This window comes from Chroicocephalus ridibundus, chromosome 14 (genome assembly GCF_963924245.1).
Source record: "Chroicocephalus ridibundus chromosome 14, bChrRid1.1, whole genome shotgun sequence".
NCBI lineage: Eukaryota > Metazoa > Chordata > Aves > Charadriiformes > Laridae > Chroicocephalus > Chroicocephalus ridibundus.
The window spans coordinates 13,360,688-13,411,398 of record NC_086297.1 but is presented as its reverse complement, the minus strand read 5'-3'; the positions used below and the strand labels follow the sequence as shown (position 1 = coordinate 13,411,398).

The window sequence follows — 50,711 nt, the reverse complement described above, 5'->3', positions numbered from 1 at the left end:
TTTATTTGTGTTTCTTTTTCCCTGCTTCTGTGGCTCTTTGCTTTGGAGCAAGATGCTAGAAATCAAAGGGAGTTGGTGCTGTCACCAGCAGTCTTTGATGTCTAAGGGAGAAGGTAAAATCTGTCTTGCACTTCGATTCCTCAAAAAAAAAATATTGGTGGTGGTTCCCAGCGGGGCCTGGTCTCCTGCGGGACGTGTCACCGGAGCGGGCTGAGTGACCGGGACAGCCCTGCGAGGGAGCTGCCTCTGCCCGGGCTCGGGCTGCGCTGGCTGCGGCCACAGATCAGCCTGCGCCAGCTGCGCCTCAGGGATGGAGGTGGAAAAGGCAGCCGGGACCCTCGGCCTCTCCCATGCCTGTGGATAACCCCATCCCAAGGACCGGCCGGGAGTGGGGCGTCGCCCAGCAACGGGGGACGCTGCATTGTCCCTTGTCACCCGTCCCACCGCTGTGACCACTCTGCTGCTAGGAGGCAACAGAGGAGGAGGAGGAGGAGGAGAAGCACGAGGACAAGGAGGACGCGCACAGGGAGGAGGACGAGGACGAGGGGAGGAGGAGGAAGCCTTTGACTGCCCATCCCTCCCACCCATCCCAGTCTCCCCCAGGCAGAAAGGGCCCCCTGGGCAGCTCTTTCTCCCACTCCCCCAGGAGCTCAGGTCCCGCTCAGGTCCCTCTGTCGTTTCAGGCACGGCAGCAGCCATGGCCCAGCTCAGCCTGGCCCAGCTGCTGGATGTCGCCATCGGGACGACCAAGGTCAGGGCCATCGACTTCGTGGCCCTGCGCAGACTGCTGCTGGCCATGCTCTGGCACCTGGGCCTGCAGGACCTCCCTGTGGAGGATCTGTTCAGGCTGGTGGCAAATAAAGCAGTATTTCCTCTCTAAACTACTTTTGATTTCGAGAGCTTTTATTTCAGGTAACAGCACCATCACACCCAGGGAGCCTCACTCCACACTCCTGCTAGCTAATTTACATCATTGGCATTGTTATTTCCAACATCAAAACGGGCTCTGCAGAAACTAAAGTGCTTTAACTGCCTCTTTTGAGAACCCTTGACATATTTTCCCCAAAAAAGTGGTTAGAAAGTACACAGAATTACAGAATGTGTTGGGTTGGAAGGGACCTCTCAAGGGCATCTAGTCCAACCCCCCTGCAGTCAGCAGGGACATCTTCAACTGGATCAGGTTGCTGAGAGCCTCATCCAGCCTGGCCTTGAATGTCTCCAGGGATGGGGCCTCCCCCACCTCTCTGGGCAACCTGGGCCAGGGTCTCCCCACCCACCTCCAAGGGGGAAGAGGGTCTTTGCTCAGGAGGTAGCGGGGCTCATTGACAGAGCTTTAAACAAGGCTTGAAGGGAGAGGGGGACAATATCGGGCTGTCCCTGTGGGATGAGATGCCAAGGTTGGAGGGACGGGGTGCCAGCGAGGGCCTGTTGCTCTGAGACGCGCTGGTGACGCTGCCTCACACTTGAAGTCTTGGAGAGATGATCCGGGGGCTCCTGAGGTCACAGGAGCCAGGAGGGAAACACCAGTGCAATACCCCAAAGGAATCAAGGGGTGTTCCTGGAAGAAGGTGGTATTTGAAAAGTCATGGCATCAGGTGAAGTCCCCGGGGACTGGAAAAAGGGAAACATTGCACCCATTTGTAAAAAGGGTTTAAAGGAGGGTACGGACCTGTCGGCGTCACCTCTGTGGCTGGGAAGGTCATGGGGCAGATCCTCCTAAAAGCCACGCTAAGGCCCATGGAGGACAAGGAGGTGATTTGAGACATGGCTTCACCCTGTGCTTTTTCCACATCAGTCTCCAACGGAGGAAGACACGAGACTTTTTCTCCTAAAATCACAGACCGAATGGGTAGGAATGAATCCCCGTGGCTGGATTTGCTCTTAGTTGCATCCAGGATATTTTCAGTTACTTTCTGGCACGCCGTGAAAGAGCAGTGGAAAGAGAAAAACCAAAGGGAAAAAAAAATACTCCTGGTAGACCATGTGACATGCAAAGCGATAATTTAATTTGTAGCCAGGCTGCTATCAGGAAGTGGAAGTTTAATCATGTACTATTTATAACATACTGGCAAAACTGATAACTCTGGTTATCAACAGCCTAGATGGGACCCAGCAGCCGCGCGGTGCTGGGAAAGGTCTTGTGCATCGCCATGCACTTCTCCTCATCGATGAACAGGGAGTTGGCTTTGACGGCCAGGTCGTGCTGCAGGACGGCCTTGGCGCGAACCAGCATTTGCAAGGTGTCCTGGCTGTCTCTCAGCTGCTGCTGAAGAGTCTGCACCGTCTCTTCGATGTCACGGACCTCGTTGACAAGGCTGGAAAACAGCAAGGAGCCCTCACTAGAAGTCCTGTCACGTGAGTGGTTTCTAGCATGGCGCTGCTGATGGGCCCCTGGGGCATGGGTTTTCCCCCTTCACCGCGCTCAGTGAACATCTGCTCGAAGGCTTCGGCAATGCGCAGCCGCGTCTGCCAGAGCAGGTGGTGCCACCAAGCAGAGGGACGAGCAGCTGTGGTTTCCCGTTCCTGTTCGGTTTTGTGGGTTTCTTGGCTCCCCCTCCTGGATTTCCCCGGGCAAGGGTCCTCCCCACACCCACGGGTGCACACGCAGCGAAAGAGGACAGCTGGGAGAGGCTAAACAAAGGATGGAACAAAGGATGGCGTGAGAGATGCTAAACAGGCTCTGGGGCTGGGTTTAAATTGCTTTGAAAAGGCTTCCCAGGGAGCCTCACCCAGCGGGCTGCCAGGAGGAGGTGTGAAGTTCAGGGTGCCTCACAGAGGGCAGCCTGATCCTCCCCAGCCCCTCGGGGTGCAATGCCAAAGAGCTCCCTCTGTCCTTGACAGGATTTCCAGTGTCCCCAGGGGAGGTGAGCACAGCCCTCACTGCTTCTCCGTGTGGTGCACAGAATCCCAGGCTGGCGGGGGTTGGCAGGGACCTCTGGAGATCACCCAGTCCAACCCCCTGCCAGAGCAGGGTCACCCACAGCAGGTGGCACAGGAACGCCTCCAGGCGGGTTTGGGATGTCTCCAGAGACGGAGACTCCACCACCTCTCGGGGCAGCCTGGGCCAGGGCTCTGCCACCCTCACAGCAAAGAAGTTCCTCCTCGTGTTTAGGTGGAACTCCCTATGGTCAAGTTTGTGCCCGTTACCCCTTGTCCTGTCCCCGGGCACCACTGAAAAGAGCCTGGCCCCATCCTTCTGACACCCCCCCTTTCACTATTGATAAGCGTTGAGAAGGTGCCCCCTCAGGCGTCTTTCTTCCAGCCTGAAGAGACCCAAATCCCTCAGCCTTTCTTCACAAGAGAGGTGTTCCAGTCCCCTCATCCTCTTGGTAGCCCTTTGCTGTCCCCTCTCCAGCAGTTCCCTGTCCTTCTGGAACCGGGGAGCCCAGCACTGGACACAGCACCTTGCACAGCAGCTGCACCCTTGCGGTTACCCCAAAGGAAGGACCTAAGAGCTCTCAGCATGAGCCTGTTGGAGAGTAAAGGGCTTGTCCTTCAAACCTGAGCCCATCCAGCCGCCGGGAAGCAGGCAGGAGAGAAGACGGGGTTGACGCAAGTAGGAAAAATCCAGCCCCTCATGGGGTGGCATCAGGCCGCCCCCGGCCATGGGGTACAGCCTCCGTTGTGGGCGCAGAGCTCTCCCAGCACCCAAAGGCTGGGATACCCGCTCATTGCTTTTGATTATGTCGGTGCACTTCTGGAAGGACTCTTTAGGAAAAAGAACCAACCCCCCATGATTAATTTTGTCATCCAGCGATGCTCCCGAGTGCTACCACCCGTGAGCCCTCGAGGTCCCCGCCGGCCCCGCGCTCCTGCCTTACCGCAGCTGGGCAGTGTCCCGGCACAGCTCCATGTTTGGCCTCCGAGTGCGCTGGTCCAGCCGGGTCTGAGCCACCTTTAATGGAGGCCCCTGGTCCCTAATGGCCTTTTGGATGGCTTCTATATTCCTCTCCGTCTGGAATATTTCCTGCACTGTCTGGCGTAAGAAAGAAACACATGCATAAATTTAAAAAATGTATTCTCCAGCGGCAACGGGATTTCCCTTTTCTGCCATCCATCTGCAGAAAAAAACCAAGTTCAATTAGCAGACCCCGGGCTCAGACTGCTCTCACTCTGCCATAGATGGAGGCACAGATCCAGCAGCCATTTCTCTGCGGGGAAAAGCCTCTCTTTGCTCTTGCTGTCACATCAGAGGAGGTTTTGGAGCAGTGATGGATCTACTGAATTACCCGCTCCCCAAAATTACTGCTTGCCGGAACTGATCGTCCATCACTAGCAACTAACAGAGGGCAGGTTTTTGGTGGATGCTCGCTGAAGGATGTGGCACCAGCCCGCGATGCTGCAAGCCCAGTTTCTGCTCGGTTAATCTGTGCCGAGCACTTTTCAGGAAGCTTTCCATGAGAGCCAGTGGTGCGAGCCTGCTGCCCATGGCTGATCTCCACTTCATCTGCTTGGCGGAGCAAACACACCGATACCTGTGCAGCAACCACAGAGTGCTGAGACCGAAAACACGTCCTTGGAGGAGCAGCAAAGCTGCAAACCCCACAGCAGACACCCCAGCAGAGTCCCAGTAAAGCCCTTCTGCAGGGCAGCCAGCGCCTCTGAAGTAACTAGCGCTGATGCAAGTAGCGCTGGCATTTTCTGCTGGAAATCCCTGTGCTAGCAGGCTGTCAGCTGGGATGAGCAACGGGCAGTATCCCTTGGGATGAAATTACACTGCCAACTCATCCTGCTCCAAGAAGAAAGTCCCCAAGAAAGCTGGGCAGGGGCTGTTTGCAAGGGCATGTAGCGAGAGGACGAGGGGCAATGGTTTAAACTAGAGCAGGGCGGGTTTAGATGAGACATTAGGCAGAAGTTCTTTGCACTGATGGTGGTGAGACACTGGCCCAGGTTACCCAGAGAGGTGGGGGAGGCCCCATCCCTGGAGACATTCAAGGCCAGGCTGGATGAGGCTCTGAGCAACCTGATCCAGTTGAAGATGTCCCTGCTGACTGCAGGGGGGTTGGACTAGATGGCCTTGAGAGGTCCCTTAACACCCAACACATCCTATGACTCTATGATTCTAAATGATGCTATAACCAGGTTCTTGTGGTGACCGTTCCTCTGCTGGGGCCAGGTCTGCGTGGAGGGTCGCGCTTTGGAGGTGTCACCGGGAAGTGACAGTGTCACACCAAAAGGGGGGGGTTCAGGCTACCTTGGCCAGGTGGGTCTGAATCTTTCTCTTGGCATCGGCCGTCTCGGCGATGCGGTTGGTGAAGGCGACGTTCACGGCGTTGAACTGCCGCCACATCTGGCTGGCCGTCACCGCCAGCAGGTTCTCGATGTCGTCCCGCAGCTTGGCGGAGGCCGCCCGCTCGCTCTGGGAGCGGAGGATGTTGTCGTTGGTGAACTTGGCCCAGGACTGCGGCACCGAGATCCTGGCGGGGAAAAGGAGAGGCCCCCGGTAAGCTGGATGTGGGCAGGCATGGACCCTGCCAGGGAGCAGCGTGGATTCACTATAGCTTAAATCTACACTTTTAATTGGACTGTATGTCATAGTTTAACCCCAGCCAGCAGCCAGGACCACACATGCGCTGGTGCAGTTCTCCCCCTTCCCCCCAGAAGGGAGAAGAGGGAGAAAAGGAGGGGAAAGGGAAAGGGAAAAACTCGTGGGTGGAGATAAGGACAGTTTAATAGAACAATAACAGAAACGAACAATAATAATAATAATAATAATGAGAGAAGTCACTCTCACCACCCAGTGAACTGGCACCTTCCCGAGCCCCGACCGCATATTCCCACCCCGCACCAACCCCCATTTATATCCTGAGCATGGCATCTATGGTACGGAATATTCCATTGGCCATTCCCTTGTTCTGCCTATGCTCCTCCTCACTTCTATGGGAAGCTGAAAAGAGTCCTTGAAAAGTATAAACATCGCCTAGCATCATCTAAGACACATCTTTGAAAATATGCATTAACTTAGTGAGCTGTTTCAGCAGAGGTGCTCCGCTGAATTAATTGGCAGGCTGATCTCTCAACCCCTGGTAGAATGTTTAATGAGGTGGGACTGGCTTTCACCCTCTGGATGTTTGGCATCCAACTGTCAGCAGAGGGTTGTGCTCCCTTTCCGGGGAGCGGAGAGAAATGACCGCTCTGAGGGAGGTGTCTCCAGGCGGGATGGATCTGGGTTGGGGACAAGCAGCTCCCTGCCAGGGAGAGGCACCGCGTATCCTGGGGACAGCTTGCTGCTGGGGACTGACAGCGTGCACTCACGTGGCATCGACCTGCTCCACCCCTCGGTAGTAACTGATGCCCTGGGAGGTGTTCATCAGGTGGTGGCACCTGTCGTCGATCCGGTGGGCCACCTGCTTGTTGGCCAGATCCTTCTCCAGATTCTGCTGGGCCACCCGGTTGGACCTTCAACATGCAAACAGCAGCCATCGGTGGGGACGTACGGGTGGAATGGCTTCCTCCCCGTTCCACTCCCCACAGCAGCTCCCGGCCCCCCGCGCAGCTCTGTCCTCCCACGAGCATCACCGCCCGCATGCCATGGAGCCTCCATGGGCTTTATGCCTGCGGGGTGTGGTAAGAGACAGGCTTCTTCTGGGGGTTCACATCTGCTGGGGTTCTGCTGTGACCACAAATGCACATCAGCCCTACGACATGAGAGAAGGAGCTCCTCCTTACGTGATCTGGGCTTTGGCCTTGTCCAGGAACTGCTGCATCTTCTCCTGGCACGACCTGATGACATCGACTTCCTGGGCAAAGGCAAAAGAGGACCCCATCAGCGTCCATACTCACTCGTCCTGGTCACACTCCTCCCCTTGGACCTCTCCAGCCCTGCACACAGCAAGAACTTGCCTGCTTGTCTTCCTGCCCAAAGCAAACAGGCAGGAAAACTCGCAGCTGAGCCTGCGCCCAGCACCCTGGAGGGGACAGAAGGGTGCTGTGGCTGCAGCCACGGCCTTTGCGTTCCCTTTCAGGGTGGGTCAATAAGGATTTTTTCACCTTGACCTCAGTGTCAAGCGGTGGTTAGTCCCACTGCAGGGACAGGGACACATCCTGGTGTGGAGAGGCAGAGCGTTTCCCTGGACCACTACACACCTCCATCCCCAGATCAGCACCTGCCCTTTTTGCTCCCAAAATGTTTTCCTCCCCAGGAGGAATCCCATCCGTACGGGACAAGAGGAGATGGACTTGACTGCGGTGTAAATGCCCAGGCTGAATTTCTGAGACACATTCAGCTCCACCGGAGGAAGTGTGTTGCTCTCAGCTCACTTGACTTCAGCACAAACCCATTGCCTTTGTGAAGCTCCGGCTGCTGGAGGCAGGTGATCAGTGCTCCAAATCCCATAACTTTGAAATCCGGTAAAAATAGCTTCAACGCATGATCTGAGTTACCCAACTTACTGTTAAGAGCTGTTCCTCCACGTTGTCGTGGACCAGGTCGATGCCCATCCTCTTCTCCCGGTGAAGTAAGCACTCCTGTGCGACCTGTTGGGGACACGCCATCACCGCTGGCTGCAGGGGCAGGGCTCTCTATGGGGACCGTCCCCATCTCCAATAATGTAAGAAATGAAACTCTAAATGGGCACGGAGATGACAAGAGGGGGAAAAAAGTGGCCCAGGGCAGCTGGTTTTGCTGACAAGGAGCAGCTGAGCTGCAACATCAGCATTAAACCATCATGAGGGAGCAGACGTGTCCCTGGTGCAGCCACAGCTGAAACGGGGGACCTGTGTCAGCCTTGACGCCCACCTCGCCAGAGCCTCGTGGTAAGACACGGGCTTTTGTCTCCCAAATCAGGACTCTGGATGTACCGCGTCTAAAAATATTGAGTTAAGCAAACGCTGCTCTGACGTGCTCAGCCTGTGCTGATAGGGGATCCAGCAGATGGCAAGGGGGGTTTGGTTACTACTAACTTAACTAATGGCCTCTTAATAACAACTTTCTAGACGTTCCGGAGCTGCAGTGAAACTTAATGAGACGTTTGAAGGGCTGCAGATGTTTCAGCAGTAGGCTACAGCTTGCAGCGCGCCGGGACGGGTGCTTACCCGGAGAGGGGCCTCCGCCTCGGCCAAGGCTCTCTCCAGCCTGGTCTTCACCTCCGTGAGCGCGTTGGTCTCCCCGATCACCTCATCTAGCTCGTGGCAGAGCTCCGATTTCCAAAACGCGATGTCATTGGCGCGCAGTCCCAGGTTCTTGGTGCTTTCTACTTGCGTTTTCTTGGTCTGCTGGTATTTGTGGTCAATGATGCGGGAGGTATCGGCTCTCAGGCGCTCCGCGTTCTTCTGGGAGGTCTCCGACTCCCTGTAATTGGTCACGTTGGACTTGTACCAGTCTTCAGGGGTGTAGCGGGTGAATACGGTGGTTCTGGTGAAAACAGATGGAAGCTTCTCGCCGGCGGTTATCCCCTGGGAACTCTTGGAAAAGGCAGCCAAAGTTGGTTTGCTGGCAGCCGTTCTGTAGTAGGTGCTGGGCATCCAGGGGAGGCTGTAGCTCTGAGGCAAGGGGCGGTAAGGAAATCGGTTCTTGTAGCTTGACGCCATGGTGTGGATGGCAGGGAGAAACCTGGTGGGTATGGCTCTGGGATGGGCGAACTTTGCTGGTAAGGGAGAGCCGACAGACTCCATGCTCCACCGCTGCTATTCGTGTGTCCCGTCCGTGTCCTGCACAGAGGAGGAGAGAGAGGACAACCTCAGCAACCTCCTGCACTTGCCTTACTTCTTACAGCAACACCCGCAACTGCAAACACAAACAGTGACGCACAGAGCGCCCTCACAGCGCCTGAACAGGCCTAAACCCCTTGAAAACAAATCCCTCCTGACAGCATCCCAAACATTTGTATATAAAAGCGTTTGACTTTGTTGTTAGTATCTAGCATCAGGTCTTGGAATGCGGAGAAAAACAAATCACGGCCGTAAGGAGAATGACAGATACCGTGCCTTCCTTTTCCTTAAATCTGTCGATCCAGTCAAACTGGAGTTGCTCCTTCTCTGCTGTTCCTTTGTTTCTTTTGGCTGGCGTAGCTGCTGATCTTCTGATACTCCAGAGGTCATTTTCTCTGTAAAAGTTCCATTCCCAGCCCCGAGAGCTGCGTCCCTTTTGGACACACATCTGCTACCGGCCCAGCGCCATTTGTGGGTGGGTGAGGGACTCCATCCTCACCCCCTCTATCTTCCCTTGCCTTAAATGCTGGAGTGAGGAGCCTGCAGGGGAGCTGAGCTTTGCAGGACTATATCCAAATTTGACCCCCCCACACCCCTATTTCAGCCTCAAAAGAGGGGCCGCCTCTTGCCTTGCAAAGGAGGAAAGGTGTCGATGGCTCACCTGGTGTAAGATCAGTGTGCGTGGGAAGGAGATGGCCCACAGTCTTTTCAGAGCGCTTGGGAAACACCAGCCTTGCAGTAGCCCTAGGAGGAATGGCCACACATGAAGATTTTGCTACCAAGAATTGCATATTGTCCTCTCCAGCTTGAGGCTGTCAATCGATGGTTATCAGCAAGATAAGGCAGGGGGCCACCAAACACACCTCATCTGAGGACAAACACTCCGGAGGGGTACGTGGTGCTCGGTACGAAGCTCTTGTGAGGTTACAAGTGTCACCCACGGGCAGGAATAAGTCCCTCAATACGGCTGTTGTAGCCAGCCTGACGTGTCCTTCCCCTAACACCGTCCCGTCCCCACTGCTCCCAGCCTGGCTCGGAGCCCCAGGGGAAGATGAGGACACGGGTGTGCTACAGCAAGATCCCTGATGGGAGTGGCTGTGGCACAGGCAGCGGGAAACTCACACCCTCAAATTTAGCAGAAAAAAAAGCTTTCGCAAACACGACCCTCCGAGGCAGTTTGGCAGAACCGAGGACGAAATGTCTGCGCTCAGGTCCAACAGAAACCACCGTGTGTGCCGCTTCCCACAAACCGCTCCCTTCAGCCCTTTTGTCCCGGCTAGGGATAAATGACGGCGCTTTCCCTAGCTCCGTGCCGCTTTATACCTGAGAAACGGCCTTGGGAGGGTGGGAGGCAGCTTCCCTGGCTCCCACCCCCACAAATAAACTCTGCCCTTTCAGATACTGACAGACACACGTTTAGGAAAGGGAGGGAAAACCCCTTGGGAACGGCCCAGGGCTACTTTTCCCTGCATTTCCAGCTGAAATAAATGCCCCTGCATCCCCCTTGGGATAAGCCATCCCAGGGCGACACTTTGTGCCACCCCTGAACACGGACACAATGAGAGGAGCCCCCGACCACCTCATCTGGGTACATTTAGAGGACAGAAGAGATATGGAGGGGGATTAGGAGAATGACCTGTTTTTTCCCTCCCAGTTCAGGGACATACTCACCCTGCAGAGGCTTGGGGGTGTGCGGGGGGGGCTGCTACTCAGTGCTGTGCTGTCAGGTTGGGTGGCAGCACTGCCAGACACTGCAGCATCCCCAGTGCCCTCTGTGTCACAGAACCAGGGCAGCGTTGCCGCTGGCGCAGGGTGCTCAGTAACCGGGTTCTACGCGGGCAACTCCCTGCAGCCGCTCTGGCAACCCGATGCAGCCGCTGGGCAACGCATTGCTCTGGATGGGCAAGCCGGGGCCAGCCCTGGGCAAGAAAATACCCTCACATGGCATCCTAGATCCTGCCCTGGACAACCTACTGCCCTCCATGGGCAGGTTTTGCAGCCCCTGGGCAACCAAGTGCAGCTTTTGGGCAACTGTTGAGCGGCTTAGTCATATCATTTGGGTTTAGGTAGTCCTGCAAGGAGCAGGGAGATGGACTCGATGATCCTCACGGGTCTCTCTCGTCTTGAGACGTTCTATGATCCTATGAACTCACGGGCCCCAGTGGGCAACCCAGTGCCACCCCTGGGCAAGCTAGTGCAGACTGCGTGCATCCTAGTGCCTCTGCTGGGCAACTTGATCCCTTGCCTGGACAACCCCCAGCACCGTCAATGGGCAACCCAAATCTAGCTTGCTTACTGATGTTGATAGCATTCGGCATGCTACGTTGCAAAATCGAGCGGCTATTGATTTTTTGCTGTTAGCTCAGGGTCATGGATGTGAAGGTTTTGAAGGTATGTGTTGTATGAACCTTTCCGACCACTCATCATCCATTCATAAGCAGTTACGGCAGCTGAAGGATAACATGTCCAAATTAAAAGTGGTCAAAAACAGTTTTGATGATTGGTAAAGCTCGTGGGGTATAACGGGATGGTTATCAGATTTACTAAAGCAAGGGCTCATGCTATTGTTGGTTATATTATTATTGATTATGGCAGCCTCGTGTGTTCTCCGCAAAGTGACTGACATGATAGAAAATGCCATGCATAAGGTCTGGCTGGCTCAAGAAGAAAAAGGGGGTATTGTAGGAATGTATCTGAGAGAAAACGGCCATGTGAGCCAGCCTCCCTACTGTGAGGGATTAGATTAAGAGCAAAACAGGCGGTAGAAGATGGAATTAGTACATGGGATAAACGGGAACTGAGAAGGTAGAAAACATGTTGTGCTAATGACTAAGCAATTTACTATGCGAATTCTTGTAACCAATCTGATGTGTGAACGAACTGCATGCACAGGGCGTGGACAGTGTAACTGGCTAATCAGAAATAAGCGAGTCGCGTGTACGGCTACAACACAGGGTATAAAAGATGATGATCGGTGCTTAATAAACGGCTTCTGTTGATTCACATTGGATCGTCTGGAGTCCAGTTATTTCTCCTCAACAGGGTGCGGGAGGAGAAGCCATGCTCTCTGCTAAGACACTAGGGGAACCCACTAGCAGGGTTTGACCAGCCACATTTTAACCAAAAGAGGCAGAAAATGCCAGCAACGACACTGTGAGCACCCGGAGATCTGCGGAAAGGTCTGAAAGTCCATTCAGTCCCTGGCCAGATGAGAGAGAGCTTCACCTGGAGCTGCTTCTGGACTGTCTCATGGGATCTTTTGAGAGAGGTCCCAGCCCTAGCTCTGTCCCAGCATCAGTGACACCTCCAGCATCTGAGCTGATCCCATCCCTGCTACGAGTCCCTCTTCACCAGCAGCAGCCGAGGGAGCACAGCCGCCAGCATGGCCACCGTCAAGATGAGCTGGACGGCGAGGGCGATGGGCGACTGGCAGCATTTCACCCCCAGGGCCGAGCTGGATGACACCGAGCTTCGTGTTTCCTTTCTGCTTCTCCTCCCCAGGGAGCTGCAGTCCACACCCACCAGTGGCATCCCATGGTCACTGATGACAAAGATGTGGGCTTCCCGTGCCAGCTCTCCTGGGACCCCCTGCGAGTCCATGGGGCTGTTCCCCGTGCTGCAGCACCGGCCGGAGCTCTGCACCGGCATCACAAAATGGCTGGGCACCACCAAGGTGTTGCTGGCCTCCAATTTGGTCAGATGGGACAAGGAGGAAGGTGACAGAGGCATCTCCAGGGCCCGGAGGTTGGTGCCTGCCTTGGGCGGCCATAGAGCCTTCTTCTTGCTGAGGAAAGTCACATAGCGGCAGATGGGGCAGATGATGCTGCTCTGGACCTGGCCGTCAAGCTTGGCGGAGAGCAAGCACTTCACCAGGCAGTCGTGGCAGAAGGTGTGCCCGCAGCTGAGCTGGCGGTGCATGGCCTCCAGCGGGTGGAACTTCTCGTAGCACACGGGGCACTCGGCCGGGGGTCCCTCCTTGCTGGACGAGGCCTCAGACATCCCTGCTCTGTCGGACACAGGCGCTCCCCAGCTGCGAGGAAGAGGCACGATGGGTTAATAAGGTTGAAATGATAAGCATGATCCATCTCTTCATCTCTCCTCCTCCTCCCTGCTCTCTTGCTTTTGCCCTCTTGCCCCTAACAGATGCAGTTGACAGCTACTAGGCATCCTCTCAACAAGACAGGCCATTTTCAGGAGCATTACGCCTCTCAGTGTGGCCCTTGGGGCAAGAGAGAGATGACGGGAGGACCCCAACTCCAGAGCCAGCGGGGGCAACAATCCCCGGCTGCAAAATCACATGCACGAGCCCCTGGATGGACCTGCTCAGCACGTGGTACAGATAAAGCAGGTTCAGCTTGTGTCACGAGTGCCTCCGTGCACTGCTGCCAGCTCCAGGTGCACGGGAGGTGGGAACTCCCATCCCACAAAGAAACCTGCCATGGAAAGGGAGATGCTCCCATCCCAGGGGACACAGAGGGGCCAGCGGGAGCAGGGGGAGGCCAGGGCAGTGGGACAGGTGGGAGCACAGGAACCCCCGGGGATGGAGAGGGGGCGTGCTGGACCCAGGGCAGGCAGCGAGCACCCACGCCAGGCTCCTTCCAGGCTGCTGGAGGATGTCCCAGGCTGGTGGCCAGGCCACAGCCATCTCCAGGCTGTGCTCCTCACGCCGGAGCATGGTGTGGTCAGCAAGCCCCGGAGCCCGGCGTCTCCTCTTAGTCAGAGCGGGGAGGGCAGAGCCCAGCCATCCCGCCTGGCCCCTGCCCCAGCCTGGGGCGCCAGGGGGAGCGCGGGGCCGCTGGCATCCCCAGACCCGCGTCTGGGCTGGGTCTGAAGCTCTGCCGTGCGTCTCCCAGGGCAGGGAGCATTCATGCGGCGGCTCAAGGAAGGGAGAGGGGAGCGGGAAGAAGGGAGAGAGGAGAGGGGAAAAGGGAGAAGGGAGCGGGAGATGGGTGAAGGGCGGAGGAAGAGAGGAGAGGGGAAAGGGGAGAGGAGAGAGGGGAGAGGGGAGGAGGGATGCTCAGCTCAGCTCAGCTCCTTTCTCTTAAAACCTGAGCTTCATAAAACCTGCAGGTTTTTCCAGACCTTGCAGCATTGTCAGACCCGACCCAACCTGCACCCCTTTTCTCACACATGACTGTGCCCATGGGCATCCTCACAGCTGTCTCTGGAGGTTTTGCCATCCCCTCCTTGGCTGACCTCCTCTTCCTTGGGAGCCATCCCCTGCGCCAGGACGGTCACAAGAACACAACAAACCATCCCCTCCCAATCAAAGAGAAGAAAGATGCAGGCTCCTGCTCTGCTTTAAGAGGGATCAGGGACTTGGTCCCCCAACGTGCTGCAGAAGGAGACCCTGACCCTGTGCACCAGCTCCTCTGTGCCCCCAAAGCCCCCTTACCTGCTGCAGGGCACCAGGGCAGGAGCCCCTCCATGCACTCCACTGCTGTCCCCAGAAGCGGGGCTGGCCGTGCCCCAGCATCGAGCACCAGCTGGGGAGGGGACTGGGACACCTATCTAACACGGAGGTGTTGGCTGCGCGTGTCATGCGGGTGCGTTGCGCAGAAGCTGGAGCAGGGACAGGGCCATCTCCCGGGGATTGAATGCGGAGGAACTCGTTCCCCGTTTTAAAGGCCTGATATTTGCCTGGTTGGCCAGGGAGGGGGCGAGGAGCCAGTGTCAGGCGTCGGAGGGCAGGGACAGGCAGCACGGTCCTGCCTGCTTTCCCTCATGTGATGGGCACCTGTAGTCGGGCTCATCCCTGAGCTCAAACCCCAATGAAACAGTCGCTAAAGGGGATGTCGGGAGCCCAAAATCCCTCTGTTGCTGCAGAGCAGGGTGACCGGCAGCACCCTGCACCAGGGCTGGGCTCCTGCCAAACAATTCTTGCCTCCAGCCGCCACAGCTCCCTGTTCCTTGCCCTGGCCACATCTTCATCCCTACGCCCCCTCCCCTCCTCATCCCCCAAACACTCCGCACTCCAGCCCTGCGCTCCCCGCCCTACACCATCAGACGCTCACCCAAGCACCGGTGTGGCAGCACACAGCCCAGCAAACACACTCCAGCAGGCTCGAGGGCCACTGCTGCCTTGAACCTGCCCTGGAGGGGGTTTCCAGCATCTTTGGGAACTGCAGTCCAGGCAGCGGCAGGAGCCCTGTGGGCTCAGGGCAGGCAGAAGCCCCGAGCTTGGCCATCTCAGCAGCCACAGGTGGCTCATGAGTCAGATCGTGCTGGGGCTGAGGTTGCTGTGGTGGGCATCCCCATCCCCCTCCCTGGCCCCTCCTTGAAGCTGCTGGAGGTGCCAGGGTTGCACCCACCGACATCTCCATTGCTGAATGAGTGATCTGGGCCAGCGAGAGCAGATTTGGGGCAGCCGAGCATCTCCCCAGCTTCAGTTTGCTCTCTGCCAGCACCAAGGCGGGGTGGAAATTCCTGTTTCCTATACTTTGAATGCTTCCCGCCGTCGGAAACTATGAGCTCACGGCTCTATACATAGGCACTGGAAAAACGAGTCTGCCTCCCTTTGCCGCTTTGACCACGCCAAAATCAAAGGGATTTTGGCATATCACAGCCCTGGCTCTGTGAGCACTTTCGTTCTTTCCTGGGCATGGCTTTTCTCGCTGCCTTTGCCCCACTTCCACATGCAGCAGCATCTTTCCTGAAGGACGGGATTGAGTCTGCTGGTGCTTGAGGGAGAAGAAACCAGTTTCAGGAGCAAAGCAAGTCCCTATACGCTGCCTGTGTGTTTTTCTCCGGCTTTAAGCAATGCAGCTCACGGCCAGTGTTTCAGCCCCCTCAAACCCAGTGCAGGGTCAAGGTCTCCAGGATCCTTTTATCCAAGCAAGAAGGCAGCATCAGGCTCAGCTTCTCTCCAGGGACCACAGCTGAGACCTTCTCTGCTCTGGGGTTGGTGGCTTCCAGGGAACAAGGGACATTCTGACCCAGAAGAGGACACGGCCCTCCCTACAGGCGGGGGTGGCCGGGGGTCCCTTCACTAAAACTGCGATGGCTTTTGGGCAGAGCTCTGCAGCCTTTTGCAAGGACAAGAGGATGCTGCAGACAGCCCTTGTCTTCCACAGCATCACCCCAACTTCCCACTGTCACCGACCAGGTGGGGAGGAGGGAAAATAATATTAGATATAGTTACGTGAAAGTGCTTATTTTCAAAGCACATTTAAAGCCAGAAGATCGAACTATATGTGAGCCTGGTGCCAGGCAAATACTCACTATAGGTCTCGATATTTCCATAACAAACCCATGCTGCACTTCTCCAAATCATAAGAGATGAAGCAGGGACATTTCCAATGAGCAGAGACGTGTCCTCCATCCCTTCTCTCAACGAGGGCGAGGATCCCGGTGAGAAAAATCATGGCTTTATTCCTGACGGCAAGATGCACGCGTGGAGCTTTGCCATGCTGCCACAACCCATCCACATGGCTGGTGGCTGCTGGAAAGGATGGGCTGGGTGAAGTGTCCCTCACCTGGGGACACCTGCCCCATCCCTCCCACGACACGGCCAGTCCTCCCGAACTCCCCCAGGTTTTTCCTTAGCGATGGCTCAACCTGCAAATCTGAGGCTTTCTCCAAGTTTCTGCTCAGCCCGTTCTCCTCCCACCACTTCCCAGCCCCGGCTCAAACATGGTGAATAGTTGGCACTGGTGGGAACCAGGTGAAGGGAAGAGGGGAAAAAGTAAATCCAAGGGTTGGAGGGTCCAAGGGTCCTGGCCCCTGTCTTGGTTGTATCCATTCCCGTGATGTCAGAATAAACTCACATAGATGGAAAAGATGGATGAGTTTGGAGGCACCCAAGCCCTTTAAGGGGGTCCATCTTTTCCCATACTTGCTTTACTTGAATTCAGAGTGGGAAAATAAGTGTCTTTTCCTTCTGCATGTCTCCATCCTGCCTGTCAGGCACCTGGCAGGATGCAGACCCACCATCAAGCTGCTGATTTAGCCAAGACAGCCCAAAACACCTAGCAGAAGCTCTTCCGACAGCTTTCTCCTCAGCGCTTTTTGCCGTGCCCAGCAGGTGGTACTCTCGGATCTGCTGTGGCCACCCTAAAAAAAAAAAAAAAAAAAAAAAAAGACCCGTCTGCACCGTTAAAAAAAGCCCTGGGCCTGCCTCTCCAGGGGTGCCAAGGTCTGCAGCTGGTGGTCCCCACCAGCTGGGATGCTGCCTCTTCCCCACCAGGATGGATGGGATCTGCTTATCCTCCTGATGACCAGAAATTTACATCCAGTCATTTGACATGACGAATGCTTATCAAACACCAAGGAACAACGGGGTACATCCCCAAACCCCTCTCCAATGCCTGTTTTCCCACCAGATGCTGCGGTTTTGCCACCAGATGCTGCGGTTTTGCGAAGGCACCTGCACAGTACCTGGGCATCACAGCACCCACCTGCCTCTGCCTCCAACAAACCCTCCCAGGAATGACCCCGAGCCTGGTGTGAGCCCTTGGAGCCTTATTCTGACAGCAAAACTTGGCGATTTGTCTCGTCCAGTCCAGGCCGAGCCACACAGCCCCACGGTGCATGGGGTTTTCCCATACCTGGGAGGGCAACTGCACTCTCCAGGGCCTCCTTCAGCTTCTTTCCCCCCTCCACCAACACAGCGTCAGCTCAGTGAGTCCGGGGGCAGCCCAAGGCAAGCGCCTCAGATGATGAGCAAGACCAGGGCTCCACAAAACCCCTGGATGTGGGGGCAAAATGGCTTGTCCCCCCTTCCCCGGTGCCCACACCAGCCCCTCGGGGGAAGCACACAAACCTGCTGGAGACCCTCCGCGGTCACTGTGACCCGTCCCTGCTGTGCCATGAGCCATGCCACTCCAGGGATGTTTTACCACCCGCGTCCCCTGCAGCAGCGGGTATTGACGGACTCTTTTACGCCATCCCCTCTGGCTGCCTTTTTACCAGGCAGCTCCCTCGAGCCTTATTCTGGGGGACAATGCACAGAATCCCTGCAACGTCAGGAGAAAAGGCTGCCGGGCTTAGGGACTGGGGGGCTTTTACCAAAACGGGAGGTTCCCTGTGGTTTTGGCTGCCAGGTTGTGTTGCAGTTTGGCTTTTTCCTCCAAGCCCTGTCTCCCGGAGGGCCGAGACTGCAGAGGGGTTGCTGCCTTTAATGGGAACAAGTAAAGGTCAGCTTCTAGCCCTGCAACACCACACACGCTGGAGCGGCCCGGAAAGGAAAGGCTCCATAAAAGGAGCACTAAATACTGGATTTTGGTTCATTTCATGATTTTTCCAGGGTCTTATGACCATGCAGTCAGCATGGTGCTGTGAGCAGAGAGTTTGCAGGCAGAGCTGCTCCACCAGCCAGGGTCAGCTGGTGGATCATCAGCCAGAAACACAAGTGGGTTATTGGTAGGAGGATGCTTGGGAAAAAATGCATCTGCCCAGACATGCTGGCACAAGGCAGGAGGGCTACTGTCCCCGTCCCACCATCCTGTGGGCTCTGCAGTCCCCATAGTCAAAATATAGGAAGGATAACCCCAGTCCTCCCTTCCAGATGGGGTCAGCTGGAAAACACACAAGGGTCCTGACAACCCCCAACCCACGGTGTCCCATGAGGGACAGGGCAGGTGGTGCCCGGCTGTCCCCTTCTGCATCCTGGGAGGATGATGGGTCCAGCACACAGACGCTCCCGAGCCGGCATCGGGGCTGTGGCTGGTGTCACAGCAGTTTCCCACATCTCCTTGGCCCTCCATGTCCATCGTTAAGGACCCCCAGGAAAATGGGCACAAGCAGATCCAGGGTGCCTAAGAGGTCACCCCTGCACCCCACGAGCAGCCTGGCAATAACCAAGACAATCAGCGTTTCAGGGTGGCTGTAAAGACCAAGTTCTGCCAAAAATTCCCGACCGAGGATTTCTTGCTCTTAGCCCAGAGCAGACCTTGGCACTCGGCGATTAACCGTTGAGTACCGTCCTTGGCACAGGCACAGAGAAACAAATCCTTACCGCTTTCTACAACGCCGTGCGGCATGCACAGCCTGTGTTTTGAGAGAGACTTAAATGAGAACGGTTTGTGGTTACTTGGTATAGGATCTTTTGTATTTTGGAAAATAAGCACGTTCCTTGCAAAGAGAGTCTGAGGAGCGTTAACAAGGAGCGGGCAGGGGATGTGGGCGAGCCCCGGAGTTGGTCCTGCCACAGCATCCTTGTTCCGTGTCCCTCTTATCGCTCCGAATCGTGGCCGACCGCGGCTCCCCCGGCAGCGGAGGGGCTCGGAGACGGGCAGCAGGGAGGGAGGGCACAGGGACCCACCGGAAAGGATACTGCGGGCTATTTTTATTCCATTTTTACTGACAGATTTTATAAGCCTTGCTTTAAAAGCCCAGGAAATATCTTTTGATTCTGTGTTCCTACAGCACCGGTGAGCTCTGGCTCCTGCATCCAGGGTCCCACCAGATGAAGACTGGTCCTCAGCGGCGTTGCTCCCCCAGACCGGCCGCAGGGTGGATGGGGCAGAAGCTTTTGCCCAAGCAAAACCTCCTTTTCCTGATGCCAGAGCAGAGCCTTCACATCAATAAGAGCTGGCAGAGAGCTCTTTAAGGCTCGAGCACAATGCACCTCTACCCAAAGAGCTGCCCACTGGGGCACCTCATGAACCAAACTCAGCCGCTTGACGGCGTTTTTAGCAGGGCCTTTCCGACTATAGTCCCTTCAATGACAAAAATTCACCACTGAAAGGATCCAGAGGGAAGCCCCTCTTCCAGCAGCTCCTGGGAACGGGGCAATATAGACTGGCAACCCCCAGCAGGGCAGTCAGACGTGGAGGAAACCACCCCAACCACGTTTTGGACAAGCCCCTCTCAACACTTAAAAACTCCCCAACACATGGCACCCTGCAAACACCCAGGAAAAAAAAAAAAAAAAAAGCGGTGGAGATTTGAAAAGCAAAAGATTTGAGGAGGCTTTAGAGCCAAGGACCCCCCCAGAGCACCCATCTCCCCACGTCGGGGACCCACAAGAGTTTTGCTCCCACCAGGCTGGGGACTAGGGCGACATGAATCTCCACAAACCCCTGACAGTCTCCCATCACCGCAAGACCCTTTGAAAGCACACAGTGCTCTTCCCTGCAACTTGCCAAGACCACGTGGCATCGGTTTGCTCCTACGCCAGGAGCGTGTTTCCGGTGTAGTGTGACATCGATATGATTCACAACTGGTTTCACTGGGAGAATCCGTCTCCAGGGGAAAGCAAAACCCAGGCTAACTGAAAACAAACGCTGGACGCGGCACCACCGGCATTAGCCCTGCCTTGTGGGGAAACTGAGGCACGGGCTTGCCTGACTCCTTGAGCACAGGTCTCATGACACTGGTACCGCTAGGTGCCCTGCAAACTGCGTCACGGCATCTCAGCAAGCACCCCTCCCCTGCTGACCTCAGCACACAGCTCGCTGGGTGACGTCACCCAGCGCCACAGCAGCCTCCACCCAGCCCAGGCCAGAGGTGGCCGCTCGGCCACTCCAGATGTGCAGGTGCCGCGTCAGCGGCGGGATGAGGCAGGGCCTGAGGGCTCAGCACGTCCCACCCCATGGGGCTCGGCAGCGAACCACGGAGCGAGGAGAGTGCCCCAAAACTCAGCCTGTCGCAGCGGCAGAAAGCAGGGCAACTTTCTGGATAGGGGACAGGGTGTCCCCTGGAGACGGGGTGTCCTCAGGGCACCGCGGCATCTTTAAACCACTTTAACACAGGCAAGAGGGAGGCGTGATGAAAACGGCCCCTCCACTCCCAGCAGGGCGATGGGCGCCCAGCGAGCCCTGCTCCAAGGACTGCCTCGCGTTTATACATCCCAGTGTCATCGAAAGGGGATAATAACAGGAGGCTACCGAAAAGCACTCGAGCCGGTCACCTCCGCTGCGGCTGGGCGCGCTGAACACCCTGCCACGGTGCTGCCAGGAGCTGCCCCACAGCTGGGGGGCAGAGCAATGGGCATCGGGGCTGGGACCCACGCGAAGCCCCAGACCAGTTTCAGGGACTGGTAAAGCTGGGGGGGGGGCGCAATCTCCCCACCAGGACACCGGGAATGCGGTGGGTCCCTGTCCCTCCACCTGGGGACAGAGCAGAGGAGGGGAGGGGATGGGGAGGGAGGGAATAATTTCGGGGGCGGAGGGGGTGTGTGCAGTGAAAAGCAAGAGGGAATCGCAAGTGACCCACACAGGCAAATCCCCCTTGATTTCCTAAGGCTGGGGAGGAGAATAAAAGCGAGGGGCAGCGATTTGCCGGGGGGGAGCACTCACCGCTCGTGGAGGAGGTCAGGCAGTGGAAGACGCTACCGGAGGTGCAGTTCTGCCAGAGGTGCGCCGTGTGCCCGCCGTTCACCAGCCATTGCTGCAAAGAGACGCAGCCCCGTGAGCAGCGCCCTGGCAGGAGGGGGCAGGCAGCCGTGTGCCCCCCGCCAGGGCTTCGGCACCCAGCAGCCCCAGGGCGTACGGGCCGGGGGCTCCCAGGCACATGCTTTTCCACAGAAAAGGGGTTTGGAAAGGAAATACTGATAGTTGCTTTCAGCCGCTTTCACCCCAACGGCAGAAAAAACACAGAAGCTCTTTATTCTCTTTAAACACGGACCAAGTCCCGCGGGGGACGCGCGCTTCCCTCCCCTCTGCCGTCCTCGCCCAGCGCCGGGCCGGGCTATTTGAATGGTTCCACGTGATTTCTAACGACTCGCAAGATTTATTTTTTTTTAACGTCTTCTACTACTATGACCATCCAAAAAAAAAAAAAAAAAAAAATTAAGGGAAAGAAGAACCTGGTGAAGCAAGCCTGGAACTCACCAGCTCTACAAAACTGCTGCCTTAAAACCAAGGCAAACCTCTTCCTAAGTAGATGACGTGTTAACTGGGCTCTGGACCGAGAACGGTGCTGGGAACCCTCTGTGCAGCATCCAACCCTCCATCTTCCCACTGCTTGCACAGCTTAAGCCTTGAACATCGCCAGGAGGAGCCCATGCGGGTGGGGAGCGAGAGGCTGTGCCCAACGCACAGCCCCAAAGGAGCAGAGCTGCAGAGCAAAACTGCTGGTGCTGAGGAGCCAGTGCCCAAACCAGTCCCGTTTCAAGGGGTTTTGCTCAGACTGGCTGTACTGGTCCTGTGGCCTGAAGCCCGTTAGCAGGTGGAGCTCCTTTATGAAAGGGGAGCGCGGCGTCACCCCCACCGAGGGTCTTTTGGGTGCTCTATGATGTGACATGGGGACGGTGAGGAGATGGGCTTCAACAGCCCTCTCCTCTGGACTGATGGGGATGTCCTGAGCACCCGCTGCCGCACACAACCAAGCGACCCCCCCCATTACACCTGACTGACCCACCCCCCCAGTGACACCTGACAGCACAAATACGGAAAAGAGCTTTCTGTGCAAAATTCTCCAAAATCCCACCGTTAGGAAGACCAGCAGTCGGCAAGTAACAATTCCTGCTAAAAGCCAGGCTGGAAAATAAACCAAAAATAAAAACACCACCTTCTGGTTTTGCCATGCCCTAACCCCCCCGCCGGCCGCTCCCTGCCTCGCTGGTACCCCGGTGCCGCAGGAAAAGTCCGTACTTACGCTGACGATGGTGGAGACGAAGAGGAGCACCAGCACGGTGACGTGGAGCACGATGATCCCCAGCAGCAAAAGCAGCATCTTGGCGGCCCGGATGCCCCCGGGGATCCCCCAAGCTCCCCCCAAGCCCGCTCACCGAGGGGCTCCCTCAGCCCCTCTCCTCCGAAGGGGGGGCTCCCATCCCTCCCCCCGAGGGCAGCGTGCTCCTCGGCAACCCCGGCGGGGGGGTGTGTGTGTGTGTGTCTATCTCGGCGCATCTCAGCCGAGGGGCTACCCCGGCCCCCCTCCGCCGGGATGGAGGGTCCCCTGCCCACCTACCCATGGGGACCACCAGGGGTCATTCTGCCGGCCCCTCTCCCCAGGGGGGGCTTTCCCTGGCCCATCTCCCCTGGCGACCCCCGCAGAGGACGGCTGCAGGAAGGAGGGGGAGCCACCTATCTAGGCGCATCTGCCCCCGGGTTGGGGGGGGTGTTCTTCTCGACCCATCTCCCCTCGACACCCCCAACAGGGGCTTTCTTTGCCCCTCTCCCGCCCCGGGGTGTGTGTGGGGGGGCTTTCCCCAGCCCATCTCCCCTGGCGACCCCTGCGTAGGGTGGGAGTGGGGGGAGCGTCTATCTCGGCCCATCTCCCCCGACAGCTGCTCCTTCCCCTCTTCTGCAGGGGGGGTCTCCTCGGCCCATCTCCCTCCGGCCCCCCCTAGCAGGGGCTCTCATTGCCCTTCTCCTCCCGGAGGCGGGGGGGGGGCCGCTTTCCGCAGCCCATCTCCCCTGGGGACCCGCGGAGAAGGAAGGACGGGCTGCCCTGAGCCCTCTCCCTACAAGACCCCCGTAGGGGGGGGTGTCTCCTCGGCTTATCTGCCCTCGACACCCCCAGCAGGGGCTCTCATTGCCCTTCTCCCCCGGGAGCGGGACGGGTGGGGGGGGTCTTTCCGCAGCCCATCTCCCCGCGGAGAAGCAGGGAGGGGCTGCCCCGACCGCTCTCCCTAGAGGACCCTCGCAGCGGGGGGACGGGGGTGCGCTCCCCCCTCCCTCTCCCCTGTGGACCCCCCGGAGGGTCTCTCTGGCCCTCCTCCCCATCGAGAGCCGAGCCCTTCCCTTCCCTTCCCTTCCCCTTCCCCTTCCCCTTCCCCTTCCCTTCCCCTTCCCCTTCCCCTTCCCCTTCCCCTTCCCCTTCCCGGCGGAGCCCGCAGCAGCCGCCCCCCTCCCGGGCCGGGCCGTACTCACGTCGCGGCGGAGCCGAGGGGCGCGGGGCGGCAGCGGCGGAGCGGAGCGGGCGGCGGCGCTGCCAAGTTTCCCCTTTAACCGGGGCCACGGCCCCGCTGGCGGCTGCGGGACGGGGAGGGCCCTGCCGCGGCGCCCGGCCGCTCCTCCTGTAAATGCGGCAGCGCCCCGGCCCCGCCAGCACCCACCCCCCCTCCGCCGGCCCCCCCCAGCCGGGGGTCACTCCCTGCCCCATCCCCGTCCCCGCACACAGGCGCGGCCGATCCCGCTGGCTCAGCGGGGGGATTTTTTTGTTTGTTTTTGGGTTTTTTTTGGGCGGGGGGCAACCATCCCTCTTTGCTTCCCCAGCCAGGACCCCCAGCTTCCCCATCGTGGACGGACCCCCCCCCTCCCCGCCCCGGGGGGGCTGTGCCGGGGGGCGGCTCTGCCCCGTTCCGCTCTCCGGAGCGGCCGCGGGTGGGGGGCGGGGGCGGGGGGCGCAGCACGGCGGGGTGCGGGGCTGTAGGAAGCCCGGGGTGCCGGAGGCGGCCGGTGGCCGGCGGCTGCAGCCGCGTGTGTTGCTGAGCAGATAAGTGAGTTCTGGTGAGGGCTGGCAGGGAGCTTCCCTCCCCCGGGGATGCTCGGGGAGGGGGACGCGGTCAGCGAGGAGGTGACACGCAGAGGACAGAGAGCTCCGCTGCACCGGGTGGCCCCCCACGCCCCGGCGGAGGCGGTTCGTGTAGCCTCAGCCAGGGATCCGTGGGGCGGGATTTGGGGAACGGGCTGTGCTGCAGTCGGGGGCAATGTCCCCTCTGGTTTACACGGTGCGGCTGCGGCCAGGAAAGTGACACCTCTGCAATTTGCTCCCGCGATGGGCAATGGGCTTCTGGCTCCGGGGGCTGGGGCTTTTTTGAGCGCTTGAAAAAGCCGAATCCTGTGGGACTGAGCAACCTTTCACTAAATGGAGATTTTCCGAAATGCTGGAGGACTTAGGTGCTGGGAGCAGAAGGGGTGGCTGCACTCCGGTACGGCAGCCTTCGCTCATCCCTCAACCCCAGCTAATCTGTTGAAATCAACCTCACGCGCAGACCTCCCCCATAGTCCCCGCAGGAGACCTGCGCACCCCTGGGAGCCCTGAGCGCTAGCACCTGCCTCCCCGTCACCTTTCCCCATCACCTCTGCCCCTCTTCACGCACCAGCTCCGAACTAGTCCTGCTTGCTGAGACGAGAGATCTCGGCATCCAGCCACCAAAACTGCAAATCCTGGGAGAAAGAGGGAGAGAAGCGTGCTTGGCTCCCTCCTCCTGGCAAGCACAGGTGCGTTCCCTGCAGCATGGGCTCTGGCTCCTCCGCGCTGGTGTTAAGTGGTCCCGTCACACACATCGGCCAGCAAGTGGGAGTTCGGAGCGCTCTATGGGCATGGGGGGGGAGATGGGCCAGCGGCTGAAATGAGCCCCCCCCCGGCCTCCCACCGTGCTCGAGCCCCTGGTTCCGTACATGCCTGCACGCCCCGCCGCGATGCTGCCGAGCCAAACTCTGCTCTAGCAGCGCCGGCTCTGCCTTGTGCAGGTTTGCCCAGCCTGGTTTCGAAGGAGGCAATTTGCCCTTCCCTCTGAAAAATACCCCACCCATTTCTGTGCCACCCCCCCTGCCCCCTGTGACACTGCCGCCTGCCATCGCAGGCATCGCCGGCAGCCAGTGCCATCCGTGAGTGCAAGCCCCAGAGGACTAAAACATCTGGACCAACATCAGTCCATTCCTCGCTAACGAGGCTATTTCGGGCTGTCTTGCCTCTGCGGGTTGAGCTGTCTGCTGCTTTCAGAGCAGAAGGAGCCGCCGCGCTTGGGGCTGCGCAAACACAGGGCGAGAAGGGTCTTGTCCCCAAGGACTGCCACCCAACCTGCCGTTAGAGACCATCTTCTGAGTCGGGTTTGTAGGGCTGAGCTCTCGGCGGCTGTGTTTCTCTGGATAAATTATCTGACCCGCTTCCCCAAAAGCAGAGCAGGGAGATGCACAGCAGTCACAGGCAGCCGGGGGGCGTGGGGGGGCACGTACGCACCCGAGCTCCTCCATGAACGTGGGAGAGCAAACCCACTTTGGTTCCAGCTCTGAAAACGCTGCCAAAAGCAGCTTTTTAAGCGCCGGAGAAACACCTGAAACTCCAATCAGGGCAAAGAGTAGCCTGCGGGTAATGAAGCCTGTCTTGGCGGAGAGTTGCGGGTTAGAAACGGAGGAGGAAGCCCAGAGAGAAGAGCACATCAATCCCGTGCTCCTCAGACGCTCCTCTTCTTGGAAAGGTGCATCATGCAAACGGAGCAGGGCTTTGGAAAACCATCTGCTGAGTACGTGCCATCACGGCAGCTCTGGTGCCGGGGGACCGGGATGCTCCCAGGAGTTCATCTGAAAACACGGGAGGCAAATCTGGAGGTGCCGGATGGCGCCTCTGGGCCAGAAGGAGGTGAGAAAGGGGGGTGTTCACAGCAGAACCCTGGGCATCAGACGGCATCGCCTTCCCGGCACAGGCCAGGGAATTGCACCCTGCTTCCCATCGAGGGGCTCGACGGCTGCCCGGCTTCCCCAGCTCCGTCCGAGCGTGGCTAGCAGTGGTCACCGCCTAAATACAGGCAGGCGCCACAAGAAATTTGAAAAATCTTTTGTGTACAAACAAGATTTGCCACAGGCTGCGCTGGGAATACTGGAAGATCAACGGGTTTTATAAACACGGGGTAAAAACCAGAAAAAGTGGATTTCTCACTTTGAATCTCTTCCACGGGATCCCTTAAAATTCTTGCAATGCTTCAGCTTGAATTTCTAGAATAAAATAAAGAGAATTTAGGAGGGAAAGTGGGTTTTATAGCAATTCAAGGGGCTCGGATCTAATCTGACAAGGCAGTGACGGACTTTGAGGGCTTTGCTGAAAAGGGTCGAAGCCTCGTTTAACCGTGTCTGCGGCATCACCTGAACCAGCACATCATGGGCTCGGCCGCCATCGGTCCAGCGTACACGTACACCACCCCCTTCCCCAGGCCAGGCGAATGAAACCGCTCTGAAAACAAGCATTTTCAAACGACACCAAAGGACAACTTTTTCTCCGTGTGTCTTCTCGGGTGCCCCATCCCTGGAGGGGTTCAAGGCCAGGCTGGACGGAGCTTGGAGCAACCTGGGCTGGTGGGAGGTGTCCCTGCCCAGGGCAGGGGGTGGCACTGGATGGGCTTCAAGGTCCCTTCCAACCCAAACCATTCTATGGTCCTACGATTCTTGTGGATTAACTTCTTTAACCCCCAGATTTTGTTCTGTCATCACAATTTTAGGGACTCGCTTCCTGTTCCTTACCCTGAGACCATTGGCAACAGAGGACTTGAAATGCAAAGGGCAAAAGGGCAGAAAATTGGAAACGGGGAAAATAAAAATAAAAAAAAAAGATCCTGGTTTCAAACATCTGTGCTGCTAGGGAAATAAGGAGAGCAATATACGGTTTGACTCGCATTGTACGGAGAACCGATAGTGCTCCCCCAAACAACGCAGTTCCCATCCGTCGCTGAGTCCAGTCTGTGACTTTCCCAGTGCCTGCTGGTGACGTGATCTCATCCTCGGAGCTTGATACAGTTTATATATATGGTATATATTTCATTTTACTTTTTTTTTTATTTTATTAATATTTCATTAAAGTAGTTTAGTCCCTTCTAAACTCCTAATTCTCTTTCTTTCTCTCCCTCCTCTCCTTGGGGGTGGGGGAGAGCATCTATCGTTCATCTCACCGGCCCAAACCACGATAATAATTCTATAAAAATACAGAGAGAAATAACTCTCTAAATAAGTCTTTCCAGCCGAAGGCCTGGGGGAAGGCTCTCCACCCCGAGAGCACGTCCCCAGCTGGCAGCGAGCGCGGAGGGTGCCAGGATCTCCCCCTTTGCCCGGCTCCGGGAGGTGCCGGGGGGGAGGCGGGTGCCGTGCCCCAGGAAGGATGCTGCTGTGGGTTACCAAGCCCCACGGCTGCCCCACGGCAGGGCTGCGCGGGGCACGGGCCTTGGCTGCAGCATGAAATGCTGTTTGGATCAAATTGCACTGAGGGAGAGTGGGTTTTTTTACCTTTTCTGGTCAAACTGGTGGAATGGCGATCTGAAAAGCCATTTCAAGGAGAAAAGAAAAAGACAGAAGGGGAGACATTCAAGTTCAGCAAACTTCTAAAACAAGAGCCCTAATACATCTTGGAGACATTTACTTACTTTTCCTGACATTTGTTTTCCACCAAACCAAGACGAATTCATAAAATGTTGGAGTCCCGTCTGCATTCATGCCCCAAGACCCGACTTCATCCAACTTTTTCCCTTTCACCTCCAAGCCAGTTGTCATCACTGATAGAGTCAGGCTGAAATCCCTGGAGAAAATCCCACTGGCTTCAAGGAAACCAAAATTTACCCACTGATTCCAAAAGCCAAAAAACCAAAAACCAACCGAGGTTCCCAGCTGGGATGTGACTCTGTGTCAGGACACACTCAGATACTTCCAGAAACTGGGATTTGTGCTCGTCTCCTGCGTGTTGACAGCCAACCCCCTGCCAGCTGCTTTGTTGAACCTACCGAGGATACCGATCTAAACCAGCTTTTTGCTCAAGCTCTTGAGTTTTAGACTTTTGGCTTCAGCAGTGCCAGGTCTGGCCCCTTTTTCGGTCTCCTCCAGGGTCCCGAGAGCGGCCGCCGATGCTCCGAGGGTGACGATGCTCCGTCCCCTGCAGCTGCCGGCTGAGGGACACGGCGGATGCTGCAAGTCTGCACGGGCTCGAGGAACAACTGGAACAAGCTCATGTGAAACAAATCCACGGGGGGATATTAAATTCAAGGACAGCCCTGGCAGCTCAGGAAGTCCTTGAGATGCTAATTGCTGGAAGCTGGGAAAGTAGACTGGGAAAGTATCACAGGGTGCTTGCCTTCTTTTGGTGCTTTTATCCAAGCATCTGCTGTTGGCTCTGTCAGAGGCTGAATGTGGGGCTCGCTGCACTTTGCTCTGAGCCAGCACAGCCATTCCTATGATCCTACACTGCCCAAATTTTCCTTACCATTTTGCCAAAGTTTTCTCCCTTTTTTCTTTTTTTTTTTTTCATAAAAGCAATGAGTTTGGTTTTTTTTTTCTGAACCGCTGATGCCGTTTTGGGAATTCTCTCTCCCTCAAGCCGGATAATATGCCTTAGTTATGCAATATCCTGTTACCATGTTTTGTGGCAAGCTTTGATTTCACCCAAATTCATATCAGACTCCTCCAGGACATTCTCTCCTTCTTCGTTTCTTAGGCAACAAGAAGAGGTATGGCCCTTGGATTACTACCCATTCCTGTTCTCCCGTGTGGGTGGCAATGAAGCCACACGCGTAATCCAAGGGGTCTCGATCATAGGATCATAGAATGGTCTGGGTTGGAAGGGACCTTTAAGATCATCAAGTCCAACCATCAACCTAACACTGCCAAAACCATCACTAAACCATGTCCCTCAGCATCCCATCTAGCCATCTTTTAAGTACCTCCAGGGCTGGTGACTCAAACACTTCCCTGGCAGCCTGTTCCAATGCTTAATAACCCATCAAAGGAGACTTCAGGTAAGGGAATCTGGGAGGCAGGTTATTTTTTCCTCTCCTCCCAGTTGCGGGCAATGACATTGGAAGGAACAGGTGGGACCAGCCTATTAATACGTGGCTCCGTGGCTGGTGTCATCAACACCATTTTGGGTTTTATGGTAATGGGATGGCATACACGGCACCAGGCTTGCTGGTGTCAGATGGGGTTCACCTCTCATAGAATCCAAGACTCATAGAATGCGTTGGGTTGGAAGGGACCTCTCAAGGGCATCTAGTCCAACCCCCCTGCAGTCAGCAGGGACATCTTCAACTGGATCACGTTGCTGAGAGCCTCATGCAGCCTGGCCTTGAATGTCTCCAGGGATGGGGCCTCCCCCACCTCTCTGGGCAACCTGGGCCAGTGTCTCCCCACCCACCTCCAAGGGGGAAGAGGGTCTTTGCTCAGGAGGTAGCGGGGCTCATTGACAGAGCTTTAAACAAGGCTTGAAGGGAGAGGGGGACAATATCGGGCTGTCCCTGTGGGATGAGATGCCAAGATTGGAGGGACGGGGTGCCAGCGAGGGCCTGTTGCTCTGAGATGCGCTGGTGACGCTGCCTCACACTTGAAGTCTTGGAGAGATGAGCCGGGGGCTCCTGAGGTCACAGGAGCCAGGAGGGAAACACCGGTGCAACACCCCAAAGGAAACAAGGGGTGTTCCTGGAAGAAGGTGGTATTTGAAAAGTCATGGCATCAGGTGAAGTGCCCGGGGACTGGAAAAAGGGAAACATTGCACCCATTTGTAAAAAGGGTTTAAAGGAGGGTACGGACCTGTCGGCGTCACCTCTGTGCCTGGGAAGGTCATGGGGCAGATCCTCAAAAAGCCACGCTAAGGCCCATGGAGGACAGGAGGTGATTTGAGACATGGCTTCACCCTGTGCTTTTTCCACATCAGACTCCAAAGGAGGAGGACACGACACTTTTTCTCCTAAAATCACAGACCGAATGGGTAGGAATGAATCCCTGTGGGTGGATTTACTCTTAGTTGCATCCAGGATATTTTCAGTTACTTTCTGGCACGCCGTGAAAGAGCAGTGGAAAGAGAAAAACCAAAGGGAAAAAAAAAATACTCCTGCTAGACCATGTGACATGCAAAGTGATAATTTAATTTCTAGCCAGGCTTCCATCAGGAAGTGGAAAGTTAATCATGCACTATTTAAAGCATATAGAGAAAACTGATAACTCCGGTAAGGGATGCCGTGGGGTGGGCTGAGCCCAGCCTAGATGGGACCCAGCAGCCGCGCGGTGCTGGGAAAGGTCTTGCGCATCGCCATGCACTTCTCCTGGTCAATGAACAGGGAGTTGGCTTTGACGGCCAGGTCGTGCTGCAGGACGGCTTTGGTGCGAACCAGCATTTGCAAGGTGTCCTGGCTGTCTCTCAGCTGCTGCTGAAGAGTTTGCACCGTCTCTTCGATGTCACGGACCTCGTTGACAAGGCTGGAAAACAGCAAGGAGCCCTCATTAGAAGTCCCGTCACGTGAGTGGTTTCTAGCATGGCGTTGCTGATGGGCCCCTGGGGCATGGGTTTTCCCCCTTCACCGCGCTCAGTGAACATCTGCTCGAAGGCTTCGGCAACGCGCAGCCGCGTCTGCCAGAGCAGGTGGTGCCACCAAGCAGAGGGACGAGCAGCTGTGGTTTCCCGTTCCTGTTTGGTTTTGTGGCTTTCTTGGCTCCCCCTCCTGGATTTCCCCGGGCAAGGGTCCTCCCCACACCCACGGGTGCACACGCAGCGAAAGAGGACAGCTGGGAGAGGCTAAAAGCGAAGGTGAAACAAGTGGAGGATGGAACAAAGGATGGCGTGAGAGATGCTAAACAGGCTCTGGGGCTGGGTTTAAATTGCTTTGAAAAGGCTTCCCAGGGAGCCTCACCCAGCGGGCTGCCAGGAGGAGGTGTGAAGTTCAGGGTGCCTGATCCTCCACAGCCCCTCGGGGTGCAATGCCAAAGAGCTCCCTCTGTCCTTGACAGGATTTCCAGTGTCCCCAGGGGAGGTGAGCACAGCCCTCACTGCTTCTCCGTGTGGTGCACAGAATCCCAGGCTGGCGGGGCTTGGCAGGGACCTCTGGAGATCACCCAGTCCAACCCCCTGCCAGAGCAGGGTCACCCACAGCACGTGGCACAGGAACGCCTCCAGCCGGGTTTGGGATGTCTCCAGAGACGGAGACTCCCCCTCCTCTCGGGGCAGCCTGGGCCAGGGCTCTGCCACCCTCACAGCAAAGAAGTTCCTCCTCGTGTTTAGGTGGAACTCCCTATGGTCAAGTTTGTGCCCGTTACCCCTTGTCCTGTCCCCGGGCACCACTGAAAAGAGCCTGGCCCCATCCTCCTGACACCCCCCCTTTCAGTATTGATAAGCGTTGAGAAGGTGCCCCCTCAGGCGTCTTTCTTCCAGCCTGAAGAGACCCAAATCCCTCAGCCTTTCTTCACAAGAGAGGTGTTCCAGTCCCCTCATCCTCTTGGTAGCCCTTTGCTGTCCCCTCTCCAGCAGTTCCCTGTCCTTCTGGAACCGGGGAGCCCAGCACTGGACACAGCACCTTGCACCGCAGCTGCACCCTTGCGGTTACCCCAAAGGAAGGACCTAAGAGCTCTCAGCATGAGCCTGTTGGAGAGTAAAGGGCTTGTCCTTCAAACCTGAGCCCATCCAGCCGCCGGGAAGCAGGCAGGAGAGAAGACGGGGTTGACGCAGGTAGGAAAAATCCGGCCCCTCATGGGGTGGCATCAGGCCGCCCCCGGCCATGGGGTACAGCCTCCGTTGTGGGCGCAGAGCTCTCCCAGCACCCAAAGGCTGGGATACCCGCTCATTGCTTTTGATTATGTCGGTGCACTTCTGGAAGGACTCTTTAGGAAAAAGAACCAACCCCCCATGATTAATTTTGTCATCCAGCGATGCTCCCGAGTGCTACCACCCGTGAGCCCTCGAGGTCCCCGCCGGCCCCGCGCTCCTGCCTTACCGCAGCTGGGCAGTGTCCCGGCACAGCTCCATGTTTGGCCTCCGAGTGCGCTCGTCCAGCCGGGTCTGAGCCACCTTTAATGGAGGCCCCTGGTCCCTAATGGCCTTTTGGATGGCTTCTATATTCCTCTCCATCTGGAATATTTCCTGCAGTGTCTGGAGTAAGAAAGAAACACATGCATAAATTTAAAAAATATATTCTCCAGCGGCAACGTGATTTCCCTTTTCTGCCATCCATCTGCAGAAAAAAACCAAGTTCAATCAGCAGACCCCGGGCTCAGACTGCTCTCACTCTGCCATAGATGGAGGCACAGATCCAGCAGCCATTTCTCTGCGGGGAAAAGCCTCTCTTTGCTCTTGCTGTCCCATCAGAGGAGGTTTTGGAGCAGTGATGGATCTACTGAATTACCCGCTCCCCAAAATTACTGCTTGCAGGAACTGATCGTCCATCACTAGCAACTAACAGAGGGCAGGTTTTTGGTGGATGCTCGATGAAGGATGTGGCACCAGCCCGCGATGCTGCAAGCCCAGTTTCTGCTCGGTTAATCTGTGCCGAGCACTTTTCAGGAAGCTTTCCATGAGAGCCAGTGGTGCGAGCCTGCTGCCCATGGCTGATCTCCACTTCATCTGCTTGGCGGAGCAAACACACCGATACCTGTGCAGCCACCACAGAGTGCTGAGACCGAAAACACGTCCTTGGAGGAGCAGCAAAGCTGCAAACCCCACAGCAGACACCCCAGCAGAGTCCCAGTAAAGCCCTTCTGCAGGGCAGCCAGCGCCTCTAAGTAACTAGCGCTGATGCAAGTAGCGCTGGCATTTTCTGCTGGAAATCCCTGTGCTAGCAGGCTGTCAGCTGGGATGAGCAACGGGCAGTATCCCTTGGGATGAAATTACACTGCCAACTCATCCTGCTCCAAGAAGAAAGTCCCCAAGAAAGCTGGGCAGGGGCTGTTTGCAAGGGCATGTAGTGAGAGGACGAGGGGCAATGGTTTCAACTAGAGCAGGGCGGGTTTAGATGAGACATTAGGCAGAAGTTCTTTGCACTGATGGTGGTGAGACACTGGCCCAGGTTGCCCGGAGAGGTGGGGGAGGCCCCACCCCTGGAGACATTCAAGGCCAGGCTGCATGAGGCTCTGAGCAACCTGATCCAGTTGAAGATGTCCCTGCTGACTGCAGGGGGTTGGACTAGGTGGCCTTGAGAGGTCCCTTCACACCCAACACATCCTATGACTCTATGATTCTAAATGATGCTATAACCAGCTTCTTGTGGTGACCGTTCCTCTGCTGGGGCCAGGTCTGCGTGGAGGGTCGCGCTTTGGAGGTGTCACGGGGGAGTGACAGTGTCACACCAAAAGGGAGGGGTTCAGGCTACCTTGGCCAGGTGGGTCTGAATCTTTCTCTTGGCATCGGCCGTCTCAGCGATGCGGTTGGTGAAAGCGACGTTCACAGCGTTGAACTGCTGCCACATCTGGCTGTCCGTCACCGCCAGCAGGTTCTCTATGTCGTCCCGCAGCTTGGCGGAGGCCGCCCGCTCGCTCTGGGAGCGGAGGATGTTGTTGTTGGTGAACTTGGCCCAGGACTGCGGCACCGAGATCCTGGCGGGGAAAAGGAGAGGCCCCCGGTAAGCTGGATGTGGGCAGGCATGGACCCTGCCAGGGAGCAGCGTGGATTCACTATAGCTTAAATCTACACTTTTAATTGGACTGTATGTCATAGTTTAACCCCAGCCAGCAGCCAGGACCACGCATGCGCTGGTGCAGTTCTCCCCCTTCCCCCCAGAAGGGAGAAGAGGGAGAAAAGGAGGGGAAAGGGAAAGGGAAAAACTCGTGGGTGGAGATAAGGACAGTTTAATAGAACAATAACAGAAACGAACAATAATAATAATAATAATAATGAGAGAAGTCACTCTCACCACCCAGTGAACTGGCACCTTCCCGAGCCCCGACCGCATATTCCCACCCCGCACCAACCCCCATTTATATCCTGAGCATGGCATCTATGGTACGGAATATTCCGTTGGCCTTTCCCTTGTTCTGCCTATGCTCCTCCTCACTTCTATGGGAAGCTGAAAAGAGTCCTTGCAAAGTATAAACATCGCCTAGCAACAACTAAGACACATCTTTGAAAATATGCATAAACTTAGTGAGCTGTTTCAGCAGAGGTGCTCTGCTGAATTAATTGGCAGGCTGATCTCTCAACCCCTGGTAGAATGTTTAATGAGGTGGGACTGGCTTTCACCCTCTGGATGTTTGGCATCCAACTGTCAGCAGAGGGTTGTGCTCCCTTTCTGGGGAGCGGAGAGAAATGACCGCTCTGAGGGAGGTGTCTCCAGGCGGGATGGATCTGGGTTGGGGACAAGCAGCTCCCTGCCAGGGAGAGGCACCGCGTATCCCGGGGACAGCTTGCTGCTGGGGACCGACAGCGTGCACTCACGTGGCATCGACCTGCTCCACCCCTCGGTAGTAACTGATGCCGTGGGAGGTGTTCATCAGGTGGTGGCACCTGTCGTCGATCCGGTGGGCCACCTGCTTGTTGGCCAGATCCTTCTCCAGGTTGTGCTGGGCCGCCCGGTTGGACCTTCAACATGCAAACAGCAGCCATCGGTGGGGACGTACGGGTGGAATGGCTTCCTCCCCGTTCCACTCCCCACAGCAGCTCCCGCCCCCCCGCGCAGCTCTGTCCTCCCACGAGCATCACCGCCCGCATGCCATGGAGCCTCCATGGGCTTTACGCCTGCGGGGTGTGGGGAGAGACAGGCTTCTTCTGGGTGTTCACATCTGCTGGGGTTCTGCTGTGACCACAAATGCACATCAGCCCTACGACATGAGAGAAGGAGCTCCTCCTTACGTGATCTGGGCTTTGGCCTTGTCCAGGACCTGCTGCATCTTCTCCTGGCACGACCTGATGACATCGACTTCCTGGGCAAAGGCAAAAGAGGACCCCATCAGCGTCCATACTCACTCGTCCTGGTCACACTCCTCCCCTTGGACCTCTCCAGCCCTGCACACAGCAAGAACTTGCCTGCTTGTCTTCCTGCCCAAAGCAAACAGGCAGGAAAACTCGCAGCTGAGCCTGCGCCCAGCGCCCTGGAGGGGACAGAAGGGTGCTGTGGCTGCAGCCACGGCCTTTGCGTTCCCTTTCAGGGTGGGTCAATAAGGAGTTTTTCACCTTGACCTCAGTGTCAAGTGGTGGTTAGTCCCACTGCACGGACAGGTACACATCCTGGTGTGGACAGGCAGAGCGGTTCCCTGGACCACTACACACCTCCATCCCCAGATCAGCACCTGCCCTTTTTGCTCCCAAAATGTTTTCCTCCCCAGGAGGAATCCCATCCGTACGGGACAAGAGGAGATGGACTTGACTTCGGTGTAAATGCCCAGGCTGAATTTCTGAGACACATTCAGCTCCACCGGAGGAAGTGTGTTGCTCTCAGCTCACTTGACTTCAGCACAAACCCATTGCCTTTGTGAAGCTCCGGCTGCTGGAGGCAGGTGATCAGTGCTCCAAATCCCATAACTTTGAAATCCGGTAAAAATAGCTTCAACGCATGATCTGAGTTGCCCAACTTACTGTTAAGAGCTGTTCCTCCACGTTGTCGTGGACCAGGTCGATGCCCATCCTCTTCTCCCGGTGAAGTAAGCACTCCTGAGCGACCTGTTGGGGACACGCCATCACCGCTGGCTGCAGGGGCAGGGCTCTCTATGGGGACTGTCCCCATCTCCAGTAATGTGAGAAAAGAAATTCTAGGTGGGCACGGAGATGACAAGAGAGGGAAAAAAGTGGCCCGGGGCAGCTGGTTTAGCTGACAAGGAGCAGGCGAGCTGCAACATCAGCATTAAACCATCATGAGGGAGCAGACGTGTCCCTGGTGCAGCCACAGCTGAAACGGGGGACCTGTGTCAGCCTTGACGCCCACCTCGCCAGAGCCTCGTGGTAAGACACGGGCTTTTGTCTCCCAAACCGGGATTTTGGATGTACCACTTCTAAAAATATTGAGTTAAGCAAACGCAGCTCTGACGTGCTCAGCCTGTGCTGATAGGGGATCCAGCAGATGGCAAGGGGGGTTTGGTTACTACTAACTTAACTAATGGCCTCTTAATAAAAGCTTTCTAGACGTTCTGGAGCTGCAGTGAAACTTAATGAGACGTTTGAAGGGCTGCAGATGTTTCAGCAGTAGGCTACAGCTTGCAGCGCGCTGGGACGGGTGCTTACCCGGAGAGGGGCCTCCGCCTCGGCCAAGGCTCTCTCCAGCCTGGTCTTCACCTCTGTGAGCGCGTTGGTCTCCCCGATCACCTCATCTAGCTCGTGGCAGAGCTCCGATTTCCAAAACGCGATGTCATTGGCGCGCACTCCCAGGTTTTTGGTGCTTTCTACTTGCGTTTTCTTGGTCTGCTGGTATTTGTCGTCAATCAAGCGGCAGGTATCGGCTCTCAGGCGCTCCGCGTTATTCTGGGAGGTCTCCGACTCCCTGTAATTGGTCACGTTGGACTTGTACCAGTCTTCAGGGGTGTAGCGGGTGAAGACGGTCGTTCTGGTGGAAACAGATGGAAGCTTCTCGCTGGCAGTTATCCCCTGGGAACTCTTGGAAAAGGCAGCCAAAGTTGGTTTGCTGGCAGCCGTTTTGTAGTAGGTGCTGGGCATCCAGGGGAGGCTGTAGCTCTGAGGCAAGGGGCGGTAAGGAAATCGGTTCTTATAGCTTGACGCCATGGTGTGGATGGCAGGGAGAAACCTGGTGGGTATGGCTCTGGGATGGGCGAACTTTGCTGGTAAGGGAGAGCCGACAGACTCCATGCTCCACCGCTGCTATTCGTGTGTCCCGTCCGTGTCCTGCACAGAGGAGGAGAGAGAGGACAACCTCAGCAACCTCCTGCACTTGCCTTACTTCTTACAGCAACACCCGCAACTGCAAACACAAACAGCGACGCACAGAGCACCCTCACAGCGCCTGAACAGGCCTAAACCCCTTGAAAACAAATCCCTCCTGACAGCATCCCAAACATTTGTATATAAAAGCGTTTGACTTGGTTGTTAGTATCTAGCATCAGGTCTTGGAATGCGGAGAAAAACAAATCACGGCCGTAAGGAGAATGACAGATACCGTGCCTTCCTTTTCCTTAAATCTGTCAATCCAGTCAAACTGGAGTTGCTCCTTCTCTGCTGTTCCTTTGTTTCTTTTGGCTGGCGTATCTGCTGATCCTCTGATACTCCAGAGGTCATTTTCTCTGTAAAAGTTCCATTCCCAGCCCCGAGAGCTGCGTCCCTTTTGGACACACATCTGCTACCGGCCCAGCGCCGTTTGTGGGTGGGTGAGGGACTCCATCCTCACCCCCTCTATCTTCCCTTGCCTTAAATGCTGGAGTGAGGAGCCTGCAGGGGAGCTGAGCTTTGCAGGACTATATCCAAATTTGACCCCCCCACACCCCTATTTCAGCCTCAAAAGAGGGGCCGCCTCTTGCCTTGCAAAGGAGGAAAGGTGTCGATGGCTCACCTGGTGTAAGATCAGTGTGCGTGGGAAGGAGATGGCCCACAGTCTTTTCAGAGCGCTTGGGAAACACCAGCCTTGCAGTAGCCCTAGGAGGAATGGCCACACATGAAGATTTTGCTACCAAGAATTGCATATTGTCCTCTCCAGCTTGAGGCTGTCAATCGATGGTTATCAGCAAGATAAGGCAGGGGGCCACCAAACACACCTCATCTGAGGACAAACACTCCGGAGGGGTACGTGGTGCTCGGTACGAAGCTCTTGTGAGGTTACAAGTGTCACCCAGGGGCAGGAATAAGTCCCTCAATACGGCTGTTGTAGCCAGCCTGACGTGTCCTTCCCCCAACACCGTCCCGTCCCCACTGCTCCCAGCCTGGCTCGGAGCCCCAGGGGAAGATGAGGACACGGGTGTGCTACAGCAAGATCCCTGATGGGAGTGGCTGTGGGACAGGCAGCGGGAAACTCACACCCTCAAATGCAGCAGAAAAAGAAGCTTTCGCAAACACGACCCTCTGAGCCAGTTTGGCAGAACCGAGGACGAAATGTCTGCGCTCAGGTCCAACAGAAACCACCGTGTGTGCCGCTTCCCACAAACCGCTCCCTTCAGCCCTTTTCTCCCGGCTAGGGATAAATGACGGCGCTTTCCCTAGCTCCGTGCCGCTTTATACCTGAGAAACAGCCTTGGGAGGGTGGGAGGCAGCTTCCCTGGCTCCCACCCCCACAAATAAACTCTGCCCTTTCAGATACTGACAGACACACGTTTAGGAAAGGGAGGGAAAAACCCACTTTGTGCCACCCCTGAACACGGACACACGACAGGAGCCCCCGACCACCTCATCCGGGTACATTTAGAGGACAGAAGAGATATGGAGGGGGATTAGGAGAATGACCTGGTTTTTTCCCTCCCAGTTCAGGGACACACTCACCCTGCAGAGGCTTGGGGGTGTGCGGGGGGGGCTGCTACTCAGTGCTGTGCTGTCAGGTTGGGTGGCAGCACTGCCAGACACTGCAGCATCCCCAGTGCCCTCTGTGTCACAGAACCAGGGCAGCGTTGCCGCTGGCGCAGGGTGCTCAGTAACCGGGTTCTACGCGGGCAACTCCCTGCAGCCGCTCTGGCAACCCGATGCAGCCGTTGGGCAACGCATTGCTGTGGATGGGCAAGCCAGGGCCAGCCCTGGGCAAGAAAATACCCTCACATGGCATCCTAGATCCTGCCCTGGACAACCTACTGCCCTCCATGGGCAGGTTTTGCAGCCCCTGGGCAACCAGGTGCAGCTTTTGGGCAACTGTTGAGTGGCTTAGTCATATCATTTGGTTTTCCGTAGTCCTGCAAGAAGCAGGGAGATGGACTCCATGATCCTCATGGGTCTTTCTCGACTTGAGACGTTCTATGATCCTATGAACTCATGGCCCTCAGTGGGCAACCCAGTGCCAGCCCTGGGCAAGTCAGTGCAGACTGCGTGCATCCTAGTGCCTTTGCTGGGCAACTTGATCCCTTGCCTGGACAACCCGCAGCACCGTCAATGGGCAACCCAAATCTAGCTTGCTGACTGATGTTGATAGCATTCGGCATGCTACGTTGCAAAATCGAGCGGATGTTGATTTTTTGCTGTTAGCTCAGGGTCATGGATGTGAAGGTTTTGAAGGTATGTGTTGTATGAACCTTTCCGACCACTCATCATCCATTCATAAGCAGTTACGGGAGCTGAAGGATAACATGTCCAAATTAAAAGTGGTCAAAAACAGTTTCGATGATTGGTTAAGCTCGTGGGGTATAACGGGATGGTTATCAGATTTACTAAAGCAAGGGCTCATGCTATTGTTGGTTATATTATTATTGATTATGGCAGCCTCGTGTGTTCTCCGCAAAGTGACTGACATGATAGAAAATGCCATGCATAAAGTCTGGCTGGCTCAAGAAGAAAAAGGGGGTATTGTAGGAATGTACCTGAGAGAAAACGGCCATGTGAGCCAGCCTCCCTACGGTGAGAGATTAGATTAAGATCAAAACAGGTGGTAGAAGATGGCATTAGTACATGGCAAAAACGGGAACTGAGAAGGTAAAAAACATGTTGTGCTAATGACTAAGCGATTTACTATGCGAATTCTTGTAACCAATCTGATGTGTGAACGAACTGCATGCACAGCGCGTGGACAGTGTAACTCGCTGATCAGAAATAAGCGAGTCGCGTGTACGGCTACAACACAGGGTATAAAAGATGATGATCGGTGCTTAATAAACGGCTTCTGTTGATTCACATTGGATCGTCTGGAGTCCAGTTATTTCTCCTCAACAGGGTGCGGGAGGAGAAACCATGCTCTCTGCTAAGACACTAGGGGAACCCACTAGCAGGGTTTGACCAGCCACATTTTAACCAAAAGAGGCAGAAAATGCCAGCGACGACACTGTGAGCACCCGGAGATCTGCGGAAAGGTCTGAAAGTCCATTCAGTCCCTGGCCAGAGGAGAGAGAGCTTCACCTGGAGCTGCTTCTGGACTTTCTCATGGGATCTTTTGAGAGAGGTCCCAGCCCTAGCTCTGTCCCAGCATCAGTGACACCTCCAGCATCTGAGCTGATCCCATCCCTGCTACGAGTCCCTCTTCACCAGCAGCAGCCAAGGGAGCACAGCCTCCAGCATGGCCACCGTCAAGATGAACAGGTCGACGAGGGCGATGGGCGACTGGCAGCATTTCACCCCCAGGGCTGAGCTGGATGACACCGAGCTTCGTGTTTCTGTTCTGCTTCTCCTCCCCAGGGAGCTGCAGTCCACACCCACCAGTGGCATCCCATAGTCACTGATGACAAAGATGTGGGCTTCCCGCGCCAGCTCTCCTGGGACCCCCTGCGAGTCCATGGGGCTGTTCCCCGTGCTGCAGCACCGGCCGGAGCTCTGCACCGGCATCACAAAATGGCTGGGCACCACCAAGGTGTTGCTGGCCTCCAATTTGGTCAGATGGGACAAGGAGGAAGGTGACAGAGGCATGTCCAGGGCCCGGAGGTTGGTACCTGCCTTGGGCGGCCATAGAGCCGCCTTCTTGCTGAGGAAAGTCACGTAGCGGCAGATGGGCAGATGATGCTGCTCTGGACCTGGCCGTCAAGCTTGGCGGAGAGCAAGCACTTCACCAGGCAGTCGTGGCAGAAGGTGTGCCCGCAGCTGAGCTGGCGGTGCATGGCCTCCAGCGGGTGGAACTTCTCGTAGCACACGGGGCACTCGGCCGGGGGTCCCTCCTTGCTGGACGAGGCCTCAGACATCCCTGCTCTGTTGGCCACAGGCGCTCCCCAGCTGCGAGGAAGAGGCACGATGGGTTAATAAGGTTGAAATGATAAGCATGATCCATCTCTTCATCTCTCCTCCTCCTCCCTGCTCTCTTGCTTTTGCCCTCTTGCCCCTAACAGATGCACTTGACAGCTACTAGGCATCCTCTCAACAAGACAGGGCATTTTCAGGAGCATTACGCCTCTCAGTGTGGCCCTTGGGGCAAGAGAGAGATGACGGGAGGACCCCAACTCCAGAGCCAGCGCGGGCAACAATCCCCGGCTGCAAAATCACATGCACGAGCCCCTGGATGGACCTGCTCAGCACGTGGTACAGATAAAGCAGGTTCAGCTTGTGTCACGAGTGCCTCCGTGCACTGCTGCCAGCTCCAGGTGCACAGGAGGTGGGAACTCCCATCCCACAAAGAAACCTGCCATGGAAAGGGAGATGCTCCCATCCCAGGGGACACAGAGGGGCCAGCGGGAGCAGGGGGAGGCCAGGGCAGTGGGACAGGTGGGAGCACAGGACCCCCCGGGGATGGAGAGGGGGCGTGCTGGACCCGGGGCAGGCAGCGAGCACCCACGCCAGGCTCCTTCCAGGCTGCTGGAGGATGTCCCAGGCTGGTGGCCAGGCCACAGCCATCTCCAGGCTGTGCTCCTCACGCCGGAGCATGGTGCGGTCAGCAAGCCCCGGAGCCCGGCGTCTCCTCTTAGTCAGTGCAGGGAGGGCAGAGCCCAGCCATCCCGCCTGGCCCCTGCCCCAGCCTGGGGCGCCAGGGGGAGCGCGGGGCCGCTGGCATCCCCAGACCCGCGTCTGGGCTGGGTCTGAAGCTCTGCCGTGCGTCTCCCAGGGCAGGGAGCATTCATGCGGCGGCTCAAGGAAGGGAGAGGGGAGCGGGAAGAAGGGAGAGAGGAGAGGGGAAAAGGGAGAAGGGAGCGGGAGATGGGTGAAGGGCGGAGGAAGAGAGGAGAGGGGAAAGGGGAGAGGAGAGAGGGGAGAGGGGAGGAGGGATGCTCAGCTCAGCTCAGCTCAGCTCAGCTCCTTTCTCTTAAAACCTGAGCTTCATAAAACCTGCAGGTTTTTCCAGACCTTGCAGCATTGTCAGACCCGACCCAACCTGCACCCCTTTTCTCACGCATGACTGTGCCCATGGGCATCCTCACAGCTGCCTCTGGAGGTTTTGCCATCCCCTCCTTGGCTGACCTCCTCTTCCTTGGGAGCCATCCCCTGCGCCAGGACGGTCACAAGAACACAACAAACCATCCCCTCCCAATCAAAGAGAAGAAAGATGCAGGCTCCTGCTCTGCTTTAAGAGGGATCAGGGACTTGGTCCCCCAACGTGCTGCAGAAGGAGACCCTGACCCTGTGCACCAGCTCCTCTGTGCCCCCAAAGCCCCCTTACCTGCTGCAGGGCACCAGGGCAGGAGCCCCTCCATGCACTCCACTGCTGTCCCCAGAAGCGGGGCTGGCCGTGCCCCAGCACCGAGCACCAGCTGGGGAGAGGACTGGGACACCTATCTAACACGGAGGTGTTGGCTGCGCGTGTCATGCGGGCGCGTTGCGCAGAAGCTGGAGCAGGGACAGGGCCAGCTCCCGGGGATTGAATGCGGAGGAACTCGTTCCCCGTTTTAAAGGCCTGATATTTGCCTGGTTGGCCAGGGAGGGGGCGAGGAGCCAGTGTCAGGCGTCGGAGGGCAGGGACAGGCAGCACGGTCCTGCCTGCTTTCCCTCATGTGATGGGCACCTGTAGTCGGGCTCATCCCTGAGCTCAAACCCCAATGAAACAGTCGCTAAAGGGGATGTCGGGAGCCCAAAATGTGTGTAAAAAAAAAAAAGACCTGGGTGCACTGTAATAAAAAGCCCTGGGCCTGCCTCTCCAGGGGTGCCAAGGTCTGGAGCTGGTGGTCCCCACCAGCTGGGATGCTGCCTCTTCCCCACCAGGATGGATGGGATCTGCTTATCCTCCTGATGACCAGAAATTTACATCCAGTCATTTGACATGACGAATGCTTATCAAACACCAAGGAACAACGGGGTACATCCCCAAACCCCTCTCCAATGCCTGTTTTCCCACCGGATGCTGCGCTTTTGCGAAGGCACCTGCACAGTACCTGGGCATCACAGCACCCACCTGCCTCTGCCTCCAACAAACCCTCCCAGGAATGACCGTGAGCCTGGTGTGAGCCCTTGGAGCCTTATTCTGACAGCAAAACTTGGCGATTTGTCTCGTCCAGTCCAGGCCGAGCCACACAGCCCCACGGTGCATGGCGTTTTCCCATACCTGGGAGGGCAACTGCACTCTCCAGGGGCTCCTTCAGCTTCTTTCCCCCCTCCACCAACACAGCGTCAGCTCAGTGAGTCCGGGGGCAGCCCAAGGCAAGCGCCTCAGATGATGAGCAAGACCAGGGCTGCACAAAACCCCCTGGATGTGGGGGCAAAATGGCTTGTCCCCCCTTCCCCGGTGCCCACACCAGCCCCTCGGGGGAAGCACACAAACCTGCTGTAGACCCTCCGCGGTCACTGTGACCCGTCCCTGCTGTGCCATGAGCCATGCCACTCCAGGGGTGTTTTACCACCCGCGTCCCCTGCAGCAGCGGGTATTGACGGACTCTTTTACGCCATCCCCTCTGGCTGCCTTTTTACCAGGCAGCTCCCTCGAGCCTTATTCTGGGGGACAATGCACAGAATCCCTGCAACGTCAGGAGAAAAGGCTGCCGGGGTTAGGGACTGGGGGGCTTTTACCAAAACGGGATGTTCCCTGTGGTTTTGGCTGCCAGGTTGTGTTGCAGTTTGGCTTTTTCCTCCAAGCCCTGTCTCCCGGAGGGCCGAGACTGCAGAGGGGTTGCTGCCTTTAATGGGAACAAGTAGAGGTCAGCTTCTAGCCCTGCAACACCACACACGCTGGAGCGGCCCGGAAAGGAAAGGCTCCATAAAAGGAGCACTAAATACTGGATTTTGGTTCATTTCATGATTTTTCCAGGGTCTTATGACCATGCAGTCAGCATGGTGCTGTGAGCAGAGAGTTTGCAGGCAGAGCTGCTCCACCAGCCAGGGTCAGCTGGTGGATCATCAACCAGAAACACAAGTGGGTTAGTGATAGGAGGATGCTTGGGAAAAAATGCATCTGCCCAGACATGCTGGCACAAGGCAGGAGGGCTACTGTCCCCGTCCCACCATCCTGTGGGCTCTGCAGTCCCCATAGTCAAAATATAGGAAGGATAACCCCAGTCCTCCCTTCCAGATGGGGTCAGCTGGAAAACACACAAGGGTCCTGACAACCCCCAACCCACGGTGTCCCATAAGGGACAGGGCAGGTGGTGCCCGGCTGTCCCCTTCTGCATCCTGGGAGGATGATGGGTCCAGCACAGAGACGCTCCCGAGCCGGCATCGGGGCTGTGGCTGGTGTCACAGCAGTTTCCCACATCTCCTTGGCCCTCCATGTCCATCGTTAAGGACCCCCAGGAAAATGGGCACAAGCAGATCCAGGGTGCCTAAGAGGTCACCCCTGCACCCCACGAGCAGCCTGGCAATAACCAAGACAATCAGCGTTTCAGGGTGGCTGTGCTTTTGGCAGGCAAGCTGAGCTGCAAAACAGTACTTTTAGGCATCGCTGGCAAAGTCTGTTAAAGGAGCGATTCAGCAAATACTGCCCAGGCACCAAAGGTGGCACTCACAGTAGTCAAGAAAAATAGCTACATTTATCAAAAAAAGGCTCCATGTGGATGGACACAGCCAGCTCAAAGGGGGACTTCGGGTGAGGCATAAAGGGAGGATAAATGAAGTGATCGGCGTTGTTGCGTACAACAGAGGGTCTCCTGCCTTCATGCTTGAAGAAGTGCCCTGTTATGTGTATGTGTATGTTATGTGTATGCGGGGGCAGCTCGCAGAGCGGCGGTGACTTTGCTTTCCCGGCTCTTGCAACATCCCAGCAGGCTGCGAGGATACGGCACGCGCCAGACAAGCCGAGTCTCTGCCGACCCCACTGCCAGCGCTGCCCGTGGCTGGGGGACACGTCAGCACAGAGCCATCAGGTCCCCCGCCCCCGGCAAAGCCATGGGATGTCCCCATCTGCAAAGCCTCACTGCAGGGGCTGGGCAGGGAGCACTGGGGGGCTCTGCCTGGGCCACTTGTCCCTCTGGCAACCCTCCCAGAGCCACTGCCCTGCCACATGGTCCCCCAGAGCTGTTGCCCATCGACCCCTGCTCCCCAAAGCCCTCCTAGATCCCTGCCTCTCTGTACACTCCCTACAGCATGGCCATGCCATGTCTTTCACAGAGCTGTACTCCCTCCATTCCCCCTACTCCCACTCCCTGCCCAATCCCATCCTTCCCAGTCCCATCCAAACCACATCCTTCCCAGCCTCATCTCCCCTCATCTCTCCCCACCCCATCTCTCCCCACATCCCTCCCAGCTCCATCCCTCCTTACGCCCCTCCCAGCCCCATGTCTCCCTATACCTCTCCCAGCCCCACCCTTCCCTGTATGATCTCCCATATCCCTCCCAGCCCTATACCCTCCCCAAACCCAGCTCTCTCTACAGCTCCTCCACTCTCATCCCTCCCTACCCCCACCCCAGCCCCAGCCCTTCCTTCCCCTCGCTGGGGGCACACAGACCCCCACGGCCCCTCTCGTGGGCTCCAAATAGCCATGATTCAACCCACTGGCTTACAAGGATGAAATATTGCTGCTGATGTTGTCACCACGGCACCTGGATGGGGACTGTGAGTAGGTGTGAGCAGCTGATCTCGCATGCACATGGCGAGTCCTGCACCAAACACTATCCTCGGGCAGACAGGGAAGGAGGCAGCAGGGTGGGGGTATAAGAGCAAGGCTGTTTGGAGGCAAACATCAGTCTGAGCAGGAAAGCTGATATTCCCCAGCACCTGCCAGACTCGTGACATGGGGTCCAGGGTGGGAGCCATGCAAGGCCAAAGGTTGGCCAGGCTTTTTCTAGTGGTCAGAAAACTGCTGGGTCTGAGGTCATCTTTCTTGAGACCAGGAGCAGCCAGGCTTGGCAAGTTCGAGCCTCACAAAGCTCTTGAGATGCAATGAGTCGACAGTTCCCAGATCACATCCCCAGGGTCAACACTCACAGCTCCAGAGCCACAAGCAGAGATGGATGCTGCCTCCCAGCACAGACCAGTGCCCAGCTCCCGGGGCTGTTTCCCTCCCCATCCCTGTTTCTCCTTTGCCCAAAGCCTCCTTTCCCCTGGACCTTCTCAGCGCTAGGAAGGCTAGGCTGCATGTGGGGGAGGCGGAGGGGGGGGGCTGGGCTTGGCTGACCCCCTGCTTCTTCTCCTTGGCTCCCTGGAGGTGCCGGCTGCATCCCTGAGATGATGGCCTGGGTACCAGGGGACCCTGCCTGCATCCCTGGGGTGGTGGCGCTGGCATCAGAAGTCCTCCTCCATCTGAGGGAGCGCCTGCCCCCGTCTCAGATGTCACCGTTGCTCTACGTGTCCCTGCTTGCATTCCCAAGGAACCAGGATGTGTCCCTGGAGTGCCTTTGATGGTCCTGGGCACAGCCTGTGTGCCTGGTCCCGTCGGACGCAGCGCTGAGCTTTCCAGTCCGTGCTGAGCCAACGGAGACGGACTCAGGCAACAGCCACCTCTCCCAGGCACCGGGGACACTGGGAACGGATCCAGCACCCAGACAGACGGGCAGGGAGAGCTGGTGTTCCAAAAGTAATATATAGATTTTTAATTAATAAAATCATGATTGTGATTTAAAATTTAAATGCATTACTATTCTTTAATTAGTAAAATTAATTCCCTGGAGAAGGGAGATGAACGGTGGTCACAGGGCTGGGGGGAACACATTGACAAATCGCAGCCCCCAGTTCTGCTTCGCCCCGGCCCTGCAGAGGTGCAGAGGAGGGAGGACGGGGTGAGGGGGGGTTCAGGGGGGTCTGTGCAAGAAGCCGTGCTGAATTCCAGAAGCCAGAGGAGAGGCGCATGTTGCTCTGGGCGCTGCAGCACCTGTCGGGGAAATCCAGAGCTGGGGGGGCACCAGTGGCTCCGTGCCGCCGTGGCCATGATCCGGGCTCTCGACAGCCACCTCCATCCATTTATTTTTCATTATTCCCCCTCTGCCCTCTCCTGCCCTGCTGCAGGGCTGCTCGGGCATGAAGTGGGCTGTTAGAGAACCCCCACACACCCTTCAGTACCTCTGGGATGCTGCTTCCTTCTCCCTGGATTTATATATATATGATACTCATAGATTATAGCGATAGATTAAAAAAATAAAGTGGGGGAAGAAAAGGCCAGCTACGGGCTCCCATGGGCCAGTGCCCACCCCAGTAGCACGTCTTCCCCTTACAGACAATAACAAAACCCAGACAATGATCCCAGTGAGTTCCTGGGGGAGCCCCCGCTCCCAATGCCCTGGCCCGGACCCCCCCAACTCCCCTCCGCGCCAACCCTTTGCTGCCTCAGAAAAACACAATAATGGCGGTGGTTGGGAGCCGGGCCTGGTCTCCTGCGGGACGTGTCACCGGAGCGGGCTGAGTGACCGGGACAGCCCTGCGAGGGAGCTGCCTCTGCCCGGGCTCGGGCTGCGCTGGCTGCGGCCACAGATCAGCCTGCGCCAGCTGCGCCTCAGGGATGGAGGTGGAAAAGGCAGCCGGGACCCTCGGCCTCTCCCATGCCTGTGGATAACCCCATCCCAAGGACCAGCCGGGAGTGGGGCGGGGCGTCGCCCAGCAACGGGGGACGCTGCATTGTCCCTTGTCACCCCTCCCACCGCTGTGACCACTCTGCTGCTAGGAGGCAACAGAGGAGGAGGAGGAGGAGGAGAAGCACGAGGACAAGGAGGACGCGCACAGGGAGGAGGACGAGGACGAGGGGAGGAGGAGGAAGCCTTTGACTGCCCATCCCTCCCACCCATCCCAGTCTCCCCCAGGCAGAAAGGGCCCCCTGGGCAGCTCTTTCTCCCACTCCCCCAGGAGCTCAGGTCCCGCTCAGGTCCCTCTGTCGCTTCAGGGACGGCAGCAGCCATGGCCCAGCTCAGCCTGGCCCAGCTGCTGGATGTCGCCATTGGGACGACCAAGATCAGGGCCATCGACTTCGTGGCCCTGCGCAGACTGCTGCTGGCCATGCTCTGGCACCTGGGCCTGCAAGACCTCCCTGTGGAGACGTGGGGACACAGCCCGACCCCCCTCCTGAAGAGGGACCAGCCTGCCAAGGCACCCCCTGTTCTGGAGAAGAAGGGGGACAGGGCCCAGGGCACGCGGCAGCAGCCCCACGAGCCACGGGAGCGGCTGCAGGAGACCACGAGCGGCCCCCAGTTCACCTGCGAGACCACCTACGCCCGGAAGATAGAGAGGAAAATCAAAGAGAATGGGAGCAGCATCTTCAAGGTAGGGGCTTCTGCCAGTCTCCTGGGTGCTCCCCCACGAGACACCCCCTCCTCCAGGGTCCACGCCGCTGTTGCATCCCCTTACACCGAGGTCTGCTTTAAGCCTGAGCCCATGGCAGCACGTGGGCCTTCACAGCCGGAAAGAACTGGAGTTTTGGGTAGGAAGAGCTGGGGCTGAAATGCCCCACTAGCTGGAGGCTCAGCAGCCCTGGAGCTCTGGCCCCATCGCCCTCTCCATCCCTCCCTTCCCCGCTCCTGACCCACGGCTGCTACCGCATCCGCTCCTGGGGCAGCTGGGAGGCTCCACCAGCCCCTCATGGGCCTCATCTCCCACCCCAAATCCCCTCGGCTCGCCCAAGGGCTAAAGCCAGCACTGGTGGGGAACAGACAGGGGCCTCATCCTGCACAGCGCTGAGACGCTGGCGGCCGTGCTTTGCCCCCCAACTATCCCCCGTGGGCAGAAATAAGCCCAGGTTCAAGTTAAGAGCACAGCAGGGGTCAAGGTCCTGGTCCCCAGGGACCCTCCCCTGGGGCTCACCCCACCACCCCCCTCTCGTGGGCCATGGCTCTCTCCCAGGAGCTGCTCGAGGAGATCCACACCATGAAGGTGGCGCAGTCCCGCATGGCAGAGGACATCCGCAGGATGCAGGAGGCGCTTGGCTTGGTGAGCTGCCGCTGGTGCCCCGGGAGGGAGCTGGGCCCTTGCCCCCTCCCTGCCCCTCTCCCTGTCGCCACCCCAAAGTGGGAAGGGTGTCCCAAGGGGGGAGCAGGGGAGCTCAGCCCACCCTCCTGCAGCCCCCCACCCTCTGCCCCACACCACTGCCCCGGCGAGGGCACAAACGGACGCCGCTGCCTGCAAGTCGGGCTGCGGGTAGAGGGAACTGCGGGCATCAGCCAAAGGGATGCTGGGGCACTTCTGAACTAACAGGCAGAAAAAAAGAAGCGTGGGAGCTGGGAAGGAGGGGGATAAGGCTCTGCCCTGGGCAAGCCAGCCACAGACCCCAGGCTGCCTGCCCGCTCTCCCTTTGTTCTGTGCCCAAATGCTCCTTTTAAATCCCGCTCCCACATCCAGACGGGTGCCCCCTCCCCTCGCCCCGCTCCAGAGGAAACTCCAGGATGCTGCTGGCCGCCTGCCGGGCCCCTGGGACCAGACAGTGCTGGAGCGTGATGGGCTACGGCCACAATCCCGCCTGGATCCTGCACCGGGACAGGGGGCAGCTGCATCCCCAGCTCCCTCGCGGAGACCAGTCCTCCTGTGTCGGGCCATGGTCCACGGCTTGGCGGTGCTGGGCACTGATGTCCCTGTGGGTCCGTTCCCCCCAGCCCCGTGTCCGGCCTGACCCCTTGATCCCTTCCTTCCCCAGCAAAGGCTGAAGGAAAGGCAGAGCCTCTGCCCGGCCCCGGAGGAGGTGAGCAGCATGGTGGGCTGGGAGGTGCTGGGGGATGGATGGCCTGGTGGGCAGCATATTGGGAGAGGGGGGAGAAGGAGGAGGAGGAGGCCGAGGAGCCTGAGCTCTGTCGGCGCTGAGTGCTGGGGCATCCCGGCTGCGGGAGCGGGACCCAGTGGGACCGCAGCCCCCAGTGCCTCCAGCCACTGCACGCCCCGGGGCTCTGCGGAGCTTTGCTCAGCCCTTCTCTTCCCTGCGCATCCCGCCGGGAGGCAGGACCTGGCACAGGCAGCGCCACGGCAGCTCCTCGGCTGCCCCGACAGACAGACCTCCTGCGCTGCCTGTGGCAGGGACGTCTCACAGCAGCCCCTCCGGGGGACAAGTGAGCACCTGAACCCGGGGCATACAAACGACCCCGGTGCTGGGATGACACAGGGGCCATGCCCTGACTCCGCCAACACCCCCGTTCCCAGACCAGGCAGCTGGAGGATACGCATGGAAAGCCCAGGGTGGATGGAGCCAACTGGAAATTGCATGGAAGCACCCAGATGGGGTAAGGGGACGGGAGGGGGTTTCCTACCCCAGGGGGGCTGCAGGGGAGCCCAGGGGGGCTTGGAGCACCCTGGTCTGGGGGGTGACGAACACCCCCGAGCAGCCCAATGGAGGATAAACCTCCCTGTGCCCCCATCTCCCTGGCCAGGCCCACGCTGCAAAAAATGAAGCAGGGGCTGATGGAGATGAAGGACCTGGGCCTGCAGGAGATAGAGCGGGAACTAAAGGAGCTGGGAGAGCATCAGCAGAGGACTGAGGCCAGGCTGAAGCTCCTGGCGATGCAGACGGACGAGCAGCTGAAGGCACAGGTGAGGTAGCGCTCCCTTCACCCGCCACCTCAGGGGGGTGGTTCTGGCGAGGTTCCCAGCCACCTCCCTGGGCTGGCTGGGGCCATCGAGCCTCCAGGGCATCTGGGCTCCTTGGCTGGATCCATCCCAGCTCAGAGCCCATCCCTTCTCCCCTTCCTGCAGAAACACAAGCTGAGGGCGATACAGCACATGGGGCAGGAGGAGGCAGAGGCGCAGGCAGCACGCAACGTCTCCAGCACGGACACCAGAGTGAAGGTGGGGCAGCTTCTCCAGCGCCATGAGAAGGTCCAGGAAATGGTGAACACCTTCATGTCCTGGCAGGCAGTGGGCAAGGTGGTGAGGCAAACCACTGCTGCAAGGGTGCAGTCAGGGTCCCCCTGACCCCAGACCACCACCCTGGGGACAGAGCCACAGTCCCTGGGCACCCAGACCATGATCT

General features: G+C 57.4%; 3 protein-coding genes and 1 pseudogene across 4 annotated transcripts; all 4 read right to left on the bottom strand.

Annotated features, from left to right (window-relative positions):
- Positions 1–2,098: 2,098 nt before the first annotated feature.
- LOC134523165 (tektin-3-like) lies at positions 2,099–8,613 on the bottom strand. Its single transcript, XM_063351704.1, has 7 exons — positions 8,035–8,613; positions 7,393–7,476; positions 6,670–6,740; positions 6,256–6,399; positions 5,195–5,417; positions 3,822–3,976; positions 2,099–2,315 (listed from the first exon to the last, which is right to left on the bottom strand). Exons 1-7 carry the CDS (start codon positions 8,611–8,613, stop codon positions 2,099–2,101), a joined length of 1,473 nt encoding a protein of 490 aa, XP_063207774.1.
- A 3,253-nt stretch (positions 8,614–11,866) lies between these two features.
- On the bottom strand, positions 11,867–22,323 carry LOC134523456 (RING finger protein 222-like). Of its 2 annotated transcripts, XM_063352399.1 has the most exons (3): positions 22,189–22,323; positions 20,889–20,979; positions 11,867–12,679 (listed from the first exon to the last, which is right to left on the bottom strand). In XM_063352399.1, the coding sequence occupies exon 3, from the start codon at positions 12,646–12,648 to the stop codon at positions 11,983–11,985; it is 666 nt and encodes a 221-aa protein (XP_063208469.1). In that variant the 5' UTR covers positions 12,649–12,679; positions 20,889–20,979; positions 22,189–22,323; the 3' UTR covers positions 11,867–11,982. The 2 variants fall into 2 exon arrangements, with proteins under 2 accessions (XP_063208469.1, XP_063208470.1); XM_063352400.1 differs by lacking the exon at positions 22,189–22,323 and having other exon boundaries at positions 20,889–21,240.
- A 7,885-nt stretch (positions 22,324–30,208) lies between these two features.
- LOC134523439 (tektin-3-like) lies at positions 30,209–36,723 on the bottom strand. Its single transcript, XM_063352372.1, has 7 exons — positions 36,145–36,723; positions 35,503–35,586; positions 34,780–34,850; positions 34,366–34,509; positions 33,305–33,527; positions 31,934–32,088; positions 30,209–30,425 (listed from the first exon to the last, which is right to left on the bottom strand). Exons 1-7 carry the CDS (start codon positions 36,721–36,723, stop codon positions 30,209–30,211), a joined length of 1,473 nt encoding a protein of 490 aa, XP_063208442.1.
- Positions 36,724–40,002: 3,279 nt separating this feature from the next.
- On the bottom strand, positions 40,003–40,667 carry LOC134523138 (RING finger protein 222-like; annotated as a pseudogene).
- Positions 40,668–50,711: the final 10,044 nt, after the last annotated feature.

What these genes read in the sequence shown, in the direction of transcription:
- LOC134523165 (XM_063351704.1), bottom strand. Translation starts at nt 8,613, where the DNA reads ATGGAGTCTGTCGGCTCTCCCTTACCAGCAAAGTTCGCCCATCCCAGA. An exon ending in TTCAGACCCACCTGGCCAAG is followed by an intron (nt 3,977 to 5,194) that starts GTAGCCTGAACC and finishes TTCTTACGCCAG; the next exon opens with ACAGTGCAGGAAATATTCCA. An exon ending in CGGGACACTGCCCAGCTGCG is followed by an intron (nt 2,316 to 3,821) that starts GTAAGGCAGGAG and finishes GCTGTTTTCCAG; the next exon opens with CCTTGTCAACGAGGTCCGTG.
- LOC134523456 (XM_063352399.1), bottom strand. Translation starts at nt 12,648, where the DNA reads ATGTCTGAGGCCTCGTCCAGCAAGGAGGGACCCCCGGCCGAGTGCCCC.
- LOC134523439 (XM_063352372.1), bottom strand. Translation starts at nt 36,723, where the DNA reads ATGGAGTCTGTCGGCTCTCCCTTACCAGCAAAGTTCGCCCATCCCAGA. An exon ending in TGGAGGAACAGCTCTTAACA is followed by an intron (nt 34,851 to 35,502) that starts GTAAGTTGGGCA and finishes GCCTTTGCCCAG; the next exon opens with GAAGTCGATGTCATCAGGTC. An exon ending in CGGGACACTGCCCAGCTGCG is followed by an intron (nt 30,426 to 31,933) that starts GTAAGGCAGGAG and finishes GCTGTTTTCCAG; the next exon opens with CCTTGTCAACGAGGTCCGTG.